Source organism: Durio zibethinus, chromosome 18 (assembly GCF_047325235.1).
Source record: "Durio zibethinus cultivar Kanyao isolate XHJ-2024 chromosome 18, ASM4732523v1, whole genome shotgun sequence".
NCBI classification, from domain to species: domain Eukaryota; kingdom Viridiplantae; phylum Streptophyta; class Magnoliopsida; order Malvales; family Malvaceae; genus Durio; species Durio zibethinus.
The window spans coordinates 15,601,271-15,655,567 of NC_143179.1; the positions used below are offsets into that span (position 1 = coordinate 15,601,271).

The 54,297-nt window shown below is 30.6% G+C and overlaps 3 protein-coding genes and 1 non-coding gene across 6 annotated transcripts; 2 read left to right on the forward strand and 2 right to left on the reverse strand.

Moving 5' to 3' along the window:
* Positions 1-19,826: 19,826 nt before the first annotated feature.
* On the reverse strand, positions 19,827-22,956 carry KPL (kokopelli). Its single transcript, XM_022896241.2, has 2 exons — positions 22,699-22,956; positions 19,827-22,446 (listed from the first exon to the last, which is right to left on the reverse strand). The coding sequence occupies exons 1-2, from the start codon at positions 22,807-22,809 to the stop codon at positions 20,365-20,367; spliced, it is 2,193 nt and encodes a 730-aa protein (XP_022751976.2). The 5' UTR covers positions 22,810-22,956; the 3' UTR covers positions 19,827-20,364.
* An 8,982-nt stretch (positions 22,957-31,938) lies between these two features.
* Positions 31,939-38,167, forward strand: LOC111299729 (filament-like plant protein). 2 transcript variants are annotated; one of them, XM_022895133.2, is made up of 4 exons: positions 31,939-32,697; positions 34,401-34,581; positions 35,051-36,408; positions 37,424-38,167. In XM_022895133.2, the coding sequence occupies exons 1-4, from the start codon at positions 32,584-32,586 to the stop codon at positions 37,796-37,798; spliced, it is 2,028 nt and encodes a 675-aa protein (XP_022750868.2). In that variant the 5' UTR covers positions 31,939-32,583; the 3' UTR covers positions 37,799-38,167. The 2 variants fall into 2 exon arrangements, with proteins under 2 accessions (XP_022750868.2, XP_089603818.1); XM_089747692.1 differs by having other exon boundaries at positions 32,400-32,689; positions 37,424-38,166.
* Positions 38,168-39,601: 1,434 nt separating this feature from the next.
* Positions 39,602-39,673, forward strand: TRNAQ-UUG (transfer RNA glutamine (anticodon UUG)). Its single transcript has one exon. It is a non-coding gene; the product is annotated as a tRNA-Gln (tRNA).
* A 576-nt stretch (positions 39,674-40,249) lies between these two features.
* LOC111299730 (fatty acid amide hydrolase-like) lies at positions 40,250-53,712 on the reverse strand. Of its 2 annotated transcripts, XM_022895135.2 has the most exons (20): positions 53,511-53,712; positions 53,316-53,425; positions 51,793-51,853; positions 50,887-51,077; positions 50,596-50,725; positions 50,242-50,319; positions 49,998-50,145; positions 49,654-49,766; positions 49,084-49,159; positions 48,924-48,995; positions 48,776-48,827; positions 42,943-43,014; positions 42,742-42,822; positions 42,393-42,496; positions 42,199-42,291; positions 41,825-41,893; positions 41,585-41,649; positions 41,395-41,456; positions 41,185-41,280; positions 40,250-40,801 (listed from the first exon to the last, which is right to left on the reverse strand). In XM_022895135.2, exons 1-20 carry the CDS (start codon positions 53,608-53,610, stop codon positions 40,739-40,741), a joined length of 1,836 nt encoding a protein of 611 aa, XP_022750870.2. In that variant the 5' UTR covers positions 53,611-53,712; the 3' UTR covers positions 40,250-40,738. The 2 variants fall into 2 exon arrangements, 1 of the variants encoding a protein (XP_022750870.2); XR_002691337.2 differs by lacking the exons at positions 40,250-40,801; positions 41,185-41,280; positions 41,395-41,456 and adding an exon at positions 41,992-42,086 and having other exon boundaries at positions 41,608-41,649.
* Positions 53,713-54,297: the final 585 nt, after the last annotated feature.

Below are 54,297 nucleotides of genomic sequence, written 5' to 3' on the forward strand. Positions count from 1 at the left end.
AAAATCAAAAACCAAAAAACACAATCTCATTCAAATTCAAAATTCATATTAAGATTAAGTACTAACAAGTAAAGAGGTGAGATTTCAAGTGTAAAAAAAGATGCACTGCTCAAGGGAAAGAAGGAAGAGAAAGGAAAAAAAGAATGATTGTTTCGAGCTAGGCAATGAATGGAGGGGCAACAGCAGGTGATGGCTGGGACTGAAAGTTGCATCTCGGGTTAGGAAGGAAGAAAAGGGTGCCGCCCATGAGAAAAGAAAGAAGGAAGAGAAGAAAAATGGATTAGGGATTTGCTAAGAACTAAACGATATAGTTTGAAGATTAAGGACAAAAAAATTACAAAAACAAAAGAGGGCTTGGATCAGATCCATACTATGTTTTGACACAAAAGTTGGCAATTTATTTTGTTTTTGGGTTCATTGGATTTATGGTTATAGGTTTTAATATCAAAACTTAATTGAATATAATTTTTATACTTTTTAGTTTTTTTATTTGTAATTTGTTCATTTTTAATTCATAAATATAAAATATTTATAAATAAAAAGATATATTATTAATAACTAGATAAATGTAAAGTTGTTTGGAGTATAAAAAACTTTTATAATGATAAAAAATTATGAATATTATTTTTTATATAAATAAAAAAATCATAAAATTATTTTAAAAATTATTAAAAATTTTTTTATGATTATAATTATAATTATTATATTTTCTAATAAATTATGTAAAATTAAAAAAAATTCACGATAATAATAAACGTAATGATCATGGTAACAACAGTTATATTCGCAACTGCGATAAATGCGGGCTACTCCTTGGACTTTTGCCACTGGCTGTTTCATGTGTTGTTGTTGTTTGACTACTCGACGTGTTTAAATGAAACCCAACATGTTTTTTTGGACGCTATGTCCCCTCCTTATCCATCACGTAGCCTTTCTTTGCTGGTGAAGCTCGTAACCAGTCTACATATTGTTTTATCCTTCCCTTATTTCATGATTTGTTTCATTTGCATCATATTCAGATTCCCTGTGTCCCAACAGCCCATAATTATAACAGAAAGTTAGCAGCTGTTCATAAGCCAATCTTTGCCCTGATGTTCTCTTTACTTTCTACCATGTTCACCACTACGAGCCACCTTAAAGGTTTTTTTATGTTGATTTCCACCCTGACCCGCAACGATCTTCCCCATCCACTTCGGTTTTTGTTATCATTCGTTTTTTAAATACCCCAATCATATTGCCTATCTGTTCTGCCATCTTCCCATTCATCATCCCCAGCGGAAGGCTATGAATCCTTACCCAAAAAATGCGGTGTCAAAATTGTATTCATCCGTTTTCAGCAATCCATTGTAATCCTTCATTGTCGGAAAGTGTTTGTCAAAAGACCATGGGGAGCCATACATAACCCTCTCTTTATCGCTTGTCGTCACAAACTTGATTAGAAAGAGGTTTACGTCAAGATAGGAGACTGGCATCTCCGTCGACAATTCCCTATTATTCAGAATGTTCCAATCATTACTTCTTTGTTAAAAAGGAGATTGGTTAAAAGTTTCTCGACCATCCATTTGTTTTCATCTTCCTCATCCTCTTGTGATCGTCCCCCCTCTAGTTTGATCCTCGCTTTCTCGTCCTCCGTTAGGTTTAAAAACCTCTTTATTTCTTTCAATTCCTCAGCCATGTACCACTACTTTGGACTTTTCCAACACAACGAACTAAAAATACTAAAACTCCAGAGAAAACTTTGAGAATAACTTATGCTTTGAACCTTTAAAACTGAATGAAACTCATAACTCATCTCATAGAAACTCTAGCTTTGAAAAGACTATGAATTGAATTACGTTCCAATTCTCTTATTATTCTTCTAAGATTTGGTAAAAATTATATTAACTTCTTTGTTTTTTAGTCGTAAAAGTTATATTAATCTTCTTGAAGAATTAATTACTAAATTAATTTTAAAAGAAAAATAAATCTATTTTTGTTAATTATTAATTGTTTTTATTTTTTCTTTTACTCGACTTTTTTTACTATAAAATTATGAAATTTTAATTAATTTAAAAATTTTCTATTACTACAAATCAAATTAAAATTTATTTCATTTTATTCTAATTCAAGTACATATTAAACACTTTAATTTTTTTAATTCAGTTATTTTATATTAATTATAAAATGAATGTATTAAGTTGTCTCTATTTAAAATAAATTAATAATTCATTATGTTTTAAGATAAATCACAGAAAATATCCTGTAATTAAGCGATATCAAAAGCTATGTTTTATTGCAACATATAATTACAATATGTGCATAATTTAGTTCTTTAAAAAGTGTGTATTGATTTAATTAGTTTATTTCCTGTGCAATATAGGAATTATCTTTACTTATTTAAATGTGTGTAAACATAAAAATTAAAACTATTTAATCACTTAAATGTTTAAAAAATATATAAAATACATATAATATAATTAAAATATCAAATTATAATAGAATTAATGTTTTTAATTAAATAATTTGATAAAATTCAAAACATATGATAAAAAATACATATTTAAAAAAGAATAAAATATCAAAAAGAATAATAATGAAGTACAGCATCAAAATATTATTTTTTCAATTTATATCATATTTTTTGCAGGAGTTTTAATAATATCTTAATTTTTAGCATCTAAGGTTTGCTAAATTAATTTTTATTGTGTTCCTATAAAAACTAAAATTAATTAATTTTAAATTTAGAGTAAGTAATAGTATTAAATTTTAAACAATTAAAACATTGTCATCAAAAGGTTTGAGTTAAATTAGTGAAACTATTTACTTTTTGGTTTTTTTTTTAATATTAACTCTCCTTTACATAAAGTATCTCTTGAATATACGTTACTATTAATCTTACTTGAACTTGCATAAAAAATTTGTAATCATAAGTTCTACTTCAAAGATATATGAACCACCTATTAACTCTATATGATTCATTTTCTTTTCATAAAAGCTTATTGAACTATAAAATGAATTTAGTTGAATTATTTCCCTTACAATTTGGTTCTTCAACTACGACACATTGGCTTTTTGGAATTTCCAAATATCCCATCAAACTATGAAATCCCTAGATCTAAAGAATAAAAATAAAAAAAAAGGGTAATATTGTCAAGCATGAAACTTTAGAACTCCTAAAAATGACAAAGGCGCAACTTTGGATAATCACTCTATTTTGTATATGCGTTTTCCATTGAACACATATATTTTATTTTATAGGTTATAATTGTCCATTGTTCTCATATTCAAGGGTGTGAATCTATTACTGAGAAACTCGAAGCATATTTGACTATTTAAGTGAGTGCAAACGATGTTCTTGCTTGTATATATATATATTTTTTGGACAATCCATGGGTAGGTCATGTTTATGGTCAGGTAATTAAATTATATTATATGTAATGAATGAAAATTTTAAAATATATTGAAAAAAAATACTTCAAAAGAGCAATAAAATCGTTTTTAGAAAATTAAATTAAAAATGAAATTGTTTGTAATAATTAAATAAAAAAGGAAAGCAGATAATTTTTTTTACAATTTTCCTTTAATTAATATCTTGATTTTGGTACACGATAAGTATAGTTTGATGGATAAAAAAATGGCATATTATAATGCAAATAAGAATTATTGAAAAAACAATTGCAAAATCGTGTCAGTAATTATAAAATTTATTGAAAGGTATTATGTTAGCCAATGTAAAAAGCCTACTATAAAATCTCAATATTTATATCTTTAGCCTATGCAATAAAATATATTGATAAAATTTTTTTTTAAAATATATATCAAAGATTTAAAAAAGAATATCAATGTCATTACAAGGACGTAAAGCTATTTTGGATAAAGAACAAAATGAGTACCAAACAATAAAAAAGACAAAGTTAAAGGCAAAAAATCTATTATAAACACCTGCAAAAGGAAAAAAAAATGCTTATGTAAGTTTGCACTTTACAACATATGAAGAAGAGAAGGGTAGAGAAGACTTTAAATTTGTGATTGCAAAAGGGAATGTGTCTAGCTGATTGGTCTTTAAGTACATGATAAGAACTATTATTTACTCTTATATTATTCATATATGAATTGTTTGTGTCACTCTAAATTTGAGGAGCTTCTTTATTTGATAAACATCTTAAAATCTAAATATATAGCTTTTGTGTCAGTCTTTTTTTTTCACATAGGCAAACATTTTTAACTCTGATTGTTTACGTGAAAGCCTATTTTTTTGAAAAGCCATTTTTTTTTATAGTCAAATGGATTGTTCTTTATGATCAAATTTTGTAGTACAATTTTTAATAACGATCACATCATCATAAGGATGTAAGCTAAGCAATAATAAGCATATAGAAACCAAGGGAATTGATACCCAATCAAAAAGTTAAAATTGATTTGAGAGAATAAAATGATTAGTTGATTGATATTAAAGTTCTAAAATAAAAATAAAATCCAACAGCAGCATTTAAAAAAGAATATATGTATGTATATATATATACATACATACATACATACATATATATATATATGTATGTATGCCTCTATAACTTTTTACCTTGTAGATATGAAAAAGCTTACGTAAAGGTGGAAAAAGAGAGCATAGAAATAAATTTTATTTTGAGAGTTTTGTTAAATTATTTGTTTTATATATGTGATTTTTAGTATTTTTAAACTTAAAATTAATTAGATAATTAAAGATTATTATAAAATCTTTAAATATAAAACTACATTTGATATTTTAAATTTAAAAAGATATATTTAAATTATTAGGGAATCCATTTTAAAAGATAATATATCACTACATTTAAGATTTTTAGATTTTAAAAGACATATCAGAATTATTAAAAATTTACTTTAAAAAATAATATACCACTACATGTGATATTTTAAAATTTTAAAATACAATGTCTAGAATATTATATATATCTAATGATCTAGATAATATCATTGGACATATGAGGACACTTACCCATAAAAATTTTTTATTTTTATTATAAAATAGTAAAACTAATAACTCATTTTTCATCCATGCCAATATTTTGAAACTTAAATTCCATAAAATGCAGTGCTTATTTTTTAGGTATTAAAAAGAACTGGTGCTTTTTTTAAAGAGATTTTAAATAAAATTCGTCCTTACTTCTATAGTTAATGGAATTTAAGTAAGCACTGATTCTTAAAAAAATTCTCAAATTTTAAGTGAGCACCGTAAAAGAAGAATTTAAGTAAGCACCGAGTTTATATATAAAACATATTTTTACCTTCTATATATAAAGAATATGCAATATGATCAAATTTAATGATTATGATCTTTAAAATACTGTCGATAGTTATAAAGTCATGATCAATACGTAGAAAATTTTTTACTAATAGTTGAAAGTAGTTCAATAATGGGCAATTAAGCAATAGAACTAGATTTGGACAATGCCTATTAAAAACTATTAAAGTGGCAATACAATGTAACTCAAAGTAATTAAATCAAGAAAAAAAAAAAAAAGGAAACTAACCTAGAAAACAAAAACATGATGTATAATTGTGAATAAATTAAGACAAATCTGAATAAAAGTGGTAGTTAAATTGACCATTTTGATTCTTTTGTAATAAAAATAAAAAATAAAAATATTTTTTCTGTCAAAAAAAAAATAAAAGAACTTGTGACCGTGATCATTGTCATAGTAAAATTATCATTCAACTAACATTTGATTGATGACCCAAAAAAATAAAACTATCATTCCCTTTTGCAATTACAATTTAGTTCAGCATTATCTGCATCTTCAAAATCAAATACTGATAAAAACTTCTATTATTTCTTTCTCTCAATAAAATTCCTCTACTACTGTTATATGAGCCACTACCTTGTTACACCAACGACGCACCACATGGTCAAATAGTGGTAAACTCGTCAATAAACAACTTCTTTAACACGATAAGTTACCATTTCTAGTTACAAACTAAAGATACTTAACCACAACATAAAAATAAAAAAGATTGATCAAAACCTAGATGTATTAACATATGAAACATAAAAAGAAAAATATTATTCAAGTGAAAAACAATATATTACCTGAAACGGAACTAATTTTTTGTAAAGAAAAAGACCATGAAGATAGTTAATTACAATGTAGGGATGTGCATAGATTTCAAGTAAGAGCAAGAAATGTCATATATATAATTTTAAATTTAAAAAATAGATTTAAATATTTTTGAATTAAAAATAAATTTAAATTTAAATTAATATTTGTCATAGACCACACCTAAAGAGATCATATATAAAAAGGTTTTTGATTTTTTTATCATTTTGATTAGTATATAAATGGATTTAGATATATCTGGATAAAAATGCATTTAAATTCAAATCAATATTTGAATATTTAATATGATTTAATTTAAAATTTTCAAATATTTGATTATTTTGAATAATATTTAATTAATATTATCTTGTGTCATTCAAAAAAACTATTCATATTGATGTATATATGGTATCCATGTATGTTGTAATAATAAATAAATATATATATGAGATTAGGCTGACGCAAGGGATTTTTTTTTTTCTGCAAAAGAGCATACGAACTAACTTACAATTGGAAGCCTTAAGAGGCAGGACAATATTTAAATGATATATTTTAAAATTATCCAACCCAAAGTGTAATAAACCCAAAAAGCAGTAGCATTTACACTTTAGAGCACGCCTTGAAAGCCCTTTTCTATATATTTTCGGTTCTCCATACACACGTTTTTTAACTACAACGGTTTGTAGCTGCTGCTAAAAATTTTCTTTAAACTTGGTTAGAGCCTTGAGGGCAATTGTTTCCTCGACCCTGGTATAAATCCTCCTTGCTACTAACTGTGCTCTCTATGCGAAGGGTGGCATTTGAACTTATCATCTCGAGAACACAAAGTTAACATCTTGAAAGATATTTTATGTTGGAACAAAATCATATATATATATATATATATTCATCTTCTGCTGCCTAGAATTGTAACATGATAACGTGTCACATAAGCTCCACGTCAACTCATTTGCCTTCTACCTCTATCCCACGTCAGCTCCATCTCATCCTTTATTACGTATGTCAAGCTCATCCATTATCCCATTTCTCTTTTCTTCTAGCCATAGGCTTATCGTGCATTTATTTCTTTTTTTTTTTTCAATTAAAAACCATCTGAAGAGTTTTTAACTTTTGGGTGTAAAAATGAAGGATTCTTGGCTTTTGAAAAAAATAAGTAGAGGGGACGTTTTTGACTTCTTCAGCCATATCACCAGAGGTACCACATCAGCTACGTTAAACCCATCTTAAGCTTAATTTTCTGGAAGCCTGCAATGCATCTACATATTTGTTTAAAAAAAAAATCAACCCTTTAATCCTCTTAAATGCTTTCAATCCATCTGAACAGTCATTTGATTTCCTGCAATAATTCCAATCAGTTTGCAAATTTCTTTACCTCAGATTCAACGTATCTGAATATTAAATCAATAACCTTCGTAGGTTTGTAGTTGATTTCATCCAATTTCATTTATAAGCAATTTAGGTTACGTTTGGTAATGTTTTTGTTTTCAGTTTTATGTTTTTGTTTTGAAAATTTTACAAAATAAAATAGAAAAACTTTTTAGAGGAGTGTTTTGTTTTCAATTTTATAAAACCTGCAACAATATTTTCAAATGTTTTGAAAATTACAGGAAATAACAATTTGATGTTTCCTACAATTTCTAAAACATTTTCAAAACAAGTTTGGCCAAAAACACGGGATGAATAGTACATTTTAATGAGGTTTTGCCTTCGATTCTCGTAAATGACATTTATTTCATTTTCAGACTTTTTCTTTCTCTTTTGTTAAAGAAACTCGTACAATTTTTCTTGCTACATTGCCATTATTGCATCTTCTTCTTCACCACCTTCAAGCTCTCGTCTCAATCTACATTTTCAAATCCTCAAATCTCTTACCCAAACTCTTTGTTGCTGGTCATCCTATCATTGTTGGAAAACAAGTGGTTTTGAGCAATAAATTGGCAAGTGAGAAGTTGAGAAAACCACCGTGAAAGAATAAAGGAAGAAAAGAAATGAGAACAGAGGAGTGGAGAAAGCCATTAGACCAAACTTTAATTTTCTTTTACAATCCATTTTTTTTAGTCAAGCTAATTTCTCTTTTAAGCATTGTTCTTTAGGGATTTTGTTGTCTATCGGGTATGATCTTTATTTGCTTGCTCATTAAGCATTTTATTTTTTTAATTGTTATTTAATTGTATTTTATTTTATTTATAATATATAAAAAGTATTAGATTTGTGAACCTATAATTAATTAAATTCCGTATAAATTTAAATTTTAATTAGTTCTGAACTCTTAATTCCATTTTTATAATGCTTTATTTATATTTGAATTATCAATTTATTATTGTAAATAAAAAATTTTAATATATCAATTTTTTAAAGTGTTAAATATCAATAATATATAATTTTAATATATTATATCAAATGTTCCACATTATTAAATTATAGAATAAAAATAATTATTATATTTTAATTTTTCAAACTTGCTAAACATATTTTATGTTTTCAGTTTTTGTACTCTAACAACAACATAATTTAACCAAACATGTTTTTTGTTTTTAGAATTTTAAACAAAATAAAAAAAAAACAAAAATTTCAAAAACATAAAACATAAAACTAACAACAATACCAAACGACCCCTTAACTACTCTGTTATGGCTACGAATATGAACTCTTCCTTGAATCTTTTTTAATAGAGATTGTTTGTTTCAAATCTTGAAGGCTGTATATTTTGTCGAGCATATTTTGTCACAGTTAAACCATTTATTTTGCATGAATTATTGGTTGCTTAATGAAGTCATTATTAGATTGATCTCCTATGATTTGAAACTTCATTTATGTTTTGATCCCTAAATTAACTTATTTGTGTTCTTCAGCATTCAGATCTTGATTCCAATTTTTATGTCATCCACTGAAAGTTAATATATTAAAAGTCATGCTATTTTTATGCTAAATGCCTTTTGTTTTATCTTACAATTTCTTGAAAATTAGAATGGACACAAATTACAACTCCAAGCTAGGTAGAATAAGGCTTTTAGATTAAAGAAAATGAGACAAAAAAGAAAACAAGTAAAATAGCCTTTCATCATCTAATATGATGTCTAAAAGAGCAATATTCAGGATAGTACATTCAGTTCAAGTTAAAAGGAATAGCGATCATCCACAATTGCTTCAATTTGGGGTTATTGATAATCCCATATTTAATTCACCATTGAATAAAGGAATAGAACAACATAAAACAAATAGTCGAATCATTTAAATGAGAGAGCCTTACTTGAAACAGATATTACTTATGATATAAAGATACAAAAATAATTCATATTTCAATTAGTATACATTTTTCTTAAAACCTTTGTGGGGAATGAACCTAATAGAAATGCTCCTAAAGTAGAACACCTTGAACAAGAAAGACACCAACTTGTTACAAGTAAGTATGCAATAATCTTAAATCAAAAGCCTGTGTTTGTCAAAACAATATGACATTGTTATACAAAATAATAAATCTGATATTAATGCTAAACGCTTATTAACTTTAAAAAATTATCCCGAACCTTCAAACTACGGAGGCCCTAGATGTATGTGTCCATTTCTTATGTGGTACAAAGAAAGAGTCGACATAAATTAACAAACTGAAAATCCAACATTTTTCTATTTGTTGTAAAGAGCGTCATGCTCACCTACCAACGCTTAAGTTAACTCCTCATTTCCTAGATCATTTTTTTTTTAATTTTGAATTACACTATCAAGTTTCCTCATTAGAGACAAAATTAACATCTATAATTTTATGTTTCAATTTACTTCATTAGGTGCAAAGTTGACCATTTAATAAATATAAGACCAAGCTTATTTGTTTTTAGAATAAGTGGTCAAAACTATCATAGACTTAGTTTTTTAATCCCAACACATGGAAGTAGATCACAGTTTGCACAATTATACATTTATTGCAGGAACCATGAAATTAAAAATAAAAAATTCGCATTAAATTTTGATGAAAATCACAAAATGGTTTATGACAACTTAATTAAAGGTTTGCTAGAAATGTTAGATAAGCATAATGAAGTTGTTAAAGTTTCTATAATGGTTAGAGATAGAATAAATAGGTTTAAAAATACCTCATGTTTGGCTAAAATTATTAGGCCATAGGTTTGAATCAAGTTGAACTTACAATGCACCAATAGCCTCTGAGATTGCCAGATTAATAGTTGGAGACTTAGAAGAGTTAACCAACCAACATGATATTATCATCCAACATAAGATTGAAGGTTTTCAATGTATTAGTTACCTCCATCCTTTATACATGGCTCTATAGTATCCATTATTATTCTTATATAGTGAAGATGGATATAGAATTGATGTCAAGTATAGAGTCATTAGTGGAAAGAAATAAATCTAAAGACATTGTATACATATAACTATGTGATAACACTTTGTGTATCTAATTCAACAATAGCAAACACACCAAAAAAATTCTAGAACATCTTCAGGTTTAGGTGTTAATTAATATTCGATTGATTAGTTTGAGGTTATCAATAAAAAATATTTTTTTAAGTCATTTCTTTTCTTTTGTCCAAGTTGCTTCTCTTTTATCTAACTCACTTCTTTTTTTTCTTTGAGTTTCAAGAATATCCCCATTCATAGGTTTGAAATCTACATTTATGAATTAAAAGATTTGAATGGTCGACTATACAATCAGTTGTTAGAATCAATATGATTTCAAATCGTTCATTTGAAAAAATTGAAACCTTTCTTATTGAATGATTATATACTTCTAAAAGATCTGAAAGTCTTAATTAATGAAAGAACAATATCACCATTTTTGTTCAATAAGATACCAAAGTGGATGATTGACTCATTTCATATTAGAAATAATTGCAAAAAATCTTTTAATAACACGAATTTGTATTTCTCAATGATACCCCACAATCAAGACAATTAGATGAATCCTATGAAACCATTTCATAGAAGTTCATTCAAATGATACAATCCATGTTATCTGCTCTACCATTTATGATAACTTTTTTACTAGCTATGTTGACAACACATATCTCAAACAAAAAGCTATTGTTGCACCATATAATGAGACTATTGACACAATAAACAAGCATGTTTTGTCTCGGTTGCTTGAAGAATCGACAACTTATCTCAATTTTGATTCTGTATCTCTAGAATCTAGCAACACAACAAATGATGATTTATTATATCCATATGAATTCCTTAATTCATTAATCTTTCCCCGTATTCAAAAACATGAACTTACTTTGAAAAAAAGGTTCAATTATCATGATCATAGAAATATCAACTAGAGTTTAGGCCTTTGTAATGGAACTAGACTTATAATTACACAGCTAACTAGCAATGTTACTAAAAGTAGAATCACTAGTGGCAGCAACATAGGTAAAAAAGTTTTCATTCCAAGAATAATAATAATAACTAAAAAGCAAAAATGGCCATTTGTTTTCAAAAGAAAATAATTCTCTATTAGATTGGCATATGCTATGATTATCAATAAAAGTTAAGGGCAGACATCAGACTTTATTGGCCTATACTTACCTAAACCTATTTTAATAATGGATAGCTATATTTTGCACTTTCAAGAATGACTTCTTATAAAAGACTAAAAATTTTAATTGAACATGAAATGTAATGCAACAGAAATAAAACTTAAAATGTTGTCTATATTGAAATCTTTGAAGATTTGTTACAAGCATAAATGTAATTAGCTATCATATGAAAATTTTTTCCAAACAAAAAGTAGCTTATGATTCGTAAAAGTTTTGTTTATATGTAAATGATATCTTCAATCAATGTTAACCTCATGACTAAATAGCTATTTTTACAATCTAACTAATAAAAGTTCTTATAATTTTTTGTTTAACAGGTTTCTAGATAAAAGTGCAAAATAGAAAATAATTTTCATTTTAGTATACTAGCAACATAGGTATGTAAAGACACTATAAAATAATTACACTTCTTTTACATGGTCTTTCAATATATTGGTTTAAAGGCAGCATATGTATTGCTATTTTTTCAGTTAATAAATTTACTAAAATACATTTACTAATGCATATAACAAAGGTTATGAGAAGAATGGCACACCTCTTAATCTCTAAACTTAACAATAAGACCCAAAAATGTATGATTGAAATGAAAATACTTAGGATGTGGAAGTCAATTAACCTAAGATCAAACAATTTCATCATAAGCCCATAACTTCTTAGCAATTAATGAGCAAGTAAATTCTTAATTACTTTTTTTATCATATTCATGACCATATGTTCAATTGCTTCTTACTAAAATTAGATAAAAAAAAATGAAACAAAACATATCTATTGTTCGTACATTTTGAATAGCTTAAAAATATTTAACCTTAATGAATACTAAAGGATGTAAATTTATCTTACAATTACTATTACATAATAAAGCTTAGATATTGTAATATAGGTATGAACCACAATATTATATCCTATCATAACAAGAAAGTAAAAGAAATGAAAAACAGGTTAGGATTTAAATATAAAACTATTTCCTCCAACAAAGAAATCCAAATACATCCTGAATTAAATTTAGATTAGACTAAGTTTGAAACATAACAATATCTTAATCATTAGACATTTATTTTCAAGCAACAAAGTTGCATTATCAATTCAAATGCAACTAACGCACTATTGTAATGAATCGTTCCATTCTTAAATAGAATAATGCCATTCAAAGAATAATAAAACCAGCTGACATGCCAACATATGAAAAAACTCTTGAGGAAGATAAAGTTTTTCTGATCTCTAACTTTTACATTGGTCAAAGAAAGAAAATCTACAATGTGGTTTTCAATTCTTGCACAATAACTTTGGTTAAAACCATAAAGATAGTTAAATCAACCAAAGTATCTATTGCTTTCCCTACATACCATGACAACTTTGCTGAAATTAATAAGTTAAAAGCTAGAAATAAGAGGCATGAAATACTATTGGGTAATTTTTCAAAAACACAGAAAAAAGATACACTACTATTATTATATTCCAATTGATTCCAAATAAAACCATTTATTTTCCAAATACATATATAATTAGAATCTTGGTTAGCAGAGGGAAAGTTGGAAAAAAACCTTTGTTGAATACAAGAAAAAGTTGAAGAGAGGAACCTTCAAATCAAATCTCGAAGCACATGTCTTTAAAATGTTTTATTAACTTTAACATAGAATGTTCAATATTATTGATTGTGGCTTTTATTTGATAAGAATGATATCATTAAGGTGACAATTTGGGGAGAGTTTGCAAATCAATTTTTTAATGAACAACTTATAGGCAGTTAAGAAAGCCATATCATACTCTTTGCATCAATGACTGTAACAAAATTTATAAGTAAGTATGTTTTTTTACTATCTTTAACAAATTGAACTAAGACATTATCAAACTAATATTTTCACTCTAATCCCGATTAATATACACAATATGTAATACAGGCCAGATATCCATTTCAGCTTGCTCAGCTTCAAGAATCATAACTAATCCTAATATTGCAGAAGCACATGAATTAAAAAAACATGTTCATTACATATAAATAGAAATTATATACAATTTACAAATAAGTTCTTGCATTGTTTACAATACATCTAAAACAAAACGAACAGGTGCAATAGTCTAAAATATAAAGTCAAGCTTTTACAACTTAACATTGAACCTTGACTTTCACAAAAAAAAAAAAAACATAAAGACAATTGAAGAACTATTGCAATTAAAACCAACTGAAGCAATGGTATATTACTCTATCTCATTTTATAAAAAAAATTAAAATATATTTTCATTCAATAATGATATATCATTTGAAAATTTGTAGAACATAAAGTTTACATGTGAAACAATGACCCTTAACTTTAATGCAACCCAAGGTTAGTGTTATAATTCATGCAATAAGTGTACATGAAGTACTGGTATACCATGTCATGGTGAATTTTGGTGCAATCAACATGGTGAAAGAGTACCATCTCTCAGGTATGACAAACAAAAAAAAAACTATAACTTAAATGTTTTCAAATAACTAAATACAATTACACTGCGTTGACAATTTGCCTATAATGGTTGAAGATCATACTAAAATTACACAATTCATGTTCTTTGGTAATCCTGAAAAGATGTTGGTCCATAAAATAATGATAAGTCTAATAGCCATGGCAAATGAAAACCCTTTTACACTTTCTAAACCATTAAAAGAATTAGAGAACACAAAAAGAATTTTTCAGATTTTCTTCACAAGGCATGCCATTGAAAAATCAAAACCTCAATATTCCATCAACATTGTTTTCCAACTTAATGAAATCGAAACAAAAACATTCATTCTAATGTTGCCACCACCAAAGCCTTCACAAAATAAAGAGAAAGATGTCTTGCCTGAAAATATATTCGATTCAACTACAGATACTACCTTTCTAATTGATTTGTTTGATAATGAATCACCAGTTAAGAAACCAAGAACAAGGTACGCTACTATTAAACCATTTTATTTAAAAAAAAACTTTTGAATGCAATAATGTTCTTCATTGTTTTGTTAAATAAAGAAAGGCAGGGAACCTACCTTTAAATAAACATTACATGAAAAAGTAAGAGCAACATCTTACTTATATACTACCATTAAAAAATAATTTACATGACATGTTTAATACATTCAAACAAATTAATTTCAATTGTTTATAAAAATATTTTTTATTCATTTTTAGGAATAAGAATATCTTTACAGACATCAAACTGGTTTGCATACTTAAATACTTTATAAGAATATTAATTATGTAGATGATATTATAGACATTAATGTTTATGGCAATTACATTAAAAATCGTTAAATTTTACTATTTATGTTATCAAACAACTTTATTCTACGAAAATATATTCATACAATGTTTGCTAAATATGTTTATTTGATCTTTTTATATAAAGCTTTAACTATTACTGTTGATACAACATAAGATAACTATATACCATAGCAATGCACAGGTTTATGTACGAGTTTATATATATATTGTATTAAAAAATGCCAAAGATTGAATTTATTATTGAAATAAGAAATTTAATACTTTATGAACAAATCATGCAACTCGTTAGTTGGTTAAAACAAAATTTTCAATTTAATAATGAATCTACATTTCAATTTAAGGAAAGCACTACTTGAAAGCAACATTTATTTATACTAGAAATAAATTCGCGCGATGTTGTGAGTTTAATTTTTTATTAATTAAAATAAAATTTTAAGATTATTTAAAATAATTTGTAATTTTTATTATTTTGATATAAGTTTCAGAATTTACTATTCTCACAAGATATATTTAATAAAAAATAAAAATCCAAAACCAAAATTCATAAAAAGTAAAAAAGAACAAAAACAAAAATAACAAATAAAAAAATGGAAAAATGACCTCATAGATGATGCTATATGAACACTACCATTGAGTTTAAAATATTAATTTTTTAAGTCAAATTATCAAATAATAGTTTTATTAATATAATACATATATATAAATATAAAATTAAATTAATAATAAAATATATACTTTTATAAATACCCTGAAATGAGTTGGGACAAAAAACCCTAAATACATTTTTTACCCAATCTCATATCTTATAAAAAAAAACTTGATTCATCTTAAGTCTATCTCGATTTAAAAAAATTGTTTCCTATTGTCATAATGTCTAGATCTGAGAATTTATCGCTAGATATTGACTTGATGAGTCGCCACCAATCTTTTTTATTTAGGTGCGATTGGTCACCTAACTAAATCTGTTCATTTTAAAGAAGAATCCTAAGTTTGACTTAGGTATCTCTAAAAGATAAATTTAATGTTTGCGAAACCAGAACTAGGTCTGGGGGTACGGTTACATGTGAGAAAGGTTATAGCATCCTCGCAACGCCCATCGAAAGATGGTATCAGCTCAATTTCGTGTTATCCAATAAGCCTTATAAATTATTAAGTAATTAATTATTGGAAATTATCCTTAATTAACTTCAATGCTTTTGGCAGAAAATTAAAAATAATTTTTTCAACTTAAGAGTATACAAGAAAACTATTGTTTCTCTTGCAGAGGCTCCATCGTCGAATTATTTAACATTTAAAAATTTTTCAAAGAAAGAAAAAGACAAAAGGAATAATGATTCGATTTGATATAGATTTTTTTTGTGTTTTATTAGAAAAAAACTCATGCTTTTATACAAGAAAAATTGATACTTTCAATTTTTTCTTAATGCATTTTAAGGATTTCTTTTTTTATTTTTTTAAAATTTTATTTTTAAGAAAAATTGATACTTCCAACTTTTTTTTAAAATGCTTTTTTTTAAAATTTTATTTTCAAGAAAAATTGATACTTTCAACTTTTCCTTAAAACTATTTTTATTTTGAAATTTTTTGTTATTTTTTATTTTCAAGAAAAATTGATACTTTTAATTTTTTCTTAAAAATGTTTTTTTTTAATTTTATTTTTAAGAAAAATTGATACTTTCAACTTTTCTTCAAAAATATTTTTTAGAAGTTTTTATTTTAAAGAGATCAAAAAATTAAAGAATATTTAATTAAATGAATAAATGATTTCAATTTAATTCATAGATAAATTGGTAAAAAAAATAATAATCATATTAATAGATAAATAACAAAAAAAATAAAATAAAAAATAAAAAACCTTAGAACGGCTCAGCTCAGCATGATGGAAATGCGACTCGAGATAGAAGTAGCTGGACGACTTGATACGCGACTCAGCTTAACATTTCAATAACGATTAAGTGAAAAAAGGTAAACGGGTTGAAGCACTATGGGTCGGGTCAGATTTTAGGCGATGCGCGGATCTTGTCCACTTTCAACTACCCCAAAATGGCGTCATTTTCAAGTAGTATAAAAGGCAAAAAATTTTCTTTTTCGCTAAATGCTTCACCCCTTTCTTTGTCTTCCCTTCAGTTTTCTCTACGTCTCTCTCTAGACACGAAGAACATCAGTAGAATTCTCACTGATTTTTGGGTTTTATCGCTGGAAACTGGGCTTTTCATCGAAAAAGTCACCGAAAAACTTGAATTTAGTCAAAAAATTCAATGGAATCTAAAATTTTTTAGAAATTTTCTAGAAAAAAAATCACCAAAAATTCAAAAAATTTTCTAAAAAGCTTAAGACCAGTTCTACACCTTCTAAATACCTTTTTTTTTTTCTTTTCTTTCTGTTTGCTTTCTGTGTCTTATGATTTTTCTTTTTATTTCGTGTGTGTTCCTTTTTTGTATATGATCCACATGCTATTTATAGGGTTCAATCAGAAGAGTTTTTTATTGACCCTAATTCCCTCTTTGAATAGGATTACCAGAAAATAAATTGAATCCCACTTCAATTCTACCAGCCACAATTCACGACAAATTTTTATTTTCATTATCTTCTAGAATAAAAATTAAAAAATAATAATAAAAATAAAATTCAAAACAGATAACCAAAAAAATTTAAAAAGATAAAAAATAAAAATGAAAATAAAATAAGCTAATTTGCCCTATTTGGATCAGGTTAATTTGCCCAATTGATCCGAGCCTAGACCAAATTGGGTGTCCACACCTATCATATTGGAATGGTGAAAAACCATTAGATACAGATTTTTTAAACAAAATTAATTTAATAGAAAAAGATATAGAAACAAAAAAAAGGAAGAGATCAAAGAAAAAAGGAAAAATTTTGTTTATTTAGAACTATGTAGATATCCCAATTGAATTTAAAATATTAAATAATAACTTATTAATAAAAAATTACAAAAAATAAACAATAAAAAGGAAAGAATTAAAAAAGAAAAAAAAGAGCCTATGAAATGTTATGTCGACTTTCAAATTGAGTTTAAAATGTTAATATCTTAAATTAAGTAAAATAACAACTTTATTAATATAATATATATAAATATATAATAAATATATAATAAATATATACTTTTATATATATCAAGATATGGCTTAAGACAAAATATCCTGAATATACTTTTGTACCTACTTTTTATAAAAGAAAAAAAATAAACTCAATTTAACTCGATATTGATTTTTTACAAAAACACCCATATTATATCGAGACAGATAAAAATATATCGGATACTGATTATTTTGTCATCGTTATCAACTGACTTATTTTATTATAAAATTGATCTAATTAAAAAAACATAAAAACCAAAAAATAAAAAAAGAATAAACAAATGTGATGCTACGTAAATACTTCTATTGCTATTATTTTCTTATACAATTTATCTAATAAAAACAATAAATAAAAAAAATGCAAAAAATTTAGAAAAAAAACTAAAAAGAGAAAAAAATCATCCCCTATCAAATCAAGTTAGATCATAATCAATCAAATATGAGTTATTTTATCATCCATATTATAATTCAAATTTATATAATTGATGGATTGATTAAATCTTAATTATATATAAAATAATATTTTTATTAATTAAGATATTAAATAATAATTTTATTAGTATAATAATAAAAAATAAAACAAATAATTAAAATATAACTTTATATACACATACACACACTTGAGGCAAGATAAAATACCTTAAACCCATTAAGGCCTGATGCCAATTTAAAAAAAGAAAAAGAAAATGTCAATGTGAGTTCGAACTTTTTTAAAAAACCCGCACGTATGAGATCAAACCGTATGAAAATCTATTAGATATGAGTTATTTTATCATCTTTACATTCATTGATTTTTTTTGTAAAATTTATCTAGTTCAAAAAAAATCAAAAACTTTTTTAAAGAAACAAAAGAAATGACAAAAGAAAAAAAGTAAAAAAAATGAAGCCAAATAAAGATATCACATAGATTAAATTAAGTTATTAAATAATAATTTTATTAATCTAATATATATAATTAAATTTAAATAAATAATAAAATATATATTTATTTATATTCGGACAAGACGAAATAATTTTAACTCATATTCGAATTAAAATTCATCAAATGCATATTGTTTTGTCATATGTACCTTTATTAACTTTCAAAATTTTATTTACCAATTTATTTTGGTACACAATTTTGTCTAATTAAAAATAAAAAATAATAAGTGAAAAATAAAAAAAAATAAAGTGCCACATGTACACATTTATTGGATTTCTTTTTTAAAAAATCAAATTAAAAAATATATATATTTAAAAAATAGATAAAATGCAAAAAATAAAAATAAAAAAGATTTTCCCTGCGACACTAGAAATGACTAGCTTTTTATTGAAAATTTTATGTCATGGAACCTAAAAAAATGTAAAAGAAAGGACCAAGAAAAGGAAAAATATCAAATCTAGAGTAACGTTAATACTTCCAATAATATCTTTTTTTTTTAATTATCAAATAAAAAATAACAAAAAAGAATAAATATATTTTTAATAATAATATCAAATAGACCTATATTAAAATTTTTTAAAATATTCAAAATGTTTTTTAAATATAAAAAAATAAAAAATTTTAAAAACATAAAAATAATCAAATGACTTACAAGTAGCATATGAAATCAAGTGAGTATAACAAAAAATCAAAAAAAATTTATCAAATACGTAAAAAATGGAAATAAAAATTAAAAAAAGAAGAAAACGCATGGAATACCTTCGGTAACATCTGTATCCCACATAAAAATTTAAAACTTAAAAATTAGAAAAAGAAAAAAGGAAGAGAAAAAGATTAAATATTAAATATTAAAGTGGTTGCAATAAAAAATATATATTTTTGGCTAGGGAAATAAATCTTTAAAAAATCTATATTTTTTAAATAATTTTAAAAACCATTTATTAAATATAATAAAAAGTATAAAAAGCTAAAAACAAGATAAAAAAACAGAAAGAAAAGAAAAAACAAAAAATGACGTGACATCCAAAGCAGATCCTACATCTGCAAACTTTACATATAGGATACATACTACACGCATACCATACATACTACATGCCGGTATGCTTACACCTTCCCTCAAAACAAAATTGACACAAATTTTACCTTAGGAGAAAAGATTTTCAATACATAGTGTCACCCAGTTAATATCATCCACCAATCTAATCTTAAGTTCACTTAAAAAGGCAAAAAAACAATTTTTTTTTTTTTTTGTTTCATAGATGACTCCTATAGAAAACAAAGTGTGCATCTTATATCAGCTGTAAAAACTTGAGAACGGATGGGTTATACATGAAGTGAAGAAGCTAAAGGAGGAGTCAGATCAGACTGGTAAGCACAGAAATAATATCAAACTTGTTGAATGAAGACAATTGTGTAAATAAGCAATCAATTGGAGTGAAATGAACCTAACTTAAAACAATGCCAACCACAGCTAGGCACCATGCTTTGTTGTTGCTACCTGAACTTTGGTGGCTTAAGCTGCTGTTTTTTACTCATAAACCCTATCTTGACACGCCTTCTATTGGGTAGTTTTACTCCGCCTTGGCGCATAAACATCTGCCACCAATGTAATTGCTTCACCTTCCTATTTCTATGGCCGTGTTGGTCATTTCCTAGCCACCCAATCCGACCTTTGGAAGGCTTTGATTTCCTTGGATGCCGAAGGTGCTGCATTAATCCTTCCACTAGTGCATGAAAATGCCCTGCCTGATGCTTGACTGGCACATTACTCACCCTTGCTTTTCTTAATTTATCATGAACTTCATGTCTATTTCTGTGATGAAAAAGATTGCGCAAAGGCTTCCATGTGGATTTGGTTTGACAACCCCTGGAGTGATCACCACAGTCATCCTGATTATTACCGTGATGATGATGGTGATGGTGATGATGATGATGAAAAATTAGCCCTAGCTTGTTCTTAAACCTCCTTAGCCGTCCAAGCATTTGAACCTCGGCTTTCTCAGACTCAGAAGTTGTGGGACGGATTGGTTTGTGTGTTTTGGTAGGATACAATCCACCTGATTCACCAACATCTCTGTAATCACTGCTAGTTGATGAGCTATTTTCTTCATATACTCCACGAGCAAACCTCCTGGATATTGAAGCTGCACTGTCCTTACTAAGCAAAGAATAAGCCTCACTGTCACTGCTGCCAGTGCCAGAGGTGGTAGACTCGTCAGATTCTTGCTGATGCTGTAGAATCTTATTCCGCAAAATCCTTGCACGACATTTTTGTCCTGGTAGAGTCTGATATGCAAGGATTTTCTTATCAGTAATCGGCCTAACCGAAGCCTTGGATCCTGCTGACTGAGATGGTATTGGAGGTCTTAATTTTGCTATGATTGGTGTCGATTCTTTCCCCCCATTACTTGTTGGGATTGCATACGGCGTTTTCTCAGGCACAGGAGGCCTCTTGGTGATATCATCCTCGTTAATTGGAACCCTTAACCCGTGAACATAGGAACCAGTAGTTTGACTTTGTTTATGACTGCCTGCTTCTACCATGCCAATCACATTTCGATTACCTACCATTTTATTCAGCCTACTATTACTCCTTACAATATGCTTGCAAGTTTGACCTATCTCATTATGCTGAATCCTTCTCCTTTGGCTCATCATATCATCCAACAAGTCATTCTCACCTTGATCCAACACCCGATGACTCCCATTTGAGTCATCTTTCTTTCCAATTCTTTGGCACTCCAGCCTACTAAGCAGTAACTCATCCCTGTCTGATAAAGGCTCAAAAGCTTGGCTCAGTTCATTCTTTTTGATCAATTGCTCTTTTCCTTGTACAATAGGACACACGGATATAGGCATATTAGCCAAACCTTGTTGCACAGCTCCTTTGGTACCATCTGCCAACTTTGAACACAAACGCAAAGCAGAAATGTGGGATTGAATGTGCTCGACTAAGTTATCTACATCTTTGTAGAAATTATTTACTGCCTCCCCTTCTTTTTCATCCTGATTAGCAAGATTATCTCCAGAAGCTAAAGACCTCGAGGACCCAACAACTGAACCAACTACACTTGGAATAATTATACCTTGGAATCCACAAATACTGGTCTGCCTCATTGTTTCACTGCTTTTCACTACCTTCATATTTTTTTCATTTCTGAATAGTAATTTCCTTTCATCCCTGCTGGCTTCACAAAAATGTCCTAGAGGATCACATCGATAACCTTGTTGCTTCGAGTCTTTGCTCAAAATCCTGGCTGTGCGCTGCTGCTTCATACTGCTTTGCTCGTTGAACCCACAATTTTTCTTTCTATTTTCTGGTTTGTCTACGGAAGAGCTCAGTCTAGATTGCTGTGAGATAACTTCATGAGTTGTTAGCTTGTTAGGAGAATCTTCATCTTTCGGTGAACTATATGCATGGTGATTTGATTCTTTCATAAAGTTACAAATTACATCCGTAGCACCTTTTAACATATCTGGGGAAACACAAGGCTGAAACTCTGATACAGCCCTGCATTTTTCTGATTCAGAAGAACAGGATGTACTACAGACACCACATTCTGCAGCTGCTATTATCTGTGATACAAATTAATTGACAACCAAGATTACAATCATTGAGAAGGAGCTACTTCATTTTCTTGGATGAAACATAAACTGAATTATAGAGTGCTCATTGTTGAACAGCATATTGCAGTTGGAATCACAATAGTGGGAGCATCACTGTTCAATTATTTTGTTACTAATTATGAAAGAAAATGATTGGAAAATAACACCAAGTAGTAAACAACCTGACACAAGTCCACACATTGACAGACATGGTCTATGTACCTTTTTATGTGTCTCCAAAACCCTCTTTGTAGCACCATCTAGAAGAGTCTTTAATAAGAGCTTTGATCTTTCACCTAACTGCTTTCCATCAAAGGACAAATAAATGTACATAAAGATCAAGTATATCTTCCAAATTGCTACACTTCTAAGCAAATTTCTATTGCCTGAAAATAATGAAAAGACTCTTAAAATGGAAATGGACAGTCTACAATACCTCAGTCCTTCAAGAGAGAATTCTATTGTAAAAGTTTTCAAAATTCAACAACTAACTGAGAAGTTAAAATTTCTTGAGAGCAAAATAAGTGAAATTAGCAATTTACATAATCCTAATGTAAAAGATGGTAACCAAAAGGGTTAGGCTATTAGGTTAGAGCCCAAGAATAGGTTCATAATCTGTGAACCTCAAGTAGATCCAAAGATTTTAAACACGAGATTGTGAAATAATATTAAAATGATATGAAAAAATATATGAAAATAATACAGTTTAAAATTTTAGTAAAAACAGTTTACAAATTTGACAAAAATAAAAAAATATATATGTTTCATATTTTGGATGTTGGCACGAATTGTAACACAGCAATTTTGATACACATACTTGACAGGAAATAGATACAACACAAATACACAATTACCAGGTCTATCATCAAGCATAAGAACATTTTCAGTAACCATCACATTCACAGCTACTTAGATGAAAAAGGAAAAGAGATAAGGTTTCCAAGAGAATTACTAACAACCACATTGCATGCAACATCTCCACCGCATTGTAACAATCCATATAATTCTCTTAAAGCTTCAAGATAGGATCGTAAATCCTTCAGTTCCATCTCCCTTATGGAAACTCTGGGAAGAATTATCAAAACCCAAATTCAAAAACAAATTTAAAGTCCCACATCCTAATTTGTTGAAGCAATTTTCCTATCTTCAGGATCCCTTAAGACAGAGTTTCATAATTAGAGTTATTAATTTAAATAAGAAAAAGGGAATTCACCAACCTTAACGATTTTAGTAATTTTTTTAAAAATCTTTTTTGAATGTTTACTTCCAAGCAATGAAACATTAAATTCACCAAAAGCAATTAAAAAAATCAATAAAAATGATACTTACAGTGATATTCAAAGCAAAATAAGGGATTATGTGTGATAATCTGCAAATTCAACATGCAAATGGCAGAGAGCGAGGACATACTTTCAAAAAAACAGTTACTTGATTTGTTTTCCATATTATTAATTATAAAAAATACAAGCAACGGTTGACAGGCATACTTGTATGTATTAATAACCACGTAAAAAAAACATATACAAATGAAAACATATTTGCTCTTTTCACAAAATTTTTAATCCAATAAAAAATATATTTTATTTTTTTATTTTAAAAATAACATCACAAAACAATTAGGCTTTTTTTTTTAATGTTTCTTACAACATTATTCAAAAGCAGTCATTTTCAAATCAACTCTTAGTCTATTATTGTTGTATGTTTGATTTAATGACAGATGTATGTATCTTTTACTAAAAAAATGAATTAGAGATCTCTAAAAAAATTCGTTTTAATTCAACAAAATTATTTTTAAAACAAGATAAATAATACTCAATAAAAGCTCTCCTAGCCAACACTACGAATATATCACCCGTGTTAAAGTAGAATTAATCAATCATAATTTAAAATTATTAAAAATTTATTAAAATTTTATATGAAATTAATACTTATAAGTGGTGGATCTCACATAATTTTAAAGTGTGATTAAAAGTTTATAGTATTATAATAAAGAGAATTAGAGGTGAAAATCTCTCCAATAGATTAGTCACCTAATTTATCCTTTATTTATCAAAGAATAATGTCACATTTGACTTTTGGACTATACCAATTGTTACCTTTGCCGTCAACCACCATTGCATTGCACCGATTTGCTTCCAAAATTCCCTCAAATAATCTTCTTTACCTACTCTTTTTTTCTAAAGATTTTTATTTTCTCAATAAGCCTTCTTTTACATGAAAAACAAAAGAAGCTGAATCCTAAAAACTTAGATCTACCATTATAGCCACCTCCAATGGCCACCAAATTCTTAGCGAGTCTTCCCTTCGCCTTTCACTAGGTTCCCTCTGTTGAGATTTCTCAAAAACTATTATAGGCCTAATATCACAACTAGTTGAATTGGTCCAATGTCGGATCTTTTTAACGATTCAGTCCAGTCATATTAATCATTTTGAATGTTAGTTAATTGTTGTTAATTTCCGGGATCAGTTACAAGAGTGGGGATTAGTTATTACGTAGCTGAGCCAGCATCTATTGGAGTGTTTTAAAGGGATGTAGTGATTCCATATGCTTGTTCTAGAATTTTATAAGAAAAATATCTTTCTCTTTCTTTTCTTTATTCCTTTCTAAGCTCTCCAAGCTATTTGTGTGATTATCTTCTGTATTTCCGTTCTTGAACTTATCAAGTTGGTATTAGAGCCGTCGATTCTGCCATGGCTGAAAGTGTGACTGCAAGGATACAGAAGGATATGGGCCAGATACAGAACAAGGTTGAAAAGCTAGATGCTAAGTTGAGCAACACAGCATCGCAGCTAAGAGATGAGTTTGTTTTAGAGTTGGATTACAAGCTACAAGCTCGGTTGGAGAAAATTGGAGCTAACCTAAGGAAGATGGCTAAGGAGATGTTTTCTTAGTTTGATGGGCGATCCAAGTCAACTAAAGCAAGTAATAGTGGTGCGACCGTTGTTCCATGGCCAAACAGAAGGGTATCTTAGAGGCTAGCAGCATGAGTCGATCCTTCCTTGATAGTTTTGTTCTAGCGGAAGTTCACGCCAAATACTCCTAGGTAAAGTGTCCTCATTTTGATGAGGTTGACTTTAGGGGATGGTTGCTCAAGATTGAGCATTTGTTTAGGCAAATAGACCAAGGAATTTGATAAGATGAAAGTAGTGATGATGCATTTCGACAGCAAAGCTTTGCAGTGGCCTTAACGATTCATAAAAAGTAAGGGTAAGCTTTCTAAAGTTTCTTGGCACCATTAATAGGGATGGCATCGGGTCGGGTTCGGGGCGGGTTTTGCTCGCCGCGAACCCGACCGACTTTATGATTTAGCATACCCGAACCCGAACCGACCCAACCCGATTTTTTTAAAATACCCGAACCCGACCCGATCCGTCACTATATAAACCGTACCCGACCCAAAATTAATAAAATATTATTTTTTAAATATAAAATATTATTTTTTAATTATAAATATTTTAAAATATCATTATATAAATATATATATAAATAATTAAATAATTAATTAAAAAATAATTTTTTATATAATATCGGGTCGGGTTTTAGGCATACCCGACCCGACACCGATTATTCCCTAACTATACCCGATCCGATCCGACCCGAAAATCGAAATTCAAAAAAAAAAACCTGACCCCATAGGGTCTGGTTAGGCCGAAACCCGTTGGGGACGGGGTTGATTGCCATCCCTAGGCACCAATATATTACTGAAATGAGAATCAGATTTGATGAGAATGAATTTTCAAATCTATTGCTTGAGCCTGCTAGTTTAAAAAAAAAACTAATATTATTGAAGAATATTATGATGTTTTGAGTGCTTGTTGAATATGATGCAAATATCATATGAACATGCCCTGAGTATTTTCATTAGCAACCTTAATCTTGAGATTTCCAAATCAGTGAGGATGTTTTATCCAAAAACCATAACCTATGCCTATAATCTATCAAAACAAATGGAATCCCTTATTTTTAATATACCTCAAAAAAATTTTACTCCCTATAAAAATCCATGGACAATCCCACTCTAATAACTCATTTTCAAGCTCTACCAAATTAGCCACCCCAACCTTACTTCCTACACCAAAAACTTCATTAATTCCTTGCTCAAAATCCATCATTAAAGTATCCAGCCAATACTGATAAACCTTCAATGACCAAACTAGATTACAATCAACTTAAAGGTAACATATTACCCACTAAGGAAGAAATGGATGAGAGGAAAGAAAAGGCTATGCGTGTGGTGTGGTCAAGGATTCAAATAGCGGTCGGATAACGGTGTCGCGGCCGCTATTTCACGGTCGCGCCACTATTCGCCACCGTTATTAGAGAAAAAACGGGAGAGAATTTGAATCTCGTCTATAACAGATGAATCGCGATCGTGAATTACGGTATAACGGTGAATAGCGATAATAGCGGTCCGTTATTGCCGCTATTCCTATTTTCATTCAAAAATTCAAAAAAAAATCATTTGATTTTGTTTAAAAACTTAAAATAAAAACAACAAGAAAGAAAATAAACATCAATTTATAAATTCAGAAAAAAAAAAAAACCCACAAAACTTAAACTTTAAAAAAAATCAATTCTTTCTAGTTTAACTTCAATCCAAATCAAGTATATGCAATTTAAAGTAAACAATTAATTCAACACTCAAATTATCTTTTTTTTTAATTTTCAAATTTGTCATGATTTTGTGTGTTTGGGATTAGATTGGGCTATATTACATTGATAGAAGGAGGCAAGAGTTGTTGGAACTTAAAATAAGAGATAAGAGATGAGAGTGAAACTTAAGGTTTACAGAAGCAAGCAGATAGCACACACCAAATAAAAAGAGAACTGAGAGATGGAGATGAGGATGAAGGTTTGGAGAAAAAAATTATTGAATGCAAGGTGAAGGGATAAGAAGTTGTGTGGGTCTGTGCAATTTAGTCAAGAGACAAAAGAAGTAGACTTGAGGTTATTATTGTTGAAAATTGACCATAACATGGAAGCTGTCAAGTTTGATTTACTGTAAGTTCATAAAAAGTAATTTTTTTGACTCATAAATAATAATACTCTTACTTAATTTGTGAATACCTAATCACTTATTATTTGATTTATGCATAATATAGTTTGATAATAATTTGATGAGTACGGTAATTAAATAATTAAATATATTATTCGTTATGATTATTTATTTTTTATATATTTATTTATCTCTTTTTATTTTTTAATTATCATATAAATAATTTTTTAAATATGAATATTTTACTATAAATATTTTTTTTAAATAAATAAAACACATGATATGATATAAATTACTTTAAAAATCATAAAATAAGAGGTTTTATGATTAATAATTAAAATTATTATATTTTATAGCAAGTTGAGCAAAATTTAAAAAAATTCACGATCGCAATAGCCGCAATGACTGTGAAGGTCTCCGTTATATCCGTAACCGTGACAAACGCGATGCGATCAAAAACATGACCGTTACTGCAATTTAAATCCCTGGGTGTGGTGTTAAGTTCGTGCTAGGACATAAATGTATATTAGGTCTCAACTATATCAACTACTAAATGAGGAAAGGGTATCTTCAAATGAGGAACCAAAGGAGTTTTTAGACTATTTGGAGTCTATTAAAGAACATTTTATAGAAGGAGTCGATAGTTTAAATGGACCTACGATCTCATTACATGATTTAATTAGCACCACTGGTTCTCAAATGATGAGAATACATGGCAAGATTAAGAACCAGCTGCTAATTATCTTGGTAGATTCAAGAATATAACTTTCTAGATCAAACAATTGCAAAGAGATTAGCATGCAAGCAATTCTAGGTTGAAGGAATTAAAGTCACTATGGCTTATGGTGACAATCTGCTAGTCAAGCAGCTATGTAAAAGCATATCCTGGAAAGCTCAAAGCTTACTACAACGTACCGATTTCTTTGTTTTACCTTTAATGGGTGTGATATGGTGCTTAGCGCACAGTGGCTATAGACATTAGGGCCTATTGTGTGGGATCTTGCTAATCTCACTATGAAATTTAAAGTGAAGAGTGATAGCTATAGGCTCCAGGATTTAGAAAGAAGAAAGGTACAAGTTGCGACTAAGAAGCAATTGGCTAAGATCAACTTGGTTTGCATGTTTAATGATGCTCACAGGGGTACAAAAAGCACTAACACTGCTCCATCAGTCTGAAGTTCAGAAGGAAGGTCTACCAAAGGAGTTGCAAAGACTGTTATCTAAGTACTCAAACATTTGAGTCATTAAAGGGATTACCACCTGGAAGAGCTCACGACCATAAAATTCCCTCAAAAGATGAATATCAGGCTCTTACCATTCAGAAAAATGAGATTGAGAAACTTGTAGTAAAAATGAAGTATTCTGGCATTATTAAAGACAATATTAGTTCCTGTGCCTTTCTTGTGGTGCTGATCAAGAAGAAATATGGATCTTGGAGACTCTGTGTGGATTATTTTATAAGCAATTGAACAACATCACTATGAAAGACAAGTTTCCAAATCCTTTAGTAGAAGAGTTGCTGGATAACCTTACAAGTGCTTGTTGGTTCTCCAAGTTGAATATTCGATCAAGTTATCATCAAATCAGGATTGAAGAGTCTAATATATATATAAAACAGCTTTCCGGACACACTAGGGCCATTATGAATTTCTAATGATGCCTTTTAGCCTTACTAATGCCCCTATCAACTTTCAGAGTTTCATAAAGAGCATATTCAAGCCTTATCTTAAAAAATTTGTCAGTCTTCTTCAATAATATTCTAGTGTATCCAAACAGTTAGGAAAAACACTTGTTCTGTTTACAACAGGTGTTTGAGTTGCTGAAGAGGAATAATTATTTGTGAAATTTTCTAAATGTAAATTTAGGGCGGCTAGGGTGGAGTAGTCAAGGCACATTATTAGTAAGGCTGGTGTTTCTATGAATGAAATTAAGGTACATTGTGTATTGGATGGGCCAGTTCCAACTTGTATTAAGGAATTGAAGGGATTTTTGGGATTGACGGCTATTATAAGGATTTATCTGAGGATATGAAGAAAAATGCTTTTGCATAAAGTGAGCCAGTAACAAAGGCATTTGAAAAATTAAAACAGGTTATGATTTCTGCGCTGTACTAGCTTTACTTGATTTCAATTCAGTTTTTGTTATGGAATCTGATGCTTCTAACTTGAGTATTGGAGCTATTTTCAATCAGAGTGGGTCGACAAACAGCCTACCATAGTAGGGCACTATCTCATCGACATCAGCTATTGTCTATCTATGAAAAGGAAATGCTAGTAATCTTAAAAGCAGTAAAAAAAAATGGAGGACACCTACAAATTAAAAAATAAAAATAAAAATATTTTCTACAATCAATCACAGATTTAGATTCTTCTAGCGAAACTCTCCCTCAATATCAGAAGTTTTCTATTTTTGTTACTGTAAAGTGTAACGAGGTACTACAATTAATCACTCCGGCATCAATGGGAGGAAATAACGCCAAATCCATTTGAAAAAGGCTAATAAAGACAGGCCTGAATAAAGAAAAAAGACAAATGAATTCAAAAAAACAACTAATCTAAAATAGTAATATTCAAAATATAGTTTTGAATATAGACCAGCCGACCCATTTGATTTCACATCCATATGCTCCTACTTTATTTCCAATCATTGATGTTGAATCGTTATCATTTATCATAATCATTTTTTTATTTTTTTCATATAAAAACAATATTATATTATTGAAAAAATCTATGTAAATTTTGAAATTTTTTAATTTTTAAAATTATAAAATATATTATCTCATTATTTCATTAAAAAAAATAATACAATAACAATGAGATATTATTTCAAGTATATGATTTAGTATTCATTAATTTTACAAATTAAGTGGGTTTCATTTCATTCTTACTTTATTATTATTTTATCTTTTACTTATAAAAGAAGAAGATAAATGATGTGTTTAAACCAATAAACAAATCAAATTAGTAATCAACCGATCAATATATAATTTTAGATAAAACTTGAAGTTAGAGGTTAGAATGCATTTTTCTTACTATTAAGATAAAATTTCATTAATAAATAAATAATATTTTTAAATAGGTAAAAGTTAAAGATTAATTTATGTGATAATATATTTAAAAATATGTTATATTTTACATTTTAAGTGAATATTCTTATTAGTGGTCAACCTGTATTTAATAAAAAATTTATAATCATAAATATAATGTAATATTATATAAATATAAATATAGGATTTTAAAACAAAAAATTTAATCTTCTTTTAAAATTTTTATTAATTAATTTTAATAGAATTTATATAAGTAAATTGCATAAAAATTTACGTAAAACACCTATGATAAGCTAAGTTTTTGAAAAATTGAGTGAGTCAATTTACCCTACTATTTGTAAGTTGATATGCCACCGAAAACAATCATCATTGATATTGAAAAAACAAAAAATTTATTATAAAAAGGGTAAAATCCCTTTGGAAAAATGTGCACGTCTTTGTGCTGCTGCCATTCCCTGCATTTCTACTGACATTCGTCCCTCTTCTCGTCAGCTTGTTTGGGTTTGTTCTCCGCACCAAAACCACCAACTCTTTTTCTTGGCTATTTTATTTTTTATTTTGGCAGATGTGTTGGATACTTTTTGTTTGGTTCTGGCATACAATTAGAAAAAAAAAATAGGAATTTAATTCTTATCAACTTATTTTTCTTTGGTAATTGATTGGCGGTTTGATTTGGCATGTTTTTTGGATGGACATTTCTTTTTGCTATGAAATTTTATGTTATATTTTGGTGTGGTGGGTTTTATATTCCTAAAGATTATTAAAAATTAAGCTCTGATTATTTAAATTATTAAAAACTTTATTTAATATTATATTTTTAAAACTTTTCTTAAAATAATATTTAAATTATCTTTAATCAATGATTATTAATATCGATTATGATTTTTTTTTTGAAATTTATAATTTATGAATAGCTTCTTTTTTAGATAGTATTAATTAGAACAAACCTAGAAAACTAAAATATGCCAACACATTACTTTTTTTTTTTTAATTTCAAGATACAAATATAATAAAGTAATGCATAAATCACTAAATAATCAAATTAATTAATTAATTAATTAACTAAATAATCAAATACACACAATGATATTACTTTAATCAATAAAGATTAAATGTTATGTTAAAACATGGTTAAGTTGGATTTTCGCTGTTAGTATTTTTATTGATAGTCTATTTGTATTGTGAGGCTGTTGCATGTCTAGTCTTGAAAAGCGTAATTTTATTTTCTTAAAAAAAAAAAAAAAACTAAAATACAGTAAACTAGGAATATTTTTCGGTTAATAGAATATGATAGGATCAAACAAAGTAATTGGCGGGCATAATAATAGGCAGTTAGGCTTAGCTGTCACTTAAGATTTTTGTTGGTTTTGTATTTTGAGGTTGGCATTGCCATAAATATGAATGTGAAAAGGAGTATTTGGGAGGGTCTAATGTCCTCGTCTGCCTTTCTATAACCATCTCTTTCAGAGCAATGTATGGCGTAAAACTTGGGGGATTGCATTTGGGATTGGGCATGCCTGCTTGCACATCAGCTTTTGCAGTTTTTTTTTTTTTTTTATTAATGGCGTAAAACTTGGGGGATTGCATATGGGATTTGGCATGCCTGCTGGCACATCAGCTTTTGCAGTTTTTATTTTCTTTTTTAATAAAAAAAAACCATGTTTTAAGAACAAATTATAAGATTTTAACTCTCAAAATGATTATATGAATCAAGTAAAATTAAATTTGATAAAATTTTACATTTTTCTCGTGTAATTTATTACTATTACCCTTTCCAGTTATTTGTTAGCCTTTCCCACTTAAAAACACTTACTAGTACTAATCATTTACTGTTCACCTTTAATTTCTTTTTAAATACTTTATTAATAGTTTTAAGCACTAATTATAGCTAAAGAAATATTTCAGGTTTTGCTTAATGGAGGTTAGATTGTCATTGGGAGTGGATTCTAAGCAAAGACTTGTTTCAGATTAACCGAAAGAAAAATCCCTCAGTTCTTGCTCATCCAACAGTTCAAAAATATGGGTTAAACCAAGAATTGAATTGTGTTGGAATTGGACTTGAATATGGATAGGAGGAGTTGGCTATGGAGAAGAAAGTCTGCAGAGCAGAGTCCAGGTGAAACTGATAGTTCAGGAGGCTCCATTTCATCTCATTCTGAAAGATTCTCTGGTGAGCAGGTATATAATTTCTTTTTCTTTTTACTTTGTTTTTTTTATCATTGGCCATTCCTTTGGAAATAGAATTTCCTGCATTTTGTTGCCTTTACTTTAAAAAAAAAAATTTTCTTCAATTGTGCTTAAATATATCTCTTGTTTGTATTTTGATGGATTTATATGAAAATCTTTTTGGGTCATTTTTGTCGTTGTAAATTGAATGATACCGAACCTGGTTTAACCAAAAATAACTCAAATTTGTTGCTTGCCCCTATGGATGGCCCTGTAGGGTGCCTATTTCAAAGCTATCTTTCTGTATTTTCGTTTAGGCAATCAGCTTACTTTTTGTCGAAAAATTTTCCTGGACGTTCGCTTTTCTTAAGATAATTTCTACATTTTTGTTACTTGGATTCAACTCATGATATATATATATATATATTGCTACAATTTTGTATAGTATGTGCCAGGGAAATTTCACTCTTTATGTCTTTATGAGCATAGTTGTACTCAATTCTATATGAAGGCAATTTTTAAGAGCAACTAGACTGGAGCAATAGGGTTGCAAAAATATGCAGTTTTGATTGTCACTTGTCTTGGAGTTGGCATAAGTCTCAAGGAGAAAGGAGGAAGGAGTTTGGAGACTGAAAGATGGATAAGGATAGCTTATGTTGTTTTATTTACATTGAGTATCATTTAGTCATAATTTGAACAGAGCAGCTGTATTAAACTAATTGTGGAGAAGGATGCTGGCGCGTTTCTAGCTGCAGCCTAAGGCTCTAAATAAGCACCTCCATTTAGTTGTTTTTAAGCTTTTAGTGCCCATTGAAAACAAGAAATGATCAAATAACAAGGCTAAAACAATCTAGACAGCAATGTGGTCTAAGTAAGTTAATGCTGGGAACATTTAGTTTTTGGATACAAAGTTTGAACACTTTGCTTGTTCCTTGAGTTTCATTTGCTCCAGGATATAACTTGTGAGACATTGCTTCTGATTTATGTCGGAAAGAGTGATGAGCCCTAAGTCATTGAAGACTTTGAATGCTTGAGAAGCTGAAATGACTTGGTTTGGGCACACTAGAATGATTCCGGAATTCTTTATAAGCTTTGTAAAGCTAATTTAATACTCCTCACGTGTCTATTTGTCCTTTCTTAGTAAAAGAAATTTGCTATTGGATCTGTGAAGTCATAAGATCTGTCGATCACCTATACAGAGGAAAAGGGATTATAGATCACTCTGTTAGATCCTTGAAACTTTTTAGAAGGCTGTTTTTGAAATTTCCCCAGCCATAGATTATTATTTTTTATCTTTTCTTACACAAGCATGATCGACCAGAGTTTAGTTCCTTCTGAACTTCATGAAGGAAATGAATGATGGTTGAGGGGCATGCATTGAAGGTGAGCCAGAAAGTGCTCTCTGGATGATTCAGGCATGTGCTCATCTGTCACTGGTTTTATCTTATATTTTATAGTTTCTTTTATTTTCCAATAAATTCAAATGTCTTGGAGGTTATATATAGTTTATGTCTTCGTAATACGTTTTTTGATGACCTAGATAAGCTATACAAAAGGATCCTTGATTGTGGTCCTATGCTCTTGTCTTAAACTAATTTTCTTCTCAGATAATGATACTGGTGTGAGGCTGCTTTTATAGTTTTATGCTCCATTTGTATGTTTTTAGTTTCTGTTGGTTTGATCGGAGACAATATGATATTTCTTTGTTGTCAAAGGCTAGCGCCACCCATGGTTCTCAATTACAGGAAGTCACATCAAAAGCCGTACCCATTGATGTAGAAGTTAATGATAATGTGAGGTCTCTAACGGAGAAATTGTCTGCTGCTCTTATGAACATCAGTGCCAAAGAAGACTTGGTAAAGCAGCATGCTAAAGTTGCAGAAGAAGCTATCTCAGGTATCAATTTTGTCTTTTTGGCATTCAACCTAAAATGGAAATCCACAAGTGAAAAAATTTACTCAATATGAATGATGGTGCAAAAAATGGCCGCAAATTTATCTTTTATCTATTTATTGAAGAAGGTTAACCAATTAGCATTTTACCTTCTATTTCTTTTCATTGCCTATGATTTACTGATATACAGCTGAAAGGGGAATAAAAAGATAAAACTGGAGAAGACTAAAAGTCAGAAAAACTTTGTTCTTTGATACTTTTGAGGGATGAAATGTTTATAGAATAAATAACTTTCTGGTGATATATGCATGTTGTGTGGTCCACTAATGAGAAATAGTCTATTTTCGGTGGCATTTTGTTCTTGGAAGCTTAGGGCCTTATCTTTTGTTTATATTATTTTGTTCTGAAAATCTGCTACAACAATGAAGTTAATTGTTTGCTTTTTTTTTTTCTTTTTGAAATCCGAAATTAGGCTGGGAGAAAGCTGAAAAGGATGTTTTGGCTTTGAAGCAACAGCTTGATGCTGCCATTAAGAAAAATGCAGCACTTGAAGATCGAGTTGGTCATCTTGATGGGGCACTCAAGGAATGCGTCAGACAACTTAGACAAGCAAGGGAAGAGCAAGAGCGGAAAATCCATGAAGCTGTTGCCAAGAAATGTCATGAATTGGAATCTTCTAAGTCAGAGCTTGAAAGTCAGCTTCTGGACCTCAAGGCTCAACTTCAAACCACAAAAAGTGAGACTGCTGCCTCAGTTGATCCTGATCTTCATCTGAATCTCAAGGCATTTGAGAAAGAAAATTCAGCCCTCAAACTTAAGCTCCTTTCTCAAGCTGAGGAGCTAGAACTTAGGATTATTGAGAGGGACCTGAGCAACCAAGCAGCTGAAACTGTCAGCAAACAACATTTGGATAGCATAAAGAAGTTGGCTAAGCTTGAAGCTGAGTGCCGCAGGCTAAAAGCCATTGCTCGTAAAGCATCCCCTGCTAATGATCAGAAATCTTATGCTGCCTCCTCAATTTGTGTTGAATCTTTTACAGATAGTCAATCAGACAGTGGGGAGAGGCTACTTGCAGTTGAAAATGATATGCGCAAGATGAACGGGTTGGAGATGAATGAATATGAGACAAGCCGCTCAGATTCATGGGCATCTGCCCTAATTACAGAACTTGATCAATTTAGGAATGAGAAGGCTGTTGGAAGAAACATCATGGCCCCTTCAGTAGAATTCAATCTCATGGATGATTTTCTTGAAATGGAAAGGCTTGCAGCTTTGCCTGATACAGAAAATGGAAGTGGTTTTAATGAGGCTGGTCCTTTATCTGATCAAACCAGTGCAGTTGAAAACCCATTAAAGGCTGAACTTGAAACTTTTATTCAACGGATTGCTGAACTAGAGGAAAAGCTAGCAATGACTGAAGCAGAAAAGTTGGAATTGCAGATGGCTATCACTGAAACTCAAAAGCAGCTTAAAACATTGCAGAATCAACTAAGGGAAGCAGAGACAAAGTTGGAAGATGTGCAAACTAAATTAGCTCTTGCTGACAACTCAAAGCAAGCTGCAGAGATGGAAGTAAAGGTTGCAAACATGAATAGAGAAGTGGTGGAATCAAGACTTAGAGATGCTGAAATTGAAATAAAGACTTTAACGTCCAAAGTTACTTCTTTAGAAGAAGAGGTAGAAAAGGAGAAAGCATTATTTGCTGAAAGCATGAACAAGTGCAAAGAATTGGAGGATGAACTTTCAAAATTGAAATGTGAAGCCAAGCTCCGACATGAGGTAGAGCTCCAGCATGTGGCCAGTTATAATGAAGAGCTGAAGGTGCAGCAGGTCAGTTATGTAGTATGTTTATTTTAATTGTAGACATTGTTCAGAATGCATCGAAAGGAGAAACCAATATGCAAATGTTAATTCAAATGGAAACTGCATCACTTCAGTCTATTTTGTAAGTTGGCATGTTTCCATCCAGAATGTACTTCCATCTAGAAGAACAAGTACTAAGTGAGCACGGCAGCATGCATATTTTAGCATCCTGTTTGATGCAGGATGCACAATTGAATGCTTTAAAATGACTTTGGGATTCTGGAGGTTTAAAATTCTGCATGTTTTGACTTGAAAAACCTACTTGAGTTTTGCTATTTGTCATGTGGGTTTTATATACTGCCTTAATTTACTAAGCTTTGCATTACTTTTAGCTAAATTCCCCATTTGCGCTGACAATCAATTCTTATATGTGCAAAATGCCCTTTTAATTCTCCCAGAACCATGGACGTGCTCATTGAAGGAAATTTTTTTCATCTTTTATTTTTCTTTCTGTGGCTAGTCATTTGATTTGATTTTCCACTTTGTCAAAAATATCAAAACTTGCTTTTTCCAATAGAATCAAGACAACTAATTTCAAAATGCCAGTCAAATATTCATTGACGTCCTGTTTGAGAACATAATCTGCTGTTTATATTTGGTGAGTGTAAAACATTTCTGGGAATTATGAGAAACAAAGCACATTACCCTAATAGAAAATGCCAGTCAATGTACAACAACATTACAGTGTGTAAATTCCTGCTGGAGTACTGGAGAGTACCAACTTCAAGTAATGTTTTTGGTGTAGGCTACAAAATAAACTGACATGGGATGTGACATAGGGTTAATGAGGAGTACATTTTATTAATGCAAAAATTGTTCAAAGAGTAATTTCTTCCATGTATGAGATGATTGTCAATTGACATAATCATTTCGCAAGATTTTGGTTTGGTGGATGCAGTAAAATTAGATTTTTTTTTCTTCTATATATAACTGCATGTCTTGTTAGTTGTAATCTTATAAACATGTTATTGGTTATATACAGGACAAGGAGCTAGCAATTGCTGCCAGTAAACTTGCAGAGTGCCAGAAGACAATTGCTTCTCTCGGCCAGCAGTTGAAATCTCTTGCTACACTGGAAGATTTCCTGATTGACTCTGATAAGCCGCTGGAGCCTGTGGATGGAGGATTACTCTTTCCCAGAAACGGTGAGGAACAACTGAAACTAGGTTCTACTGATATGGATTTTTCAAAAAGAGGTTCTGAGTCTTCTAAAATAGTTGGTGAGTATGTTAAATATTCAGATAATGGCAATGATATGGAGTCAACATTACCACTTAAACCAGTCATTGGCTCAGACAAAACCCGAACTGGTTTCAAGAAAACTTTCCCACCAAGTAGAAGTGGGAAACAGGTTTGAGTATTTATTCTCAGTCATATTGTGATGAATGTAGCTGCTGTTGCAAAGATTGGAGCTGGCACTACAAGGAATGAAGCACGTAAGCTGGCTGGCCAGGGGTGCTGTGCCCTTGGCTGACCAAAGGCGCTATGCTAGAGAGCCAAAAGTAACAGATTCTAGAAGAAAGAAAAGGACAAACATAGCTGGCAAGACCGTTGGAATGAGGGTGACAGTTCAGAGGCGATATATTAGGAAGTTAGTTATAATTGTACTGAAGGTTGTTAATAGTCTTATGAATAAATCCTTGTAATTAGTGAATTGGCGTTTGGCCTATATATGGATCACGTTGTAAGGAATCTGGCATGAAATGAAACATTTGTTTTTAGACCAAAATCATCGACCTGAAAACTTAAGAATCAACAGGTGTATCTAAGTACATGATTGATTACTCCGGACGAAAAGAAATTATGGGAAGAAAATAGAGTATACAAACATAGCATTCTTTTCCATGCAATTTAAGTTTCATACTTCATTTCTAACTGAACTTTTGGCTCTAATTACTTTTTGGCTATCTCATGAATAAGAATCAAAATTTACAAGCTTTCAGTATCTGGAAGGATTGAATCTCAATGACTTGAGGAGCATATGATTGGAAACAATTCAAAGGTCTGAGGCACGAGTTGAAGCAATGTGGGAAATTTATAGGGATGCACATGTCACGGACCTAAAGAAGAGTCATGAATCTCACATCGAACATAATAGGAAGGTCCCTGGGGTATATAAGGGTTTACACCATCTCCGCCTTGTGAGGCGCTTTTGTAGGACAAAACCGTGAGGCCAGGAGGTCAGAGCGGATAATACCTCACAAGGGTGTGAACCGTGGCGAGAAGGCTGATCTGGGACGCCGGAAGGGTGAATGCCCGAGTCCCGAAGCCGCGCGGGTTCGGAGTTTGAGTCTCGATTCGTGACAGTGGTATCAGAACCAGCCCTATACCGTTCGATCCACGCCAAACGCCTCGAGGGAGGTAAGCAGGGTGGCCAACCTCCGCGACAAGGGCGTCACGAGGTTGGGTGCGGGAGAATGTCACGGACCTAAGGAAGAGTCTTAAATCCAACATCGAACATAATAGGAGGGTCCCTAGGGTATATAAGGGTTTACACCATCTCCGTATATAAGGGTTTACACCATCTCTGCCTTGTGAGGCACTTTTTGGAGGACAAAACCGTGAGGCCATGGGGGGCCAGAGCGGACAATACCTCACAAGGGTGTGAACCGTGGCAGGTAGGCTGATTCGGGACGTCGGAAGGGTGAATGTCCGAATCCCGAAGTCGCGCGGATTCGAAACTTAAGTTTCGACCCGTGACACATACACCTAGTTCAATTCTAGGATTTTATTAATCTCTTGTCAGGAACATGATTTGATTATAGCATCTTTTTGGAATATGATGACCATGGACGGTTATATCTTTGGAATCGGTCCCCTGAAAACATAGCTATTTCAACTGATTCAAAGTTAAATCCTACATGTTGAGCAGCCTCGTTAACCTCTCCCCCTTAGGCCCCAAAAAAAGAAAAAATCCTTACCTGAAATTATTTTTGAATCTAATCATCTTTTTATAATAACGCTATTATATTATCACTTTAAGATACCTTAGACAGCCAAGTGTGGTGCCTAACCTAGCCTTATTATCAGAACATCATTCAGGACAATTACTTTGTCAATAACCAAAAAGAAATATAGCGCAGTTGCTTTTCGTGGAGCAAGAGTCAACTCACTTACTTTTACTGTTTTATATAAAAATTTGAACACTATAGCCATACGAGGTTCTATGGTGTAGTGGTTAGCACTCTGGACTTTGAATCCAGCGACCTGGGTTCGACTCCCGGTAGGACCTGGCAAATTTTTCATTTTGTATGTTTTAATTTTTTATTATTCTCGGGAAAGAGAATTACATATAAAAATCAAATTTTGTTATTATTTTTAAAGAAACTTCAACTGTCAGAGTTGCTTTTCTTTTTTTTTTTTTATGATTATTTCATTTTTAACTTTGAAGCATTTATCTTGCTATTTACATAAAACCAATAACTTGATTTAATATAAATCTAGATTCACTCTTACATATGCTTATTTTTGAAATTGTCCTTTAGATTTTTGGACAACTTGACAAAAAATTTAATAATATGTATATTCATATCATATAAAACATTAAAAATTTATATATTCATAATATATTTTATACAAAAATTATACATCACCATTCATATAACTCAAATAACACTGTTATTTTGTTATTATTAAACCCATATACAAGTTTTATTAAAATTTTAAACCATGTCAATTTTTTTTATATCATATCCGTATCTTATTTTAAATAATTAAATCTATCTTCAACTAAAGCTACCATTTCCCTTTTATTATTAGATTGTAAATTGTAGTTTAATTTCCTAATTCTAAACTGAAGAAAAATTCATTCTTGGGATCCAACAAGTAGTTCTCCATATTTCAAGTGGAAACACACAAACTTATTTAGCATGTCATGTGGAACTTGTTTATCCTAACTCTTAATTATGTCTACAAAATTTAGGTCTAAGAACTATATTCAGGTAGCTTTCCACAGTCATTGCACCTTATAATATTAAGACGCAAAACCAAGTTCCACACGAACCTCAACTCCATCTCAACTACTTTTAACAGACACATCTGAACCTATTAAGTCTGTTTATTGATATGAATGACCTGATACAAACTTTCAGCAGCTAATGATTTATGACATATCTCAACGATGGCAACACCTCCTAACTCCTACAAAATTACACAAAAAATACTGTGTATCGCCATATGCCAAGGAAAGTCAGTTGTAGAAGGTCATTCAATTAGGAGAAGAAGCTATGAAAGCTCCTAATAATTTTGATGTCTGATTACCCCCACAAGAATCTTGTTGGCTCCTAGCCTGAGCTGCTCAATTCTTATGAAGTAGATCATAGAAAACCTTTGGCTTTCTATAGTCTGAGATGCACAAGACCTGAAACCAAAAAATGATTTACGTATCAGCCATAATTTATAAATAAGTTACCTCAAACACATAAAAAAAGATAAATTCCCAGATTCTACATTTTAGACCCAGAATTAGAAAATTTTTCTCTGGTGTTGGATAGCATCATTTCTATAATGCCTTGAATATGAAAACTCAAATTAGTCCAATTTATAATATATTTTTAAGAGTTTAAAAAAAAAAAAAGCCTGACACAGGAATCAGAGCTACAAGTATATATAAATTATCATACCATTTGTCATTTTCCCATTTTGAATTCAAAGTAGATGCCGGAATAAGGAGGGGAATAGAGGGGTGTAGGATGTGAAAGAAGAAACAAAAAGCAACTACATTCATAGAAGCGAGCGGCCTACCTGCATTGCAAATGCTATATGCATTAATGTGGCTTCTGACCATGGCTTCCCTATAAATTGAAGGCCAATTGGCAAACCTGCTTTGTCATAACCAACCTATCAAGCAGGCAAGGAGAATTGATATTAGTATAATTGTACTGTTTGAATGAAGGTAATAGCCACTAACTAACTAGCAACATAAAATTATATAGATGAGGAATAAGTTTGTACAGGAACAGTCACAGCGGGTAGTCCCAAAAAGTTTCCCGCTATCTGATATCGAATAAGGGCAACTGAAACCATGACAAAATGGTCAAATTCCATTATGCAATACCTTCCCTTTACTAACATGATTGAACTGATAAAAAGCATGAAGATTTAAACATAAATGCACACTGAAAAATCGAGTTAAAATTCATACCTCCATTTATGCTGTTAAGTTCACCAGTCTTTAGAGCATCCTCAAATATGGAGTATGCAGTCATACTGTTTTGACAAAAACTTACTAAACTTAGACATTGTAGGACTAGGTCTTGGAAAGGGAAGGTTAAGTAAAAGACTAAACGAGCCACTGACAATTTTATCATACAGCCTTGGGAAAAAAAAAAGCTACTTTTTCTGCTAAAATAGATGCAAGCTGTTGCAGTAAAAAAGAATATACCCTGTTGTTGGAGCAACTATGACATCTGCCTTGGCAAATATATTGTTATGAATCTGCATCTGGCGGTTCCTGCATATGAGTAGTCAAGCTAAATTATCATAGCAAGTTTGAGAATCTAAAATCATAACAGAATCCTCTAATTTCAAGCATGCCTACAGAGTACTGACCACTAATAAGTAGACTTTAGAAAATACTTTGTTAAATTTCACTTGTTACTTCTAGAAATGGTTTCTATTTTCACAAGTAAATAAACTTTGAGCTCCTGAGAAAATAGAAGCAAATGATGGAATTGAAAACAACAGTAGCATATCATTAACAATCATTTATTTTATAAGTGACAACATACAGAAAAGTAAATATTGGCTAAAGCTTACCTCATTTTCTGGGCCTTCATATACTCTTTGCTGTGGAAAGAACCACATACCCTAAGTGCTACTCTTACATCCCATCCTATTTCTGCAAAATCCCTATTTCAACATGTTTATATTGTCAGATATGAACTCTTAAATCGTGGACAAAATGAACATAAGACCATAATATGGGGATTGAAGTCTGGAAGATAACATACAGCTTTTCCAGATGAGAACTCAGTGAAGTGCTGCATTCAGAACCAATGGTCACATAATGTGCCAGGAACATCGCTTGTATATCTGGTATAGTAACCTCTACAGTCTTGTGAATAATATATCTTTGCAGATTAGTGAGCAATCACTAGTGTTTTGTGAATAATTTTGTTACAATCATCTTAAATTGAATTTATTGTATTTTATACCAATGCTTTTTATTTCTCAGAATGTTTACCCTCTAATTAGGTTCTACCAACAGTGAAGTTGATTGTTAAAATACTCTATATGCAACAAATTATAATATCAAAATATGGGTAGTTATTGCTTAAAAACAACATAAATTGCTAATACCTTCCACTTGTAATGCTGACAAAGCAAGTTCAGAGCATTGGAGCAGCATATTCTGATTTCATCGCTGCAATCATTGAACCACTAATTGAGCCAATTAGTGGTCCAAATATAGAATGACAGGAATTAGAAATCTCATCTTTTTAAGCTATAATTGATGATAAAACAGAACTTAAATTAATTGATAATAATTAAATCACTGACCTCTCCATATTTAGCAAACTTGATGTTTGATATTGGATTTGTTGAGTTCAGCAGCGGAAAATGCACTTTGGGCTGGAAGGTATCCAGGTGCCAAATAAAAAAAATAAAAAAGCAAAAGTTGTCCAACTTAGATTGGCTCACAAAAATACTCTATGATTCAACAGTGAAGAAAAGATAAAGCAAGGCCATTATTAGGAACCAAGCCAACAAAGGTTATTCCTACCTTCCTAGATGTGGGAAAGCCCATGGTTCCAGCTGCATTATTTAATTAATTTGTTATTTTAGGAAATCTGTAAATATTTATATTCTGATTTGTATTTTTAGAATTAAGGATAGACAATCCCTCAATCATACAAATCAGTTTTAGGCAGATTTAGTTTCCTATCATCTCTCAACAGCAGCTGTATGTAGGCCTTAGGGCTTGTATCATTCAAGTAAGTTTTTTCTTCAACACAATACTTTGATTTTACACATGGTATCAAAACCTTAGGCTCTTCTTGGGAATCAAAAATTTTTTTTCAGCCTTCTTAGCAGTTTTTCTCCCCCAGCCTTTATTGCCAAAATTAGTTTCTGTTTATCTCTTCATCCTTATGTTCATCCTTAATTCTTGTTTTAGTCCCAAGAAAAATAACCATGTCAGAGATAATAGAGGCTACCATTACCACCCATTTCAAGGAGGTAATAACTGGTCAAACCACAGGAGAATTTGATCAAGTCAAAGTTCAAATTTCGGAAAAAAAGGATCCGCCCTCTTTGAATGAGGCTATCTCCATGGCTAGAGCAAAAAAGAGCAGAGGGAGCATGATGCTTTAAAACCTGAATGAGGAAGGATCCGCTATGGTATCTAATGGAGGAACAACCGAAGTCTGAAACTGGAACAGCCACCAATTAGTGAGAAAGGGAGAGTTGATTTGCCTAAAACTTCAATCCATGACAAGTTGACAACAGGGACAATCATGACAATCTTTGGTGCACTTGCTGAAAATTAAACGGAAAACCTCCAACTTCAAGTAGAGAATGGGGTTATAAAGGAGGACATCCAAGAAATCAAAGACAAGTTCACATGACTACAACACAGCCAAGCAAGAAGAAGTCTCAGAAACAAGGAGAGTTTGACAAAGAAAAGATTGAGAAATTGAGAAACCTATTAGGAACCATAGAAAATCCTATTGGTGCCTACTCCTTGGCACTTAGCTAAGTTCTTTGGTTCTCAAGGATTAAATGTCTAAGATAAGTCTATTATGAATTCTTGGATCAATGACTCAAGAGCTACATACCAGATCACACACTCCTCACAAAAGTTTAGTACATATACCTTGTGTCCTAATAATTGAAAATTTGTTGTTGCAGATGGTTTACTTACCACAATGGCAGGTTCAGGAGTTCAAATTAATCCCCCATTTGTTCTTAAAAATGTTCTTCATGTTCCTAGATTGTCCACTAATCTTGTGTCCATTCTTCAAAGGGAGACTTCATTCGTGGAAAATAAGAATAAAGACTTCTTTTTGCTTGTCCTCCCCTTCACCATATAAACCCACTACTTCTTCTGAGTCTAAGTCAAACACTAAATCTGTGTCTCTATCTCATCACAATCTAGAAATTTGTTCTCCCATTCCCATTTCAAACAAAAAACTGTGACTAAGGATAGGACTGTACTTGATTCTATTAGGAACTTACAAGTTACTCAAGGAGAAAAGTTCTTGGTCCCTAACTAATGCAAGTCTAAGAACCTAATCCTAACTATGGAAACGAGGTAACTACATTTTTCAACTCTATTCCTAAAAAGGGCATGAATCTCTTAAATCTAAAAGTAGTGCTCATGATTTGCCTATTGACACTAGAAAAGGAACCAAAGAATGTACTAAACATCTACCATACCCAATCTCTCATTTTGTGTCATTTGAAACATTCTCATCATCCCACAAAATTTTTCTTGAAAGCATAAACACTATTTCTATTCCAATTACATTATCCAAGACATTATCCAATGAGAAATGGAGGCAAGCTATGAAAATATAAATGTAAGCCTTAGAAAACAATAAGGCATGAGAATTAGTAGTTTCGTAGAAAACAATAAACAAAAAGTCCAGTTGGGTGTAAATGGCTTTTCATTGTAAAGTACAAGGTAGATGGTAATCTTGAGAGGTATACAGCTAGTTTGGTGGCTAAGAGCTACACTTAAACTTATGGAGTAGATTATAAAGAAACTTTTGCACCAGTTGCCAAGATAAATACAATTAGGATTTTGTTATCTTTAGCTGCAAATTACAACTGGCATCTTCAACAATTTTATGTGAAGAATAGACTTGGCGATTCATATATTCATATTGTATAAAATATTGAAATTCATGTATTCATGCCGTGTTTTACATGAAAATTGCGTGTCATAATTCATGTTAACACGAAAACATGAAACATTTTTTTTTTTGGTTAAACCCATATATAGTTATTGCTAAAATTTTAAACCATGTCACATTCATGTCCTTTATTTGTATCGTGTTCATGTTGTGTCACCATATTGTCTTTTAGATTGCCAAGTCCAGTGAAGAATAGTTTTTTCCATGGAGATTTGGAAAATGAGATATATGTAAAGGTTCCACCAAGATTTGGGGGTAATCTAGAAGCAAACAAGGTATGCAAGACCTTATATGCCAAAAGTAGTGCTAGCAACAGGATATAAGCAATCAAGGAGATCACACACTATTAATCAAGCACTCAAATTCAAGCAAAATCACAATTCTTTAGGTGTATGTTGATAATATTATTGTAATAGAAGATTATGTGAAAAAAAGAAGCCCTAAAACAATGTTTAGCAAGAGATTTAAGATAAAAGAGCTAGGGAGTTTGAAGTACTTTCTAGGGTTTGAGGTTGCTCGCTCACAAGTCATGACAGGGTATTTTTCTCTCACAACAAAAGTATGTTATGGATCTTTCACATACAAGACCAAATATAATGCATGCTATGAGTATGACAAGCCAATTTATGTATAGTCCTATAGAAATGCACCTACAGGCTATCTACTGTATACTACACTACCTGAAGGCCAATCTTTGAGAGGAATCTTGTTCAAAAGAAATACAGGGCTCGTACTGGAAGCATATACAGAAGCTGATTACACAAGTTCAATGATTGACAAAAGGTTTACCTCCGGGCTACCACACTTTCCTAGGTGGGAATCTTGGGACTTGGAAAAGTAATAAATAGAAGGTGATGACAAAATCAAGTGCTAAAGTAGAGTTTAGAGCTATAGCATAAGGAAACTATGAGTTACTATGGTTAAAGATCATTCTAGAAGACCTGAAGATTAAGCGGGACAAGCCAATGAGATTCTATTATAATAACATATCTACATACAACATTGCACACAACCTTGTCTAACATGACAAAATTGTAGATACCCCATTTTATCCGAAAATTTTTTCAGGTTTCAAATTTTGATTTAATTGCAATTGGATCTTAATACAAAAATGAATTTTAGGCCTAAGGATTAAAAGCCCAAAAATTCCAATTTTGATTTTTAATTTTAATTTTAATTTTTGATTTTAATATGTTGGTCAAAAAGTCAAAAAAAAAAAAAACCAGGAAACCAGAAAAGAAAATGTGTGATTTTGCAGGGAAAAAATCTTGGATTCAATTCAACTCTTTGATTTTATCCTAGATTTTAACTTTAATGGTTAAATAATTTTTACAATACGAGGACATCAATCTAACGCAAAAAGGAAAGAGCATTCAAAGAAATCTAGAATTGAATCTTGAAAGATTTGATTCTTTAATAATTTCCCACAAACTTTGGGATTTAAGTCTCTATAAAAGGAATTCATGAGCAGCTCAATTGGGGGAGGTCTCACAACAATTCATTTTAAAATCAAAAAGAGGTCATTGAAAAAAGAGAATTTGGGCAAAGTTTTGAATCCAACAAAGAAACAATCAAGCAAAAAATTTGCAAGAAGATTCGGTTGGAGTTTTTAGAAGGAAAGCTAAGATTTATAATAAGAAGCATAAGTTTTTGAAAGCTGAAAAGTTGTTTGAAATCCGTAATCCATTGAGGTAAAGTTTGCTTTCTTTTTCTTTTTATTTTTCTATAACTTTTATAATATTTAATTGTTTATTTTTATTTTTATATTTATTGCATGGAATTTATTTTTGCATGAATTTGCATGACTAATATTATATTTGTATGATTAATATTATATTTGTATGATAATTTATTATGACTAATATATTTGCATGAATTTAATTTGCTTGCATAATTTACTTAATTGCATGATTTATTAATTCAATTGCATGATTATTAATATATTTATTTGAACGACTACCTAATATATTTATGTGTAATTCCATAATTTATTAATTTAATTGCATGATTATTGATATGTTTATTTGCACATGATTACTAATATATTATTTGTATGATTACCTAATATATTTGTGTGTGATTGCATGTTATTAATATATTTATTTGCATGATTATTAATATATTTATTTGTGTGATTTATAAATATATTTGCATAGTCATTAATATATTTATTTGTGATTTATTTGCATGGTAATTATATTATTGCATTATAATTAATATATTTGTATGATATTTTGCCATGATTTTGGTATGATTGCATGACTATTTTTGCATAAATTTTTTGCATGACTTATTGCATGATATTTTTGGTATGATTCATTATATATTTGCATGATTGCATGATTTGATTATGATATTTTTTATAGAAATTTTGTATGACCATGTGTAAATAAATAAAAACAATTGGAATTAATTTATTTGCATGATAAAAATCATCTTTGATTAAAGCTTAGGTAAGATAAGATATAATTAATGCGGTACCAATTTTGGACGTAAAGGGGTGTATTACCTTCCTTGCACGTACTCAACTCCCAAACCTTAGTTCTATTGAAGTGGACCAGAACTATTTTTTTTAGGGATCCTTCGTTTAGGCTTAGAATATAGATTCATATAGATGGCCAAACACTCCTAAATAAAAAATATTGGTCGTAACTCCATAGTTTTTGTGTGTAATGGATAGGTTATCAAACATAAACATTATGACAAAGACAGAACACATTGAAGTAGGGAGGCAATTCATAAAGGAGAAACTAAATAGTTGGTTAATTTAACACCGTTATGTCTCAACTAAGTGTCAACTAGCAAATGCGTTGACTAAAGGTCTCAATAATGCAACATTTCAATAAATTATTTCCAAGCTAGGAATGGAAAACAACCTTTCACCAGCTTGAGGGGGAGTGAGGGAAAACAGACCATTCCCATTGTTTAATTAATTTGTTATTGAAGGAAACATGTAAATATAAGTACTCATACAATTAACGATAGACAATCCCTCAATCATAAGTAGATTTAGTTTCCTATTTTATCTTAACAACAGTTTTACATAGTCCTTAGGGCTTTTATTATTCAAGTTTTTTCTTCAATACAATACTCTGATTTTCCACACTAGAGCTTCAAGTCATTAAATAAAGGATGATCTGATAAAGTCGATCATCCTTCAGCATTTTATGATAGTTTCCTTATTTCTTGCATAAAGGGGAAAAAAAGGTAAAAAACAAAATGCTTTGTTTCTACTATTTCTGTGAACTCAACCAAAGAATTTATTCTCTAGTTTTCAATTTCGAAAATGTTATCTACTCTTAATATCAAAATTAGAAAAAAAAAAAAAAAAAAGAAGGAAAATATGCTTGTATTAAAAACTGGTTTGGTACAAAAATTGATATCATAATCAGCTTTCTCTTAAAAGGGAGATGATGTGCATTTAAAAATAAATAAATACCTGACATTTTTAGTGATCCTACAAAACTGGTACTTACAGGTAAAGTGGCTGGCTCATGTGATGGAAGCTGGCCACTAATAGCAGCATAACTGAAACCAGAAAACGAATCTGAGTCATACCTACAACTAACAAAGAAACCTATAAAAGTCAAGGAAATGGATTGATAAAATGCAGAGAATGATTACACGATAAATGCATCCTCTGAGGTGCCTGCTAGTATTCCAACCATCCCCAGTGTCCAGTTCAGAGGAAGAACACTGGAAACAGAAAATATATTTTCAGGTATCGTCTGAATTTTAGGTATAATGAAACTTATAGAATTATTTTACCTAAATGAGTTCTCACCCTGCATGGGGTATGCACCCAAAAGTTGGTTTGAACCCAACAACACCACAAAGGGAAGCAGGCATCCGCACAGATCCTACACAGAAACCATTGATGAAGTACATTGCTCCTTTAAACTTATTCACATGCTACAATGTTGTACAGAATCAGCCAGCAATTTTTTTTCTTTTTTCTTTTGAAATATTAATGAACATACAATTTCTTAGAGAGTGATAAATAAAGACGCTTGTGCATATCTTCTCAACATATAGGAATGAAATAATTGTTCCTCCCAGTAGGCTTTTGTAATATTGATGAAGTACACCTGTGACATGTCTCAGGCTGAATAGCATCACCCAAAAACATGATGAATCCCACATGCTTCTTCCATGTTGGAGGTAGCAATGCTATCCATCTTAGTATTATTCATGCACTAACTTATAATGAAAATTTTAGTCAAAAAAATAATACTATCTATTTAAACTTCCTTCTGAAGTTATCCTAATGCTAAATATGATTTAGTCAGAACATTGTACTTAGTTTTTTCAACAACATTTGGTGGTTTTTTCAGTGAAGGTTGACAAATTTTACCTCCCCCATCCACACCAAGGGCAACGGGGCATAATCCTGCAGATACTACTGCAGCAGATCCACTAGAAGAACCGCCAGTGATTTTGTTGGGATCATAGGGATTTCTAACAGTCCTGCAGCAATCACAAAATGAACACACTAACATCTTTAATGTTTTTTAATGGAAAGAACTTAGACAAGATAAAGGAGAGTTTGTGTTATTTAGTGAAGTTGGTTGCCTGTAAATTAATTCATAATTAAGACTTTATATGGATAAAATGGAAAATAAATTCAAGCAGAATATCATTGTATTTAAACATGGCATTTTTGGTTTATGGAAGGGAAAGACAACAGCAAATTCTCACCCATAGTGGGGATTTATCCCACTTACTCCAGCTCCAAGCTCATGCATATTAGTCTTTCCAACAATTATGGCACCACAGGCTCTGAGGCGCATAACACAGCATGCATCACCTGTGCAAGGTCTAAACTTGGGCAGCCACTTTGTACCTCCTAGAAGAATCAAAAGCAAGATAGGGGCAAAGAATACTAGCAAGAAAAGAAAATTGATGTGCATAAAAAATATGGCAAGTGGAGAACTTAGGAGACCTGTAGTTGGATAAGGAGAACAATCTATTTCATCCTTGATAGCAATCGGGACTCCATCTAGAGCAGATATTGGATGCCCTGGAGAAGAGAACAATGAGATCTGTACAAGTGTCTAGACGATATTGACAAAAGGATGTTATCAATCAAAAGGATTCTACGTAAAAATGGAAGTCCATGTTTGCTAACTTTGGAAATCAACTGTTAACTTGTTTTCACTTAGATCGTGGCCTAGGATTTAGAAAATGGAGCATCATGGAGAATTCTTATGTCCTTATGGTTCAGGAGAATGGCTGAGACAGTACAAAAGCACATTAGAATGTGTAAATTGTGATTTAATTACACTAAAAAAGTTACCTCTTTCATACCGAAGAGTTGACTCCGTCGCTTGCCTTAGGATATCTTCAGCATCATAGTTAATGAAGAAGGACATTAGCAAAGGAGGACTGGAAGATTCACACACCGCATCTATAAACTGTTCTGCAACCTGAAAAATTGAAATTTGATTTCCATGCCATGGTAAACTAAAAATTATGGATACAAACTAGTTAAAACGTCTCAAAATTCATTCTTCAGGTGAAAATGTAAGCACACATAATAAATGGGAAATCAGCAATATGCCATAAACTAAATAGACAAGAATGATACCCTCTTTGGAGTTATTTCTCCAGAACTGTAGGCTCTTGAATAATCCGCTATTGTCCAGCGTCGGAAGCAACTGGATTTTAAATCATCTAGTGACTTCTCCAAGGTTACAGGAAGGCATTTTATTGCCTGTTGAACTCGTTCTGGTGGAGATGCATCAGAGTCAATTTGTTTGACTTCTTGTTCATTAAGGTCTGTGTTAATGCAATCAAATTAGACAAAAGACAAGAAGTACCTATTCGAAAGGATAATGCATTTTGATTTCTTGACATGAAGGTGTGAGCTATGTTTAAATGATTTAAGCAGAAGCTTAAAAAACTACTAGCAAAAAAGCAGCAGAAATATACATGACCTATCCCATTCTCAAAACACATCCCCTAAGCAAGATGCACATTTCTTTTCCCCAGTTATTGAGACCTACCTCTACCTGCAATTATGTAGCCCAAGCACTTGACAATGTTATGAACATTCTTAAGCTTGTCTCTCACAGTTCACTCAATGAAGCATTACAAGTTCATCAAACACCTTTGGCACATAAGAAACTTCCAGCATCTAGAATCCAATTGGATGTAATATAAAAAGATAGTATCCTACATTTCTTCCATGTTGGTTTCTCATATTTGGAGGAATTAGGATATAGACTAGTGGCCTCAAGCCTTTGCAAATGAAAGTGATAGAAATTTCATAGATATTTTAATGGCAGCAAATATTAAGATGCAATGTTTATCTAGTTTTAAAATGCTTCCGTAACCTGTTATGTACCCAAAAAAATGCTTCCATAACCTAATTTTACTCTAGACATAGACAGAAGTCCAATTTTATTTGGGTGTTGAAGATGAACTATCTGTTGTATCAAAAAATAGTAATCTCAAGCATATGAATTGCAAAAAGTATCTAGCGCATGCATACCAACAAAAGGATGCAAGGGAACAAACATAGGTGGCTCTTCCAGCATTGCGTTTGTAACAAGCTGCTCAAGGGAACACATAGTCAGTAAGAAATTAACAATAAATAGCAGACAAGCAACCATGTCCATTATAAACTTGATTTGGTTTTCATGGAGCAAAGATAAAGTTTCTTAGTTTCAAAGATGACAGAATAACGAAAGGCACTCCCACTGTAGTGTTTGTGGCCAAATGGTTAGTCTTCCATTTGACCAAAGGTTTAATGATATCTTACAAGTGTATATTCTGCTCTTGTTTCTTTTAAGATGAATGCCCTGTTTGTAGCAGAGCCTGCTCAGAATATTAATTAAACTAAACATCAATGTCTGGTTTCTACTCAATTGTTTCATTCAAATTTAAGAGTGCTGGTTTTTGGATAAATATTGTCAAAATGATTTCATTTACCAAAAAAAAAAAAAAAGAAGTGAGTGCATTACCAACCCTCAAAGAATAGTGCATAGATTTATCCTATTGATAATCTGCATGAATTTTGAAAATCTGTTATTAAGTTTGATAAACTAGGACTTATATCTAATATATTAACTGAAAAGAACTTTTCCTGGAGACATTTTGAAGAATTTGAAATAATGGATTTGTTTAGCCTGTAAAGAAGCTGAAAGACCATGAGATGCTTTGCCTGGCCGGAATTCAGATGATAACCATGACGATTCTTGCCCGACAAGCGACATAATTTTCATGCCAGTTCATAACAAAAATCTTACTTGCCCAAACTTTAGGGGAGAAACTATCACTTGTCTCATTAAACTAAAAACAGCTGTATACTGTTACAACTCGAGACTTCTTCCTAGACGTCTCAGCCTCAGTTTTGAATCTTGGAAGGGAATGGAAGGGTTCTGTAGAAAAAGAGTCAAGCCGAATGGACTTTCATATGTACCAATAAACAAAAAAGCAGACAGAGTTGTCTATGATTGGGGCTACTCGCCCAACTCATGAGCGTAGTTCAACTCGAGTTGGACATTAGACACAAATTTTTTGGCTCAAACTAGTTGTCTCAACCTGAAATATTATTATATTAATAAAAATTATTTGAAAAAAAAAATAGGAGCTTTTTGGGAAAACCTACAAATAATAGAAAACATTTTCCATTGAGTTATCCAACAACATGAAATCTCTACTTTTTAAAAAAAATAACATATTTCTAAAAGTATTTTATGTAAAGCTTATTATGTTTTTGTAATTGAGGTTGTCAAGATTTGATCATGAGTCACTAAGAGTCCAGCACATTACTAATAAACCATTCCGTTATTGGCTATGTAAAGTTCATTTCAGTAGCCTAAATCTTACAGTTTTTGGGAATTTTTTTCTTTTTTTTTTCAATTTTCAAAGCACTGTTTTTAATCAAACAAAATGGTAAATTATAGGTTTATCAAGTACAAATGAGAAATGGGTCATGTTAATTTCATTGTGAAACTGAGGAATTGATGGCATACCTTCTTCAAAAAGAAAATTAAGCAAATAAGAGTGTACCTTGTGCATTTGATAGTTCCTCTTCAAAATGTACAACAACAACGCTCCAATGATCCTTGTCTCCAGGAACCAGGCAAAGATCTTAAGCAGAAATCCAGTCATCCGAGGAGCTATATATGTAGAGAAATTAAAAAATGGTCCAGGCAGAGAGATTGGAAAGAGACTGAAATATGCAAGTAAAAGAATAGAGGAAACCTTTGACATTGGGTTTGATATAAAACTCCTTGCTGCCAGGACCAAGATCAATCTGCTCCACAGGCTTGTACACGACGCCGTCAGCCCTCAACAATCCCATTTTGCTTGCGGGACTGGTGGGGTGGCTGCTGTTAGGGCAAATTCAAAAATGTTCAACCAATACAGTAAAGTAAGATTGGAACACATAGAACACATAGAACACAAAGAGTAATGAATTAATTATTTATTTATACAAGTGAGATTGTATCTACATAGTCAAAAATAAGTCACAGTGAGTCGGCCCCTAAATTGGGCAATGGACCACCCGACAAGACAGGTTGGCAAAACTCCAAGTCTGATTTACTTGATTCTTTTGTCCTTTTCTAAATAGCAACGCAAGTGACACGCCAAATTTATATAAACCTAGCTAGAGCATTCCATTGCCTTTCGCCACTCTATTGGAAAGTGACACACAATGTTTAAATAAGGTTAGGGCATTCAATCGCCCTCCACCAGGCCAAGTACAAATTTGGTTGGACATGAAATTCGATTGTCTTCATCAGGAAATTAAAAAGATTATATGATTTTAATATAAAATAATATGTCACCATTTGTTGAATAATTTTTTTAAGATTTTAAATGTTAAATAACATTCAAAATTTTTTTAAATATTTATTTACAAAAGTATTATTTGATATATATATATCATTTTAATAATTTTTAATTATTTATTAACTTCTCAAATATATACTATAATTTTTATTATATACAAATTTTAATCTATTGTTCTTAGTAGTTATTTTCTATT

Bases quoted from the DNA above. Each gene is read 5' to 3' on its own strand.
- KPL (XM_022896241.2), bottom strand. From the start codon at position 22,809: ATGTACATTTATTTGTCCTTTGATGGAAAGCAGTTAGGTGAAAGATCA. The intron at 22,447-22,698 runs GTACATAGACCA...TTTGTATCACAG, and splicing joins TTTTGGAGACACATAAAAAG to ATAATAGCAGCTGCAGAATG.
- LOC111299729 (XM_022895133.2), top strand. From the start codon at position 32,584: ATGGATAGGAGGAGTTGGCTATGGAGAAGAAAGTCTGCAGAGCAGAGT. The intron at 32,698-34,400 runs GTATATAATTTC...TTGTTGTCAAAG, and splicing joins AAAGATTCTCTGGTGAGCAG to GCTAGCGCCACCCATGGTTC. The intron at 34,582-35,050 runs GTATCAATTTTG...ATCCGAAATTAG, and splicing joins TGCAGAAGAAGCTATCTCAG to GCTGGGAGAAAGCTGAAAAG.
- LOC111299730 (XM_022895135.2), bottom strand. From the start codon at position 53,610: ATGGGATTGTTGAGGGCTGACGGCGTCGTGTACAAGCCTGTGGAGCAG. The intron at 43,015-48,775 runs GTAAGTACCAGT...GATACCTTCCAG, and splicing joins ATGAGCCAGCCACTTTACCT to CCCAAAGTGCATTTTCCGCT. The intron at 40,802-41,184 runs GTAGGCCGCTCG...TTTTGGTTTCAG, and splicing joins ATATAGCATTTGCAATGCAG to GTCTTGTGCATCTCAGACTA.